The sequence below is a fragment of the Rhinolophus sinicus genome, chromosome 8, assembly GCF_057876585.1.
Source record: "Rhinolophus sinicus isolate RSI-liver-muscle chromosome 8, RSI-T2T, whole genome shotgun sequence".
Classification (NCBI taxonomy): Eukaryota; Metazoa; Chordata; class Mammalia; order Chiroptera; family Rhinolophidae; genus Rhinolophus; species Rhinolophus sinicus.
Window position 1 is genome coordinate 42,262,385 of NC_142508.1, and position 71,509 is coordinate 42,333,893.

The window sequence follows — 71,509 nt, forward strand, 5'->3', positions numbered from 1 at the left end:
CAACTCTCCTACTTGACCTGTGCCAAAGAGATAGACCTTGGAGAATGACAATATAGCCCTGAGTTGCTTAACGATGGGGAATGTGATGTTAGGCGATTCTATCATTGTGCGAGCCTCATAGAGCGCATTCACACACACCTAGATGGTCCAGCTGACCACACACCTAGGCTGTATGGTACAGACTACTGCTCCTAGGCTACAGGCCTGTACAGCATGTTACTGTATAAAACGACACGAGATTAAATCCAGCACATGAGAAAATGATGTGGTAAACACAAGATGTACGAGGCTGCTGCTGGCGTAATACAGCATACTATTTTACAACAAACTTCTTTTTTTCATAAGTGGAAAGAGTGCATTCTAAAATAATGATTAAAAGTATAGTATAGTAAATACATAAACCAGTAACATAGTCATTTACCATCATCAAGTATTATGGACTGTCCATAATTACATGTGCTATAGTTTTGCACAACTGGCAGCACAGGTGTGTTTACACCAGCATCACCACAGACACGAGAGTAATGTATTTCACTACAACATTACAACAGTGATGATGTCATTAGGCAATAGGAATTTTTCAGTTCCTCTGTAATCTTATGGGACCACCATTGTATATGTGGTTCATTGTTGACTGAAACGTTGTTATATGGCGCATGACTATAGATTATCATAAACTTAACCAGGTAGTATCTCCGATTGCAGCTGTTGTACCACATGTGGTTCACTGTTTGAGCAAATTAACACACCCCCTGGTGGTTGGCATGCAGCTATCAATCTGCATTTTCTCCTTACCTGTTAGTAAAGACCAGCCAGAGTCAGTTTGCTTTCAGTGGGCAAGGCCAGCAGTACACCTTCACTGCCCTATCTCCAGCCTTATGTCATAACTCAGTTCACAAGAATTGTGATCACCTTTCCCTTTCACATGAGATCACACTGGTCCATTCATTACATTGGTGACTATGCTGATTGGACCTAGTGAACAAGAAGTAGCAGCTACTGTAGACTTATTGGTAAGAATTTTGCACATCAGAAAATGGGAAATAAGTCCAACATGGAAAATAAATCCTTCTACCTCAGCGAAATTTCTAGGGCCCCAGTGGTGAGGGACATATTGAGATACCTCTTCTAAGGTGAAGGGCAGCCGGCCCGGTGGCTCAGGTGGTTAGAGCTCCATGCTCCTAACTCCAAAGGCTGCCGGTTCAATTCCCATATGGGCCAGTGGGCTCTCAACCACAAGGTTGCCAGTTCGATTCCTTGACTCCGCAAGGGATGGTGGGCAGCGCCCCCTGCAACCAAAAATTGAACATGGCACCTTGAGCTGAGCTGCCGCTGAGCTCCCAGATGGCTCAGTTGGTTGGAGTGCGTGCTCTCAACCACAAGGTTGCCAGTTTGACTCCCGGAAGGGATGGTGGGCTGTGCCCCCTGCAACTAGAAAACAGCAACTGGACCTGGAGCTGAGCTGTGCCCTCCACAACTAAGACTGAAAGGACAACAACTTGAAGCTGAACGGCACCCTCCACAACTAAGATTGAAAGGACAACAACTTGACTTGGAAAAAACGCCTGGAAGTACACACTGTTCCCCAATAAAGTCCTGTTCCCCTTCCCCTATAAAATCTTAAAAAAAAAAAAAAAAAAAGCTATAAGGTGAAGGGTAAGTTGTTGCATCTGGCTCTTCCTACATCCTACAAGAGGCACAATGCCCAGTGGCCTCTTTGAACTTTGAGGTAACATATTCCTTATTTGGGTATGCTACTCTGGCTCACTTATCAAGTGATCCAAGAGCTGCTAGTTTTGAGTGGTACCCAGAATGAAGGAAGGCTCTAAACAGGCCCACACTGGGCTAACCGCTCTGCCATTTGGGCCATATGATCCAGTAGTCTCAATGGTGCTTGAGGAGTTTGTGGCAGATGGGGTTGGTGCTTGGAGTCTTTGGCAAGTCCACATAAGTGACGCAGGCCCTTAGGATTTGGGAGCAAAGCCTTGCTATCCTCTGAGGAAAGCTACTCTCCTTTTGAGAAATAGCTTTTGGCTTATTAACGGGCCTTAGTAGAGACTGAATGCTTGACCGTGGGCCACCAAATTACCATGCAACCTTAGCTGCCTGTGCATTGGGGAAAAGGAAATAATCAGATCTTTCGGGGGTTGCTGGACACAGGCTCTGAACTCACACTTGTTCCATCATGAACTGGGTATTGTCTGACACACCACGCCATAAGGCTAGGTGTGCACAGCAGCACTCCATCATCAAATGGAAGTGGTCTATACACGATCCAGCCTGAGCAGGCCCTGAAGGCACAAGTAAGTTACAAGAAGAAGTGACTTAAATGTCCATGGTTCCTACTCCTTTACCCTGTCCTCTCTCCCAGTAACACCTATAGGGAGTTCCCTAAATTAATTGGTGGAGAAAGAGAAAACTTGGGCCTGATTTGCAGGCTCCACTGGAAATAGACAGCTGCAGCACGATAGCCCTTTTCGAGGACATCCCTGAAGGACAGCGGTGAAGGGAAGTCCTCTCAGAGGGTAGAGCTTCAGGCAATGCAACTAGCTGTTCATTTTGCTTGGATGGAGAAATGGCCAGATATGTGATTAGACACCAATTCGTGGGCTGTGGTCGATGATCTGGCTGGATGGTCAGGGACTTGCACATGATTGGAAACTGGTGACAAGGTCTCAGGATGATGGAATAGACCTCTCTCCATGCTCACTATTCACCTCAGCAGAGGAGGACTTTAATTACCCAGTGGCTGGGATGACCCGTCCTGTGGCTACCAGGCAACCTCTTTCCCCAGCCCCTTTGTCATCGCCTGGTGGGCTCATGAACAAAGTGGCCATGGTGGCAGGGATGGAAGTTATACATGGGCTCAGCATCATGGACTTCCACTCACCAAGGCCAACCTGGCTATGGCCACCACTAAGGGCCTAGTCTGTCAGCTGGGAGACCAACACGGAGCCGCAGGGTGATCCGCAGCTCCCTGGGGGCAGCTTGATTATGTTGGACCACTTCCACCACGGAAAGGGAGCATTTTGCTCTTATTGGAATAGACACATACTCTGGATACAGATTTGCATTTCCTGCACACCTGCTTCTGCCAAAACTACCACGGACTCACAGAATGCCTAACCTCCATCATGGTACTCCACACAGCATTGCTTTGGATCAAGGGACTCAAGTCACAGCACATGAAACGCAGCAGTGGGTACATGCTCATGGAGTTCACTGGTCTTACCATCATCCTGAAACAGCTGGCTTGATGGAAAACTGGAATGGCCTTTTGGAAACTCAGTGACAGCACCAGCTAGGCGGCAATACCTTGCAGGCTGGGAAAAGGTACTCCAGAAAGCCATATATGCTCTGAATATGTGATGCTGTTTCTCCCACAGCCAGGAATCACAGGTCCAGGAATCGAGGGGTGGAAATGGGAGTGACACCACTCGCTATTACCTCTGATGAGCCATTAGCAAATTTTCTGCTTCCTGTCCCCAGGACATTATGCTCTGCTAGCCGTAGAGGTCTTAGTTCCGAAGGAGGAACGCTCCCACCAGGAGACGCAACAATGACTCCATTGACACATCAGTGTTTCTCCCTCTTAAGCTGCCCAGAAAGTGCATCACCTTGGAGAGCGCCAATCGCACTTCCATCCACCTTCCCTCCCAGGGGCCAAGGCTCAGAACAAATGAGGCAGGTGAAGCCATTGGCTGAGGCTGCCACAGAGACTCAGGGAGAAGGTGGTACAGGAAAGAAACCCCAGGAATGGGGATGGGGAAAGTAGAGGAACACAGGTATTTGGGGGGTTCCAATTAAACAGTGGGTGGAATTGTGCGTGGAAAGCCATCTCAGGACCAAGGGCTTCCCCCACTCATGCTGATATGAACAGAAGGCACCAACAATAGCCCTGGATCAATGTGGACTTAACCCTTGACAGTTCAGCCCTGGGCACAGGCACACGTGAGGCCCAGGCCATGATGAACTGGAGAAGAAGCAGTTCCCACTAATCTGATGCAGGGACACAGAGAAGTGGGCGATGCTGTGTATCCCCAGAATCAGGGTTCCCATCCTGGGTGCCAGGCCCTGGGAGTACGAGGGGAAGCTAACTTGTCCATCCTTCCCCCTCTGCTCCCGACACAGACCTTCCCCGGCTAACACACCTGCTTCCCTGCTCCTCTTCCTCCTGAGAGACCCACCAAGCAGCACTTCAGCCACACGCACCACTCCACCCAGGGGCACGCATAGTGTAACTTATTGGAAAAAAACACAAATTGATATATGCATTCCTGGAAATCTGAGCTTGATAATATCTCACCGAGGGAAGAGGCAGGGTCTCAAACTGGTCCTTCAGCCTGGAGGTCAGAGCCCACCTCTGCCCAAGGCTCAGGGTCAGCTCACACCGTGTGGAGCCTGGTCAGCATCCCTGGAGCAGCCCCTGACATTGACCGCAGGTCTCCTCGTGCCCTCCAGGGGGCGGCATTGAGACATACAGACAACACACGGGAAATAAAGGAATCTGCCTTCCGTTAAGGAGGTGGAAAAGGAGACTGAGTTCTATCCCACAGACCTTTCTGGGCCCCTCCCATGTGCCTGCTCTGTCCCACCCTGTCCTTCTAGGGGCCTAGGAGCACCTGCTCTGTCAGGGGTCCCTGTGCTGCTCCCTACCCCCTACCTGGCACCACCCATGAGGAAGGCGGGGTGAACACAGGAAAGTCCCCAGGCAGAGTACAGAGCCTGGCCCAACGGTCAGGGGGCACGTGGACAGCCTCTGAGTCACAGCTCAGCCTACAGACATGGAGAGGAGGGTCTCCCTGGAACCTTCCCCCCGAGGCCCAGGGAGCCCGCAGGCACCCGACCACCCACCACTGTCCTCTCTTCCCAGGACACACAGGACACCTTCCCCGTCACATATGAGAACTACAGGTCCTTCTGAGACACCTGATCCTGGGTCTCTGACCCAGGAAGCAGAGGCTGGGCTAGTGACACCAGGATATAGAAGGTGGGTCCCCTCATCAGTCATCATGCAGCTCACCCCTTTCTCACTCCCAGAGTCATCCCTGTGACCTTCCTGCTGGGAGGAAATCCAACCTTCCCAGAGCTTTTAAAACACGGGGAAGACCCTGTGCCCAGCTGGGTTTCTGTGTCACAAACAGAAATAATGCCCCCTCCCCCGGGCTTCGGGACCCAAGGGGCTCTCTGTGCGGTGCTGACAGACACAAGACCAGGACAGAGCAGAGGCCAACGCTGGGGTGGGTGAGTTGTCCCCTCAGGGACTGGGTCCCCATCAGCCTTGCTATTGCAAGTGTGCTCAGCAGACCATTATGATTAGTGTCTCCTGAGAGCTTGTTACGTGCAGACTGTCAGGCCCACCACACACCTGGGAGTCAGAATCTGCAGCGCCTCCCTGTGCACGGGGGAGGAGGAGGGGCTACCCCGCCCCCACAGCATGGGGTCTCAGCCTGGCCTGGCATCACCGTTAGATGGGCATCTGCTGAAGCAGCATTTCTAAGGTGTCACCTGGGCACTCACAATCTTTACAAAGTTCCACAGGTGATCCAAAGCACAGCGGGGGTGACATCCCGTGACAAGAGTCCCTGATCTCACTCTTAGGGCTCCTGCTCTGCAGGGAAAAGCCAGATGGTGATGAGAGGGCTGCGCGGGAGGCTACTGTGCACCCAATACGGAACTGTGGGGAATGCCCAGACCCCGATGTCCCAGGCTTGTGCCTTTCCCAACAGGTTGTGTGTGTGTGTGGGGGGGGGGGGGGTGAGGATAGAGAATCACAGCTGAATAAGGCAGAGCCTCAACATTTCCCAGGAAACAGAAACAGACGGAAGGTAAACGGGGAGGGGACAAGGGAGGCAAGAATGGGGAGGGGTGGGGAGGGGTAGGGAGGGGTAGGGCGGGGCAGGGAGGGTCCTGGGCAGAGACCCCGCCCCCGGCCCACGTGACCAGCGAAGCGCTAACTACCGCGGGAGGCGGCTCTACGCACTGAGAAGCAGAACAGATTGCACTGGTCGAGAGCGCTGCTTGTGAGCGTTTCTGGAGCCCAAGCTCTTAGCACCGAAAGAAAGACAGAGGAAGCAACAGACGTCATGGAGCCAGCCTCAGCACTTTCCCAAAGAGTGCACGTTCCTTGGCAGGGGTTCCTGTTGTCAGGTGAGAGGGGACAGTTCTCTACGGGTAGAAAGGAGGATGGGAGACACTGGCTGGGGCCATCTCCTGTAGAGAACACAGCTCTCAGAGGGTGGAGGGTCTTCTGTTTGGACCTGAGGGGAGAGGACACTGAAGCAGAGTAGGGTGGGGGAGGGGGGCCGGTAACAGGAAAACCCTCTGATATGGAAGTGTGCGGGGCAGGAAAACCTCAAGTACAGTAACTGTTACAAGTTATTTTTCAGTGAGGAGTAATTTCTGAAACTGATGATAACAATTTATGTCAGAGTGACACCAGAAAAAACTTAACCAGTGAATATAAATATTGTCCTTACCACCAACCTCAGAAATGGGCAAATACACAGCAGGAGGAGGAGGGCCCTGGGAACACCCATTCATTCAGCCAGGGGTATTTGCAGCCTGTTCCAGGCACTGAGGGTACAAGACCAGATAAGCCCCTGCCTGCATGGAGCTCACATTCCATGGGGAGGAGACAGACAGGAAAGATCTAGATGTGATGTCAGGTACCCACAATGCCATGAAGGGAACAGAGCAGGGAAAGGTCAGAAAGTGAAGATGGAAGGACATTAGAGGAGGTGGTCAGGGCAAGTGTCTCCCCAGGATGCCCCTGAGTATCAGCAGGGGTCTGAGGGCAGTGAGGGGGTGAGCCGGGCAGACACCTGGGGAAGAGTATTTCAAACAGAGGAAATAACAGGTTCAGAGGTGCTGGAGTAGTGGTGGCCATGCTGCTGACCTTGACCATGGGACACACACACACACACACCCCACAGGCTGAGAGATGAAGAGACCTGCTCAGGACCCAGGGCCTCATCTTTCCAGCCCAATACATACATCCAAATATTGATCAACTTCTCCCTTTCCTCCTAGTCTCACTCTTAACCTTCTGGAGCCCGCCCACCACGGCCCAACTCGTTCTTGAATTAATGCCGTCGTCCAATACTACGGAAGGGAATGATGTGCTTTTCCTTGTCCACAATCAGACTGATGATCTTATAGGCTATTCCTGGTTCAAAGGGCAAACACTGGACCGCAAACATCAAATTGCATCCTATAACTTAGGCTCTCAGAGCAATGCCACTGGGCCAGCATACAGCGGTCGAGAGACAATATACCCCAATGGATCCCTGCTGGTCCAGAAGGTCACCGAGGAGGACACAGGATACTACACCCTACAAGCCCTAAATTCAGTATTGCAGGCTGAAATAGTAACTGGACTGCTCTATGTATACCGTGAGTAATTCCTCTCTAATCTTTGGGTGTCGGGTGGGGTGAATTCTACTTCACACACACAGAGTGACAGCCTGGACTCTGCCCCCAACCCCTGCATTACGTCCCATGTTGGGGCTTCAATATTTAGTGCAGAACACACATAGTGGAGACAAACTTCACAAGATCTGAGTTCCCTTCCCGGATTCCAGCCCCTGGAGACACTCTCCCCAGAAAGAAGGACCAGTCTGATGGGAGCAACTCAGCAGAGGGAGACCAGTCTCAGTGCAGCCCCTGGGCCCCTCCCGTGGCCATGACCCCGAGAAAGACCCTGCAGAGCTTGTCAGGGCCTGGACTGAGTGGCCCCTTGGGATCCTCCTGGAGAAGCTCAGCCCAGGCAGCCCCTCCCCTGTCCCCTGTCCCAGGGCTTCTGACGCCAGGGACGCTGGGGATCCTGTGCCACGTTGGGTTTGGTCTCCTGGGCGGGGCTGACCGGGAGCAATCATTTTCCAGGTGCCTGAGCCCCCAGGCTCCAGAGCTGGTCACCAGCCAGGGCTCAGCCTCAGGAGCCACATCTGGGCAGGGCCTGGTCCTTCACCTGAGGCTGTGTGGAGAGCAGAGACAGACAAGGTCGTCGGCCATTAGCCGACTCCCTGGGTGTCGGAGACCCCAGAGCAAGGTCAGCGTCCCCAGGGAGGGACAGCGGAGAGGAGATGCTCCTGGCAGCTCATCCACCAAGGATAGAACCAGGGAGCCCTGTCTCGTGGATTAAATAATAACAGACACTGTTACCTTGGGCAGCACTTCTATTCCAAGCTTTAGGTCAGGTAATTGTGAAAGAGTTAAGATTCACAGGCAACATGGCAAGCCATTTACCATTTATCCTGTTTCATTCAGGGGAAACTGAGTGACAGGGGGACACACCATGACTGGCCAATCAGAGTCATGCTTACATCTGTCTGCAGTCACAGCCCTGTCCTCTCCTCCACCCAGGGCCCATTATGCAAATATAGACCCTGAAACCAGCTGTTGGTTCAGGTCCTTTCTTCTTAGGCGTCCCCAGTTCAGAGGGAGACATTCTGGTCTGGGGAGTGAAAGCAAATGGAAAATTAATCTGGTTTTACTCTAGAACCAAATCACCTGCAGTAACCACCACGGTCAGTGCTGGGACGCCCAGGCCTCCCCCTCAGGTGGCCGAGGCCCCGCTCCCTGCACTGGCCTTGAAAGCAGTTGTTTCCTGATGTGTTGGTGTCACTCCCACTGGAGTATAAAGGAAAGGACTTTGCTTCTCACTCCCCACTCCACACCTGCAACAAGCTCAGGGACCAACATGTAACAAACACTCAATTGCTTTTGATGCAGGAGGAAGGAATTATGGTGAGTGAATGAATGAATGAATGAATGAGTGATTCATAATCTCTACAGATTCTGGAACCTGGATGCAGAGTCCTCGGAGGTTTTGGCCACACCTGTTCCCTGTCCCTCCAGGGGCTGGGACCCACATTACACCCCTCTGACCACCTGCCCCCAAAGCCCCTGCAGGAGCCAAGTCTCATGGTGACGGTGGGGCTGCTTGCTGCGGGAGGGTTTTCCTTCTCTGGACCAGCCATGGGCTCCTGGTCCCTGGGGACTCTAAAGTCACCTGTGTTCCCCACTGTTCTGGCTCTCTGCTCCTTCCCTGTCCCTCGCCTGCCTCCTCCTTCATTCTAGCCACGCTGCCCTGCTCTGCTCTGCTTCCTCCACCTCGAAGCCTCCCAGGATTCTCCCACTAGCACCTGTGGCCAGGCCCACCCTCCTGGGCAATAGGAAAGGACACAGAAATGAGTCGGAGCAGCAGCCCCTGGCTCCATCATGAGCCAGTTTCCCCGGTCACCAGGAGCACGAGCTTCCGTGGTATCCCCGTCCAGGGCTCCTTCCCTCCCTGATACCAACAAGAGAAACACGCCACAGGACAGGGACTGTGACCCCTTGATCTGCTGTCTACATGACTCAACCAGGGAGTCAAAGGTAGAGCACAGGTCTGTCCCCAAAAGCTCTCGGGCTCACTTCACCCGACTCATGACACATCCTCCTCCTGGTGTGAGGCTCCCGTTCCTCCCAGTGGTTCCCGAGACCTTCCCAAGGTGGGGCCTGTGCCATCTGATGGCGTATTGCCTATTTCACACACGTGTGTCCTTGTGCTGACGCCTTTACCACAGGGTGGGATCCTCGCAGACAGTGAGATCCACAGGCCACTGTCCCTTCTCTTAGATGCTGTCCAGTTTGATGAATTGGCTCAAGATCTAGCTGTTTCCTGAGTTAGAGAGAAAGGGAAGAACGCGTGCCACGTGCCCGTGTGGGGGCTCCTCCCCATTCACCTGATCGTCCATAGAAATTGGTGACAGGGACCTTCTTCCTAAATTTGCTAACATAACGCATATTGTTTCTTCTAATTTGGGCTCATTTCTCTCTTTATACAACAGAGAAACCTAGATTTCCCTTCTGATCACTTCTGTCTCTTAACAGAACTCACATTCTCTCTCTCCCCGGGGAGGCACTGATTTCAAACCCACTGTAGCATCTTCCTTTCTTCACAATGTGACCTGGTTGGACTGCAGAACTGGTCTACGAACTTCAGTGCTGGACAGAGATTCCTCTAGAAACTTGTCTTATCTTCGGGGCATTGATAATAATTTTCACATATTCTTTTACAATTTAACTTCTCAAATTTCTGTGTCATAACTGTCTGCAAATGGTCCACGTGGGTCCGATTTTTTCAACAAGTCCATGCTCCTCCACTTTCCACAAGTCACCCCTTCTGTATTTGCTATTGTCTAGGAGGATTTCAGGGAGAATCAACATGATCCCCACTGCCCTCAGCAGTGGGAGAAGAGACATCAAAGACCAAGGGCTGAGAGCATGGTCCTGCCAAAGCCAGCCAGCTCCCGCCGTCCCCTCACTCGTTTCTAAATTATTCCTGGACTCTGCTCTATCCTTTACGGGGTCACTGTTTCTTGTCAGTCACCACTGAACACCCCACCTCATGGCCCTGTAGCCTAAGTACTGAACTGACTGCCGACCTGCTTCTGGGCTCCCCGTGTATTATTTCTGCTCAAACACCCAGTTCCAGGCCATAATTACTGCCCAGTCTTGCTGGGGTTTAAGGACTATGGGATGGCCCATCATTACTCACCTCCACGACAACCTTGGAAAGTGAGGCTTCCGTGAAAACCAGCAATGCAGGTCTGTGTAGCTCGAAGGTGCTCAGCACTTGCACATTCCAGGTGAGCACCTCAAGGTTGGCCAGGCAGTCAGCTGGTCAGTGAAGAACGAGGACAGGAGCCAGGTGGTCTCTAACTCGCAGTCCTATGTCTTTCCGTGATAAAACCCTGATACTTAATTGACACTTGAGAAAGTCTGTGCTTCCTCCCAGATGTAGAGCTGGCAGCCTTATGTTCTCTGAACACTCAGAGCCTCATGCATTTGTCTTGTGATATACAGACCTGCCTTATTCTTTGAAGGACTCAGGTTGGCTGAGAGGTGAGAGGTGCCAACTGTGATTGACGATGCCTTTGGAGGAATCAAAGTTACCACACAGGGCAATTTCTCTCTGTTATCTGCACAGCGGAGTTACTCAAACCCACTGTCACAACCAACAACTCGGCCCCCGTGGAGCACAAGGACCCTGTAGTGTTCACGTGTGTATCTGAGATTCAGGACGTCACCTACCTGTGGTTGATCAACAGTCAGAGCGTCCAGAACAGTACCAGGCTGGAGCTGTCCCAGGACAATAGGACCCTCATGTTACTCAATGTCACAAGGAATGACACAGGACCCTATGAGTGTGAAATCCGGAACCCAGTGAGTGCCAGCCGCAGTGACCCATTCTACCTGAATGTTTTCCGTGAGTAACTTCTGTTCCTACCTGGCCCAGGCTGCCCGCCCTAATCCACACTGCGAGAGGCCAGGCTACATCGTCCCTCTCAGGTCCAAGTACGTGGACCCTCACCCTGGACACCCATACTAGCCATCACTCCCTCGCCCAGGCAAATCTGGGCATGCCCAGCTTTGAGCTGAGACTAGGAGGGGACGGGCTGCTCCTGTCTCGAAAGGCTCGGGGTCAATAACCTCGTGGGGAAAACTGGTTAATCTCTCAGACTCATGCTCAGTGAACGCAGGGAGTTATGGTTGGGACTTTTTTAAACTAGGTTGATGCAGCTCAGAAGGACAGTATGGCCTTTATACAGACAAGGAGTGTCCCCTTTTCTCTGATTACATCACATGTGGCTTTATTCTGTTTGCTCCAGATGGCCCGGAGGCCCCCACCATTTCCCCCTCAGACACCCATTACCATTCCGGGGCAAACCTCAATCTCTCCTGCCACGCAGCCTCTAACCCGCCCGCACAGTATTCTTGGCTTATCAATGGGAGGCCCAAGCAATCCACACAGAAGCTCTTTATAAGCAACATCACTCCGAAAGATAGTGGATCCTATACCTGCTTTGTCCATAACTCTGTCACTCGCCTCAATGGGACCGCAGTCATAATTATCACAGTCTCTGGTAAGTTACTCCCTGGACCACCAGCACTAAGCTCTGGGGTGGAAGTCTCTGATTTTCAGAAAAGAGCCTAGAGGTTCTCTGCCATCCCGCAGCCATGGATACAAGCAAATCACAAATTCTGCCCCTGAGCCCTCCTAGTACATCTCTGTAGACTCTCTCTTCTCCTTGCTCTTCTGATTTCTCATGGTAGAGTGTGGGTCCAGCCTCACAGTGTAGAAGGGGGTTCTCTCAGCCCCAGAAAGCCCCATGGGGTCGAGGGAGCTTCACAGGGGAAAAAACAAAGGTGCTCAAGGGCAAGTTGCTTCTTTTGTCACTAACACATTCCTCCTGTCACTTCTTTATTTTCTGTTACCTACTCCATGTGCTATAATGAACATACAGGGCTTTGAATCAAGCTCACCTCTTTCCCCCCAAACAAAAGGATAAAACCACCTATAAGAACGGATGAGCAGGACAGACTCCTGCTCTCTGCTCTGCTGCAGGTTCACCTGGTGACTGACTCTGCTCTGATGCCATCTGGGGTAGAACAGAGGCCCGTGGAGAAGTTGCATGGGCGGCCTATCCTCAATCTGGCCAAATTGTGCCACCAATCTACACCTGAGCCGTCATCAGTCCAGGCCGCACGGAAATGGGAAGGAAAGAGGTGCGGGGCAGGCTCCTCTGAGCTGTGTCCTGGCTCTGAAGTCACCAGCTGTGTAACGCTGTGTGACACCAGCATATATGATATACCCAGGAGAACAGTGAATGATAGTGGATACTTGAAAAATAGATAGGTTCATCCATGAAGTTCTTTCATAGAACAGAAGGAGCAGTGCCAAAAATTTATAGTTTACAGAGAAGGCTAAGAGCAGCAGCCTATTGTTAAAACTGTGACTACTTTTCTCTAGAGATTTTCTCTGCTAGTCACTCCACAGACCAGGAAGGGAAAGTCCTATTCAGATTGGGAAATGCTTTAGATTGGAGTTTCTCCAGGTCCTAAGGTCATGGCTAGTCATTCTCTAATAAATTATTTAACAAAAAGAAAATGCCTTCCCTTCTCTACGTAAAGCTACCATACTGGAAAGGCGAGGGGGTCTGATCTTTTTGAAGCTCACGAAACCTCTAGGAACGTGACCCCCTCAGACTGGATGTGCAATATAAATGACCCCTTGCCCCATCCTGCACCTTCCTGGGAGGATTGTTCTACCAGTGGTGTGCAAAGTGACAGAACTCACAGGGGCAGACTATCGATCAGGAGACCATTACAGTAAACAGAATGGAAAGTGGTTAAAAGCTCAGTCTCTGAAACTAATATTCTTAGTTTCTTCTCCTGGGTCTGGCACTCACTGCGACCTTGCACAAGATTATTTTCTTTTTTCGGTTACTATAGATTATGTGGTAAAATATACATAAGATTCACTATTTTATTCAGTTAAATATACAGTTCAGTGACATTAGTACATTCATATTAATGGTTGTACAACCATCACTACTATCCATTTCCAGAACTTTTTCATCTTACTGTACTAAAATTCTGTCCCCATTAAACAATAACTCCCCACTCCCTAACTCAACCCCTGGTAACCACCATTCTACTTTCTGTCTTTATGAATTTGACTATTCTAGGTACCTCGTATAAGTGGGATCATACAACATTTGTCCTTTTATGTCTGGCTTATTTCATTTAGCATAATATCTTCAAGGTGCATCCATATTGTAGGATATAATTTCATTCTTTTGTTGAGGCTAAATAATATTCCTTTGTAATGTATACATTACATTTTGTTTATCATTTATCCAGCCATGAATATCTGGGCTGTTTCTACATTTTGGCTGCTGGGAATTAGGCTGCTGTGAACATGGGTATACAAATACCTGGTCAAATCCCTGCATTCAGTTCTTTTGGGTGTATACCCAGAAGTGGAATTGCTGGATCAAATGGTAATTCTTTGTTCAATTTTTTGATGAATTTCCCTACCATTTTCCACAGTGGTTGCATCATTTTACATTCCCACCAGTAATGCACAGAAGTTCCAGGTTCTCCACAAACTTGCCAACAATTGTTGTTTTCTGTTTTTGTTTTTGTTTTAAAAAAAACGTATAATCGCCATCCCAATGTGTGCGAGGTGGTATTTCATTGTGGTTTTGATTTGCATTTTCCTAATGATTAGTGATGTTGAGCATGTTTTCATGTGCTTATTGGCCATTTTTTGAAATCCTTTTTTTTAAATTGGGGAATATTGGGGAAGAGTGTGTTTTGCCAGGACCCATCAGCTCCAAGTCAAGTCATTGTTTTCAATCTAGTTGTGGAGGGTACAGCTCACTGGCCCATGTGGGAAATGAACCGGCAACTTTGGTGTTATGAGCACTGCGCTCTAACCAAATGAGCCAACTGGCCTCTCCCTTATTGGCCGTTTTTATATCTTTGGAGAATTATCTGTTCAAGTCCTTTGCCCATTTTTTTATTTGATTTTTTTGTTGTTGAGTTGTAGTTCTCTATATATTCTGGATATTAATCCCTTATCAGATATATGATGTGTAAATATTTTCTCATTCTGTGGGTTGTCTTTTCATTTTGTTGATAGTGTCCTTTGATAACCAAAAGTCTATAATTTTAATGAAGTCAAATTATCTAGTTGTTGTTGTTGCTGTTGCTTGTGCTTTTGGTTTCATATCCAAAAAATCATTACCTAATCCAAAGTCATGAAGCATTCATCCTATATTTTCGTCTAAGAGTTTTTGTAGTTTTAGCTCTTCCATTAGGTCCTTGATGCATTTTGAGTTAGTTTTTTGTATATGGTGTCAAGTAAGGGTTCAACTTCATACTTTTGCGTGGATATCCAGTTTTCCCAACACCATTGGTTGAAAAGCTTTTCTTTTCCCCATAAAACGGCTTTGAGACCCCTGTCAAAAATCAGGATATTTGGGGCCCCTTGAAATTGCATAGGAATTTTAGGATTAATTTTTTATTTCTGCAAAAAAAAAAAGTCATTGGGACTTTGATAGGGATTGAGTCTGTAGATCACTACTTTGGGCAGTATTGTCATTTTAACAATATCATGTCTTCCAATCCATAAACACATAATGTCTTTCCACTTTTTTATGTCTTTGATTTCTTTCAGCAATGTTTTATAATTTTTCAGTGTATGAGTCATTCACCTCCATGGTTAATTCCTAACTATTTTATATTTTTTGATGCTGTTATAAATGGAATTGTTTTATTTTCCTTTTCAAATTGTTGTTAGTGTATAGAAACATATTTTTGCATGATGATTTAGTATCCTGCAACCTTGCTGAATTTATTATTTCCAACAGTTTTTTGTTTTTCGGGTGTGTGTGTGTGTGTGTGTGTGTGTGTGTGTGTGTGTGTATTTGTGTGTGAGATCTTTAGTGTTTTCCACATGTGAGTTCATGTCACTTGTGAAAAAGATCATTTTACTTCTTTTCAATTTGGGTGCCTTTTATTTCTTTTTCTTGCCTAATTGCTCTGGCAAGCACTTCTAATACTGTATTGAATAGAAGTAGCAAGACCAGCTATCCTTGTCTTGTTTCTGATCTTAGAGGGAAAACTTTCAGTCTTTCACCATTGAAAATGATGTTAGCTGTGAGTTTTTCATATGTCGCCTTTGTTGTGTTGAGATAGCTTCCTTCTATTCCAATTTGAGTGTTTTTATCATGAAAGAATGTTAAATTTTGTTGAATGATTTTACTGATTCATTCTCCTTACTAGTTATAGGTCTATTCATATTTTCTACTTCATTGTGATTCTATCTTGGTAGGTTTTGTGTTTGTAGGAATTCGTCCATCTCCATCTAGGTTATCCAATTTGTTGGCATACAATTATGCATAGCACTCTTGTAATTCTTATTATTTCTGTAGAATTGATAGCAAGTTTCCCACTTTCATTTCTGATTTTAGTCATTGACTTTTTTTCTTAGTCAATCTAGTTAAAGGGTTGTCAGTTTTGTTATTCTTTTTTAAAGAATCAACTTTTGGTTTTATTGATTTTTCTCTACTGTTTTTCTATTCTCTCTTTTATTTATTTATATTCTAATTTTTATTATTTCCTTCCTTCTGCTAGCTTTGGGCTGAATTTGTTCTTCTTTTTTTCTAGTCCCTTATGTTGTAAAGTTAAATTGTTGGTTTGAGGTCTTCTTTTTTAATGTAAGCATTTACAATGACAAATTTCTTGCACAAGATTCTTAACTTCTCTGAGCCTCATATTCCTGAACTGAAAATTACAATAAGTGTGCCTGCTTCCTGGTATTGTTTTACAGATTTAATGCAATAATCAATTAAACACTTAGCAAAATGCCACACGCAGAGGAAATGTTCCGTGACTGTTAGCTGCTGTTATCACTACTATATCATTAGCCTCTATGAAGTCAGGTAGTCCTAGAGTCAAATCTCAGATCCACCTCTTACTAGCCATATGACTTTGGGTAAAATTTTCACCACTCTGAGCCTCAGTTTTTTCATCAGTAAAGTGGAAATAATGTCTATCTGACAGTGTTTAGCACAGAGACTGGCACATAGTAAGTATTCCATAACAGTAATAATGATATTAACATTAATATTAGTTATCAACCTTGATAGGTGGGGGCAGTGGAAATAAAAAAAGAAAAAAACAAATGCAAAATGTATAAGGGGTGCATTACACATAAATCATTGGGACGTGGTTACTGACCAAACATGGGAAAGGCAAAATAGGAGTTGAGTGCAAAGTTCCAAGCCTGGTTTGTTACTTTTCATCCCCTGAGATGCAGCCAAGATGGGATTAGACATACAAGCTATTTATTGGGAAACATGCCTGTGAAGGAAAGTGGGATGGGAGTGGGAGAAGCCTGGGAGATTCCTCAGCCCACAGTGCGGATCTGATTCCTGTAAAGGAAAAAGAGAAGGAAGTTTCAGGGTGCAGTGCAGTTCTAAGAGAGGATCCACAGGGATGATGGGGGGCGGGGGGTCTTTGAGGTAACTTCACCCATCAGAGGGAAAGCATTTCTCACAGAACTGGGCTTATTTCATATCCCTGCTGGGAGCCTTAGGTAGCGTGGTCTCCATGCAAAGGAGGCAGTGAATTCAGAAAGCACCGCCTTCCGTCAATGAAGTCCCCCCCACAACAGACCTGACAGGCACATATTCATGGCCGCAACCATGAAAAGTGGGAAGTAATACAAAAGTAGCAATCAGCCTTTCTCACATTTCCAAAGCTTCAAAAATATCTGAGTGCAGAAAGGCCAGGATGGAATTGAGGCAAGTCTGACCATCAACCTAGAAATACAGTGGCAAAAATATTACAAGGATATAGTCACTAATCATCTCACAGCAGCCTTCCCACAGAAAACGTATTCCTTAGAGGAACAGGTAGAGACTGCTTCCAGCTGAGAGTTTTTTCCCAGGGCACCCGCACTGTAAAATCATGTCACCTTCATTCATTCTCCTCTTTTCTATCCTCGACAGATGAGTCAACACAAGGAAGTTTTGGCCTCTCAGCTGGGGCTATTGCTGGCATCGTGATTGGAGTCCTGGCCGCGATAGCTCTGATAGCAGCCCTGGTGTACTTTCTGTATATCAGAAAGACTGGAGGGTATGGTGGCCTTTCTCTTGTCCTGCTTTCCCCAAGGCTAACCGCCACGCTTGGGAGAGGGAAGGAGACTCCCCTCTGTCTCTGGGCCTGCATCTGCTCCTCCTCCTTCCGAAACCCCTGCTTCTCGGCACTAATTCCTGTGGTCTCTCCTTCCCTGGGTTTCAAACTTCCTGTACCCCACTTTCTCTTGGCCTGGTTATTCCCATCCCCATCTGGTTTACCGTGGGCGGATCAAGTTCTATTCCTTAGTCCCCATGCAGGGAAGTCATGGTCCAAGAAGGAAGACAAATGAGGATGACAGGAGGGGCAGGAGAAAGCGAGCTGTGTGCTCTGTCAACCATAGGAGGACGGGGGTGAGGGGAGAGGGATAGGACAGGGAGAGAACTTAAGAAAAAGCAGAAACCAAAGGCCTCTTGAGCAACAAATAGAGAAAAGGGAAAAAAAAACCCCACAGCATCTACCTACAAAAGGGAAAGGTGTCAGAGTACACATAGGCTCAGAAGCAGTTGGAAAAGAATGGACCTAATGTGAACCTCAGGCAAGAGGAAAGGAGTGCACACTAGAAGGGATGGTGGGTACATTGAAGAGGAGGCCCTATGAGCAAAGGCAGTGCCAACCCTGGTATGACTGACTGAACACTGAGGAGCCCCAAGGAATTATCTGCTGACAGTGTCCTTCCTAAGTCAAGGAGCAAAGATGCTATGCTTGGGAATAGCAGTCACAGTGTCTGATATTTATTTAGGGCAAGCGACCAGCGCGAGCTCACAGACCACAAACCCTCAGCCTCCAATCACAGTAAGTAAAGCCATCACCCAGTGAGCGTTGGTGTGTTCTACCACATGCCCTGCCCTAGCAGGGAATCCTGGATTCCCAAATACTCCCTACCTTCTGAATTTGTAGAGGGCATCTCCATTTCCCAACCTTACGTTGGCATAAGTCCTCACATCCTTCTAGCCACAAAAGATCCCGCTGAGACACAGCCCCGGGAGAGACTCACTCGGCCTAGGCCACGCAGGCCCAAGTAAGATGGACATGTTTCCCGGAGCCACCCCTCACCCTTACTCCTTCCCTCCTGCCTCTTACGGATGTGGGCACTGTCCTTTGGTGAGACATTCCCTATCTTGTGGCGCTCTGGGTGCTGTGGGCCTCAATGCCCCTCTTTGCCACTGCGGCCTGTTGCTGAGGAGCACATTTGGGCAAAAATCAAGGCCTTTGAACTGGGAAAAATCTTCAGAAGTGGACTGAGGCCTCCTCCTGCTCCCCCTCTGGTACTAACACCCTGGGTCTGGACCCCAGACTCTGAGGAAAGCTAATTCCTTAAGCAATCACGGGCTACCTCCCTACCCCATCTTCCCACCACCTGCCATCTGCTTCAGCTAGAAATGTGGACAGCTTAGGACCACCACCCTCTAAGGCTGTAAGTTAGCTTTGCATTTTCATGGATTGGTAACTCTTCTTTCACTTCCCCAGGTCAGGGTCATTCTGACATCTCACCTAACAAGGTAAGCACAGCTAGTTTCACTGGCTCATTTGCTCATGGAGCTATCTCTGTGTAGAATGGATTACTCTTGAGGACACAAATGCGAGAGCCAGTTTGGGTCAGAGTTCCTCAATGCAGCAACAAACAAAGACATATTGGTTAGTTACTCGCTTGGGTCTACCTCATGCAAGACCTTGGACTCTGGAGTTATCGCCAACACTTGTTTGAGTCCTGGTTATGACTCTTAGTAGCTGTGTGACCTTGGGCAAGTAACTTAACCTCTTTGATCCTCAGCTTTGTCATCTGTAATTTGGGCATGCTGCCCACTTCAAAGAGATGTTGAAGAAATTAAATGAGATAACAAATGCAAAGCACCAGCCCAATGCCCAACACCAGAAGGCAGAGTCATTCTCCCTTCTCTCCCTTCAATCTGACCTTGCTCTTACTGTCAAAGGATAATGTCCATTCCAGTCGGTCTGAGGTCTTTGTTCATTTACTTTATAATAATTTTACCAAATTGCACTCATCTTAGCCTTTCAGTGGAGCACACACACACACACACACACACACACACACACAGACATCCTGAAAAGTGCTTCAATCATAAGCATGTGACGACAATGTATAAATTTTCATGAGTTGAACATACCCACGTAAGCAGCATGGAAATCAAGAAACAAAACATGTCATCCCTCCCCAAAAACCCTCCAGTCCCTTCCCTCCAAAGAGGAACCACCATCCTGAATTCTAACGCACTGGGTTAGTTTTGCCTGTTTGTGCTCTTACATTGAAAATCATAGCATATCCTTATATGTGTCTAGTTTCTTTCATTCAAAATTGTTTGTGAGATTTATCCATATTGTTGTATGCATTTGTCGTTTTTTCTCATTGCTGTATCATCATATTCCTTTGTGTGAATACCATAATCGGTGTCTTCCAACGATCGTCAGAGGATGTCAGCAAGCAGAGCTAATGGGTAATAAAAGCCCATCTCCAAAGCCAGAAGTTTCAAAGTGGTGATAGCAGGTGACGCTGAGTCACAGCAGACAAGCTGAGGGCCTGACCTCTGACACTGACCTAACTGACTGCTGCTCATGCCTTTCAGGCCGACGAAGTGGCGTATTCTTCCCTGAACTTCAGTGTCCAGGAATCAATGAAACCAACTTCAGCTTCCCCATCGTCAACAACCACAGAAACGGTTTATTCAGAAGTAAAAAAGAAGTAATGCAAACTGCCCTGCTCGCTGCACTGCTGAATTATCCCAAGCTTCTCATCTCCATCACTAGGAGATCTCTTTACCCTCAGGAAAAAGTAGAAGCCTCTCCCCCTCTTCACTCCCTCTGGAGGCACCTGCCCATGCCTGGTCACAGCCCCTCCCTTTAGTGTCAACAGATGGAAAGCTACATCCGGAGTCTGTAGGAAGCCCAATGTTCTTTGTTATTGAAAGTTGGCAAAGCAGACCTTGAGATAGAGCTGTCAGAAACTCCTGCCCCTCTCCTTTCCTGACCTAGACTTGTTCTAAACTTACCTTTCAGAGCATAGTCATTCCTTCCCATCCCTGTCCTCTCCTGTGGGAGTCTAACTGGAATGTGCCTTAACCTTGAGAGTTACGTCCTTATCCACTAAATTGCATGTGCCAGAAAAGGAGAGAAAAAGTAAAAGCTTCTTCTCTCTCTCCAAAGCCTGGTGTAAACCCACCACACCCAGGAAAGAATATATACATTACTAGTTTTTAACTGGAAAATTCTACACCTTTGTCCACTGGCAGGGTGTCTACCTGTAGGATCAGAGCCTAAACACCTTGCTGCTTGGCTGGAATACCATCCAGCCCTTTGGTGAGCCTGTCTTCAGAGAATCCACTAGAGGCAACTAGGAAAACTATAGGTGATTCCCAATGGAATTTTTTTTAATCATGTATTTTTTAATAACTTTATGGGATTTAGTCAAGGAAATGCCTACAGAAGAAGGGGGTTACAGAGAACTACCCTTCTGAGATTATTTAAATAATTATTTAAGAATGCACAATTTGAGGTATTGGGCTTTTTCCCGTTTCTCTAAGACATGCCACTGTTTTAATTTTTGTAACTCCTTATTTATGTGAATGGGGTTATTTGTACTTAGCTGCGTACGCCAATCTGAGGGCCTTCGGTATGAGAAGCCACCAAAACCCCTCACGTCCCCTCAGCTAGGAGTTCTTCATGTCAGGGGCTCCAAATAGAAAAGAAGCAGTTTTCTTACTCATGGTTAGAAGTGGCTCTGACTCAGTTTCCGTGGATCTCAAGCCAATCCCCAGCCACCATTCTATTCCATGTCTGTACCGCGCGTGTCCTGTGGGTCTGCCCCACTCCCTTTCTCAGGAAACCTGGGCCTCTGCTGAGGAGTGTTTGACCCCTGAGAAGCGGGTGTCCCACAGGCCACACTGTCCCTCACACTGTTGACGTTGTTTACAACCTGGAGCTGCACTGGTGCTGATGCTCATTCGGGACCTGGGGCATTATCACTGGGACTAGGTTTCCTGAACAGTCTCTGAAATCTGTTTTCTCCCATGGGGTCTGAGTCCCAATGTGTCAGAATAAAAAGGAAGGGCAGGAGAAGGAGAGGCAAATGTACTTCGTAGCCAGCCTCGACATAGACGGACTCTCTGGGGCTGTTGAGAGGAAGGTTTCATTTGATATTGATAATCTGATCTCATGCTGTGTCTAAGAGAACCCTCAGTGAAGGTTAGCTGGGGGCAGACGGGTGGCTCAGTTAGAGCACGAGCTCTGGGCAACGGGGCTGCCGGTTCGATTCCCACATGGGCCAGTGAGCTGCGCCCTCCGCAACTAGAATGAAGTCAACGAGCTGCTGCTCAGCTCCCAGGTGGCCAGGTGGTAGGAGCGCGTCCTCTCAACCACAAGGCTGCCGGTTTGACTCCCGCAAGGGATGGTGGGTGCACCCCCTGCAACTAACAATGGCAACTGGACCTGGAGCTGAGCTGTGCCCTCCACAACTGAGACTGAAAGGACAACAACTTGACTTGGAAAAGTCCCAGAAGTACACTGTTCCCCCAATAAAATCCTGTTCCCCTTCCCCAACAAAATCTTTGGGGGAAAAAAAAAAGAGGGTTAGTTGGGAGTTCTCTGTACTCAGGTACCTCTTTCAGGGATTTCTAATCCTGACAGACTGTATATACTTCCCCTCATCCATGCTATTCTGTGTTATTTAATTTTGCCTGGCTAAGGCCACTCTTGAATTATTTGTAAAATTGGCTCTATATTTATAATAAAAATTACATATCAAACATCAACACGCTGCCTTACCGTTGATGCTACTTAAGACAATGTCTTCTTTACAAGCAGAAGAAAGAGAAATTGCTTAACTGGGAATCAAAGTAAAGTCTATTCTAAGTCTACAGATATTTGATCTAGTGATCAGAGAATTAGCCAAATCCATTTGCACACCTGCTAACAAAGCGAGTCCATCTAGAAGTCATAGGCCACAGCTGCAAACTGACTGAAAGAAACTGTTTTCCTCTGGGAAAGAAGATGATTTCAGGGGTAAATGATCTCCCAGCCTCTTTATTAGGAATAAATAACACTTCCCCATGAATCAGATGCAGCAACAGAGTTTTCATCATAGGAGCCTCCACATGTTCTGACATATAGAACTCTCTCTAGCACCTTCTATCTTCCTTGTCCCCAGTTACTTTTTTTGCCCCTTCATAGGGTCAGATCTCTTCTAACCAGAATAACCTTCATTTATTAATTCCACGAAATATTAGCCTGTTACCTCATTTCCTTCACTTCCAAGCAATTGAAACGTGTGCTATCTTTCCATTTCCTCATCACTGAATTTCTCCTCCATCCCCAAGACCACTAGAAGCAGCTTAAAATCAGTATCCACCTCTTAGCCAAATTCAAAGGTATGTTCACTGTCCTCACGTAGTTCATTTTTCCGACATCTAAGACCACAGACAACTTTTTCTTGCTTCGGTGTCCTTCATCTGTCCCCACCTCCCCACTGCACCCCACACACACCAGAGTTAGTACTCAGAAGCTGCTGTCTCCCTCCACACCTTCTTCCCGCAGCTTCAGTGACCTCTCTGCAGATGTCTCATACATCTATATCTCGAGACCCTATGATTTCCCAGAACTCCTGACATTCACATCTGAATACCTTCTGAAATTACTTCCCATTTAAACTGGCTTTCCCTCACAGCTCACTCATTTATCTCAGTGACAGCACTGTTTCCTCAGCTCTTGCTTTTTGTTTCCAGATTCCATGCAACAGCAAAGCCTGTCGATTCTTTTTTAACACCTCTCAGCTGTGTCCTTCTGTCCATTCCCACAATAGTAAACAAGCCAGGCTCTCAACAACTCTGCTGGAAATAGACCTTCACGTCTTCTCCCTGGTCTCTACTGAAATCTTTCTTGTACACCACTGCCTCATTACATGACCCTCCTAAAAATTGGTTCCCTCCTACTCAAGAATCTACAGTGGCCTGCCCTGGCCTATCAGGTAAATTCAAATTTCTTCCCCTCTACTAATATTACTTTCGTTACCACTACCCTCTAGTGTAATTCCTCCATTTGAATTAGATCTGCGTCTTTACCCATCCATGCCCCTCTACCCCATACACACATATCATTCTTAGTCCCAATAATATGCCTGAAAACAAATACACAGGGCAATATTCCCTCTGTTATCTCACAAAGCAGTGACCCACATCGTTCATCACAAGCACAATTCTGAGCCCAAGGAGGATGAGGCCCTGTAATACTGGTGTGTGCACCTGAGACTCAGGATACAACCTCCCATCGAGACGCTTTTCCTAATGACCAATTTATGTATCCATGAAATCCTTACAGAGCACCTACTGTGCTACAAGTCTCAGTGTTAGACCCCAGGCAAGAGACACAAATGAGAAAGGCAGGGTCCCTACCTCAAGGAACATAAATCCTAAGACAGGAGATCAGACTTGAGAAATTATTATAATACAAAAATAGCAAGAGATAAATGCCACAAGACAGAGAGAAATTCAATGGAAAATATGGCTACTCATTAGAATGACTAGGTGTCATGTGGGGCCTCTGGTCTCGCTCCCTACATCAGAACGCAGGATATGGTGAGGCCAAAAAGGAACACCCACGGAGCCATAGATAGGGGAGTCATACCACTATAGTTTCTCTGGCGGCTGGGTTGGAGACACAGGAAGCAGGAGCCACACGATGCACAATCCACACTCCGCTTCTCTGCCAACCAACCAACAACCAACCAACCCCCTAGCGTAGCTACGGCAGTTATATTAGTGGCCAATGGCTAACTGGTTACAGCTGATGGCCACCCAGTCACAGCAAATGGGCATCTGATTACAGCTGTTGGCCATCTAATAACTGAACCAGCACTTTTCCATGTGAGGCTGAAAGCCTGGAAACTGCTCTCTGGGACTCTGTCCCCACACTGGGAAAATTTTAAAAACTACTGATACTCAGTCCCCACCCACAGATTCTAATTTAATTGGTGTGGGGTGGAACCCAGGCACTGGTCATTTTTTAAAGCTTCCCAGATACTTTTAAAGCCAGAATGGAGAACCTCTACTATGATAGGTAGGACTTGAACCTAAAAGCAGCAGTTTTTAGCCAGGAGTATAAATCAGAATTGCCTAGGTGTCATACGGGGTCTCTGGTCCCACTCCCCACACAAGAACGCAGGATATGGTGAGGCCAAAAAGGAACACCCACGGAGCCATAGGTAGGGGAGTCATTCTCGCTGGTGGCTGGGTTGGAGATACAAAAGCAAACATCTTCCAGTACCCAACAAGGGGTCTTCCTGCACCCCAGTCTCACTGGCAGCAGGGCGAGACACAGGAAGTAGGAGCCACATGATCTGCAATCCGCCGCCTGGTTCTCTGCCTGCCAGCCAACCAACCAATCAACCCCCTAGCATAGCCATGGCAGTTATATCAGTGGCTAATTGGCTAACTGGTAACAGCTGATGGCCAACTAGCCACATTTGATGGCCATCTTCTACCTGAGCCTGCATATTTCCATGTGAGGCTGAGAGCCTGGAAACTGCTCTCTGGGACTCTGTCCCACACTAGGGGACTTTTTCAACATACATAATAAGCCTATAAACCATTCCTGAGGAAGTTGATACAGTACGTCTAGGGTGAGACTGGAGCTTATATATTTGAAAAGCTCCCAGGTGAGTCTCACATATATTCCATGTTAGGAAACACTGACCTAAAACATAGGTAGGATTGAAAAATTGGGGAGTTGGAAAAGTTGCATTTCTGTAGAAACCAAGGTTGATGTAAGGAAGTTCTTCCAGCAAAATTAAAATCAAATTTTGAAGCCAATAAAGAACATCATTGAAACTTCAAAAAAAAAAAATTGGGGAGTTGGGAGAACATTCCACAAGGTAAGCATAACGTGAATATTGTATTCTGCAAGGCATCGAGAAGTAGTCAAAAAGAAATTATTGGCAAGTAGCTGAACTTTAAAAGGCTGATGGTACCAAATGTTGTGAGGATGGGAAACAACTGGTGGAAATATGATGTGGCACAACCACTCTGGAAAAGAGTTTGGCATTTTCTTGTAAAGCTAAATATACTTATACAGTTCAGCAATTCTATTACTAGGGTTTTACCCAATAGGAACGAAAATATATGTCCACACAAACAGTTATACTTGAATGCCCATAGCAGCATTATTCATAATCGCCAAAACGTGGAAACAACCCAAATATCCATCAACATGTGAGTGGATAAACAGACTGTGGTCTAGCCATACAAGGGAATGCTAATCAGCAATGATAATGGCACAGACTGCTGCTAAAATGAGATGGATGAACCTTCAAATATTATGCTGTGCAAAAGAAGCCAGACACAAAGGAGCACGTACTATAAAGATGCTATTTAAATGAAGATCAAGAATAGGTGACAGTAATTCATAGCGTTAGAATTCACCATGGTGTGGGGTGGGGAGGGCGGCTAGAATTAACTGCAAAGGTGCACACGGAAGAGTTTTGAGCTAATGGAAATGCTCTCCATCTCAATTCAGGTGGTCATTTCACAGGTGTATACATTTACAAAAATCCAACTGTACATTTAAGATGCATTGCTGTATGTATTTCAATGTATTTTAATTTTACTTCAGTTTTTAAAAACTAAAATAAGGAACAGCTAATTCAATCTAACAGGTAAAAACACCTGTATTCATTTTCTATTTTTGCAAAACAAATCACCGCAAATCTAGTGGCTTAAAACCACACCCATTTATTAGCTCACAGAATTCAATTCCTTGAAGTAATGAGACTGAGGTCCCATTGTCCTGCTAGAGACAGCTCTCAGTTGCTGCAAGGCATTCTCAGGTCCTCACTACAAGGTCCCCTCCATCTCAGCAATGGAGACCATCCCTTCAATCGAATCCCTCTCACACTTCTACTCTCTGATTTCCACTTCTGGGATCAGCTGGGGAAAAAACTGTCCGCTTTAAACGGTTCATGTGATTAGCTCAAGCCCACTCAAATAATCTCTTTTTGTTAAACTCAGTCAACGAATTAGTCACCCTAATGATATCTGCAAAATCCTTTTTGCCACATAAGGTATCACAGGCATGATGTCTCATCACAGTCACAGTCACAGGGGTCAAACTTGGGGTGCATCTCAGAAGTCTGCCTACCACAGCACCAGAGGAGAGCTGTCCATACTCTCAACATACTCCTTCAGAGTTCCTGTTCTGAAGAAACAGTGAAAAAGCCAAACTTGGTCAGTCCAAACTCAAAGTGAGAGAACAAGAGACTAAGGACAAAAAGCAGAGGCAGGCAAGACAGCAAGGGCCCATTTCCCTCTGGCCTGTGCGTGTCTGAGTCACAGGGACACTCACTGCCCCCGACCTTTAGTCATGTTCACAGGCACTGACAGTAGCTAGCATCTAAATGAACCCCGAACTAAAGTTATCAGAAACCAAAGTCACCCCAAGAGACCAACCAAAAATGACAATAAGACTACACTAATTCAACCAGGATATTTTATAGATTTCTGATGATTCATTCATTCAACAAACATTTATTAACGATTTACTATATGTTGAGCACTAAACCGGGTGCTGAGAAGGTGAAGATAAAAAAAATAAACCCTTACTTCGATCTTTATTCAAACAACTCTATTGTTAAAAAAGGGGGTGGGGGGAAACAAAGGAAGAAATGAAAGAATAAAGAAAAATGGAAGGGAAAGAGGGAGGGAAGGGAAGGAAAAATATTATGAGATAATTGCAGAAATCTAAACATTGAATATTTTTTGATATGGAGAAAGTATCAATTTTTGTGTGATAATGGTTTGTGGTTATGTTTTTTAAAGAGCCCTTCTGTGTTAGTAATACAACTGAAATATTAACAGAAGAAATGATTTGATGTCTGGGATTTGTTTCAGAATGATCCAGTTTGGGAAGGGAGTATAGATGAAACAAGATTGGCCATGAAATAATTGCTGAAGCTGGTGATGAGCACATATAGATTCATTATATTATTAGCTTTGCTTTTGCAACTATTTGTAATTTTCTAGGGAAAAAAAGTCCTTGCTCTCCAGAAGGTTATAACACAAGGAGTGAGATATTCCAACAAATAGAATACTATGTACTTAAAATAGACACAAAGTGCTCTTCAAGCTCCAAGGACAGTGACTGGCCAGGGACAGGCAGAGGGAGTCAGCCCCCGACCAGTCTTTAAGGAAGAGTACCCCAGACCACGGGCAGAAGGGCAGACTGAGGTGGGAACTGCGAAGGCAGAGTTCCCACACACTGATGGCTTACTGAGCTGGAGTTCCTCTCCTGAGCGCCTACTGTGAGACTCCAGGCCAGCTATTGGTAATGCCTCGGTACCTCAGATTCTTTACCTATAAAACGGGATTTATAACAATATACACTTCACAGGGCTCTTGCCAGGAGTCAATGAGCTAATTCATGTGTAAAACGTTCAGAAGCTGGTGGGTAAACAATAAACGTTAGCTGTTAGTAATGGTAGCAGTATCTCAGCCCACAATACCACACATTTTGAAAAATCTCATCTAATTTCTAAAACCTACGTCTTATTTCTCTCTATATCCCCAGAGCCTAGCCTGAGGCCGTGCACTCTGGTTGCCCGTAATAGGCACTGACCAGGCATCAGTGGACAGAATACCTTATTCCACCTGGATTACACCCTCAGTTCCTACAATTCTTTGGCTTCCTTTAGCTTCCTTCTCGTTTCCACCTCCTCCCTTACTCTGCTCCGGAGATGTTCATTCACTAATGGTGTTCTCTGGTCCCTTCCCTGGCAGGTGGTCCAATGCTTCCTCTCTCTCTCCCCACAGCTATATTCTCAAACAGCCTCAGCGTCACTCATTCTGCAATTCATAAAGCGTGCAGGGAGGCTGAATTGCTAGACCATCGGCCTCAGACCTATTCGTGAGTAGAATCCTCTGGAAAAGAGAAAAGCAGGTAAGATGGTAGCGAGACTATAGCTCCACCTTTGAAGAAATCCTGTAGACATATTTGTACAGTCAGCTAACATCTTACTGGGGTTTTGAGGGGCTCAGAAATTACTCAGGAGGAAAGGGTGGCGTGATAGGCAGGAAGCCCGGCCTTGTATTAATTTTTGCTTTGCAAACTTCAGGGTTTCTTTCCCCCACTAGTAAACATCCTCGTTTTCTTCCTAGAGCTGAGACTCAGAGAGGAAAAGAATATGAAGATCCAGAGACAGAACTGAGAAGTTACAAGACCACAGCTGGCCGCAGACTCTTAAGATGAAGGAGGAATGTCAGACGCAGAGCTCATTCAAATCACAACTCTAGAAAGTGCCCTCTGCCCTGAACAGCAGTGTTGGGCTGGAACGTGATCCTGGGCTCCCCGAGACTGGGGATTACTGGTGGAACATTAACTAGCTATCCAGAAGCAGAAGGAAATGGAGCCCGCTGAAGTGTCTCTCCCTACCCATTCTCCCAAAATTCCTCTGAGAAGACAATTCAAGGCTATGTTCCCTAGCCCTAGGCTTTGATGGTTCTTTTCCGAGAAAAAATAAAAAAGGTGGAAGAGGGGATCACATAGCAGAAATGGGACACTGGCAAGACTGCACTAAAAACATAGTTCAAGCGTGCTTTGTTTAAGGTCAAAGTCTTGTGAAGCATGCGTCTCCCTCCACTGCCTGGGCGCTCTCCGATCATGAGCTTTGCCCCATAATGGAGCCCTAGCTGAACTCAGGTTAGAACAAGAAAGAAAAAGGGGAACTGGGAACAAGAGACAAATAAATACAAGCAGAGTGACACGTTCCCTGAAATACTTCCTTATAATGCTATTATAAGGAAGTGAAACTGTTCTTGTAGGGCTCAGATAGGTTTTGAGAACAACGCTACATAAGTAACCAAAATATTTTTGGTAATGACAGAACTTTTGGAATATATATATGTGTAGCCACCTTGGCAACTACTTGTAAGGTGTCCATATTTATCTAGATATGATATATTTATAAAAGGAATCCTATAACTCATGTTTCATAATTGTTGTCTTAACTTTCAGAAGAACCAGGAACAGGTTGATACTACCAGGAATTTGAGGAGAAAGGTAAGAGCAGGAAAAAAACAAAAGTGTTTATGGTGGCAGAGACGTGTGGAGAAGAAAAAAAAAAGAGCCAAAGAGTAATATGAAAGAAACAATAAATTCCTATCATAAATATGGACATGAAAGCAGTGATTTAATTATGTCTAAAATCAGCTTAGTAGGCCAACTCTCCCAACTGAAGCTTTCCTGGGTAACGCTGTCAGCCAGCCCTATGCTGTCCAGGGGTGGGCTGGAGAGGGAGTGGAAATGGGCAGGAACAAACATTAATCTCCCACTTCCATTTAAACCCGAGAAGGACTTTATCACCCTCCACAAAAGAATTAGACTTTGCACCTTTGTTGGCTATTGTACACTAGACAGAGACATTTGATCAATGTCAATTCTTCAAAGAATCAGCTGTGAAACTTGCCTACCACTAAATGAAAGAGCAAGAGTTATTCGTGCTTCATGTATGTGTCCATGAGCTTATTCTCTAACACAACCTCTGTTCTTAAGAATCCTAAGACCGCCACATGACCCAGCAATCCAAGAGAAATGAAAACATATGTCCACACAAGAACTTGGGAACAGGGCGGACAGGTGGCTCAGTTGGTTAGAGCGCGAGCTCTGGACAACGGGGCTGCCGGTTCGATTCCCACATGGGCCAGTGAGCTGCGCCCTCCGCAACTAGAATGAAGTCAACAAGCTGCCGCTCAGCTCCCAGGTGGCCAGATGGCTCAGTTGGTTGGAGTGCTGGCTCTCAACCATAAGGTTGCCAGTTGGACTCCTCGACTCCCGCAAGGGATGGTGGGCTGCACCCCCTGCAACTAACAACAGCAACTGGACCTGGAGCTGAGCTGCACCCTATAAGACTAAGATTGAAAGGACAACAACTTGATTTGGAAAAGTCCTGGAAGTACACAGTGTTCCCTAGTAAAGTCCTGTTCCCCTTCCCCAATAAAAATAAAAAATAAAAATAAAAAGAACTTGGGCACAAATGTTCTTAAGAAATATTATTTGTAATAGCCAAAAAGTGGAAACAACCCAAATGTTGGGAATGAATAGACAAAATGGGGTGTACAATGGAATATTATTTGTCAATAAAAAGATATGAACATCATCAACAAGACAAATAGTAACAAGTGTTGGAGAGGCTGTGGAGAAAAAGGAACCCTCATACACTGTTGGTGGGAATGCAGACTGGTGCAGCCGCTATGGAAGGCAGTGTGGAGGTTCCTCAAAAAATTAAGAGTAGAATTACCATATGACCCAGCAATCCCTCTCCTGGATATCTACCCAAAAAAATCTGAAAACATTTATCCATAAAGACACAAGTGCTCCAATGTTCATTGCAGCTTTATATATGGTGGCCAAGATATGGAAACAACCAAAAGGTCCTTCGACAGATGTACAGATAAAGAAGTGGTGGTGTATATATACAAAATGGAATACTATTCGGCCATAAGAAAAGATGAAATAGTACCATCTGTGACAACATAGTTGGATCTTGAGATTATAATGCTAAGCGAAATAAGTCAGACAGAAAAAGTAGAGAACCATATGATTTCACTGATATGTGGGATATAAAACTGAAAACAACAAAAAAACAAGACAAACAAATGAAGAAACAAAAAATCTTAGACTCAGACAACAGTTTAGGGGTTACCAGAGGGTAAGGGGGGGCACTGTAGAAGAGGGTAAATGGGGTCTAACATACGGTGATGGAAAGAGAACTGACTCTGGGTGGTGAACACATAATGTGATTGTAATGCAGGGACTCAGCTCCCGCTCCCCGCACAAGAATGCAGGATATGGTGAGGCCACCGAAAAGGAACACCCACGGAGCCATAGATAGGGGAGTCATACCACTATATTCTCATTGGCGGCTGGGTTGGCGACACAGGAAGCAGGAGCCACACGATTTGCAATCTGCCGTCCGATCTCCACCAACCACCCTTGCTAGCCGCAATCCACACTTGCTAGCATAGCCACAGCAGTTATATCAGTGGCCAATGGCTAACTGGTTATAGCTGACGGCCAACTAGCCACAGCTGATGACCCTCTACTACCCGAGCCAGCACCTTTCCACGTGAGGTCGAGAGCCTGGAAACTGCTCTCTGGGAGTCCGTCCCTACAGTGAGATATAGATGATGTAATACAGAATTGTACACCTGAAATCTATGTAACTTTACTAACAATTGTCACCCCAATAAACTTTAATTACAAAAAATATATATGAAGTACTGATACATGATACAACATGGATGAATCTTGAAAACATTTTGCTAAGTGAAAGAAGCCAGACACAAGGACCACATGTTGTATAATTCCATTTATATGAAGTGTCCAGAAGAGGCAAAGTCAAGAGACAGAAAGTAAATGAGTGGTTTCCCAGGGGCTGGAGAGAGGAGGTGTGGGGGCGGGACGGCAAGGAGGAGGGATTGCTAATGAGGAGGGCTCTGTATTAGCTACACTATCCCAGAAGACCATTAAGACCCATACCCAGTTTGTAAAACTGCAAAAATATGAACTTTTGCTTTAATTAAAAAAATTAAAAAATGAAAACTGACATCAAGGCCTTGGACCTCATTTCTGTTCTCTCCCTACCAGCTCTGTACCACTTGTTCAATTGGTTTAATAAGAAATATGTTCAAAGTAACTATGGTAAATCATTCACTGACATCACAAATATTCACTGAACATCTATTATGTGACAGGTAGTTTTCTAGGCCCCAGGAATTCAACAATGAGACACAGAGTCCCTAATTATAGGATGCTTACAATACCGTCACCAGGTGGTCTCAAGGGAACATGCACGGTAAGTGTTGCAAAAGTGGTACGTGCTGGTACTTCAGGAGCATAATCTGAAGTTGGTATGTCAGTGTCAGGTTGCAGAAGAAGTAATATATTAACCAAGGCCTGAAGGACACTAAAATTGATAGGAAAATAAGAGGCATGACAGGAGTATTCTAGGCAAGCAGAATAAGCACAAAGGCCCAGATGCCAAGAGAAAGCAGGGGTATTTAAGGAATTAAAGTGGTTTGGTGTGACTAGAGCATAAAGTGCAAGAATTGGGGTGGGATGGGGGCAGGACTGGCACAGATGAAGGTGGAGAAGACTGAGGTCTTTTACATTTGTAACATGTCCCAAAAAACTTGGGAGCCATGCTGAAGAGAACAAAGTACATCCTGAGGACACAGATTAAAGGACTTGAATAATGGAAAAAGAAATGATCAGAGTTTTGTTGTCTAAGACCACTGTAGGTGCACTGCGGACAGTCACTGCGAGGGAGCATGCAATGAGACTGGAAGCAAGGAAGAAAGTCAGACAGAAGAGTTGCAGTGATCTAGAGAAGGAAATAATGGTGGCCTGAAGTAGTAGTATGAGTAAAGTTGGAAAAAGGAGTACACAGGTGAGGGATATACTTAGGAGGTAGCATTGTCGAGACTGAGCAACTGACTAGGTCAGGGAATGATGAAGGGATGAGTCAAGGATGGTGGCCAGGTTTCTGGCATAGATCACTGTGGAGTACCAGCCACTAAAGCAATATATCTATATCTATACACATCTATATAGATATATGTATAGGTATAGGTATGTAGACATAGATATAGATTTTTTTTCTTAAAGACTCAGGTTTGGAGGTCAGATAAATCCAGTTTGGGACATGTTACATATTCGAAAGCAGATATCCAACAGAGTTGAGATATACAACTCAAGAGAGATTGATTATACTTGAAGTCACAGAGGGCCTGGTGAGTATATATAAAAAGAGACAAGGGCATAGGACAGAACCCTAGAGACCACTGACATTTATGGAATGGACACATCAGAGAAGGTGGCAAAGAAAACTAAAAAGGACCGGCCAGACTGGTGGGAAGCTACCAAAGGGAGGGCCACACCAGCAGCTCGAGTGAAGCAGTGCTCACCGGTTGCAATGTTCTGACATCAGGTAAAACAAAGGTGAGAAGGGTTTCTGTGTGCTGCGGGCTGACTTCACCATTGCAGACCTTGGTTAGAGGAGGTTGGGTTGCAACAGGGTGGGGGAGGTTCAGTCAACTCCATGATACTGCGGAGTGGATGGGAGAGATATTGATGAAAAACAACGCTTTTAGTAATTTCGTCTCTAAAAAGGAAGAGAGTGATAGAGTAGTGATAGAGTAGAAGTCAGCAAGAGACTTTTTAACATGTGAAAGACCTAAGTATATTTAAATATTAAAATAGATGCAGAGTTTGTGGTTTCATATTATAATCATGATCTTCCCCCCTTAAGTCCTCCCTCCTTCTCACAGGAAACATGGGAGGGACAATCTATCTTTTAATGTGCTTGGTGTTTAGTATTTTAAGCCAGAGCAGGTTCCCTGCAGACTTGACTTACCAACATCTTCTCAAATGGGTTGCCTCTAATATCGCCATTAAAATCTGCTCGCCTTTCAGGTTTTTCCCTTATGGCCGCACATATTATAAAACTACTGATTTTCAGGCGGTGGCCGGTTAGCTCAGTTGGTTAGAGCGTGGTGCCGATCCTAGCACCAGGGTTGCTGATTCGATTCCCCGCATGGCCCACTGTGAGGAAAAAACAAAAAACACACAAAAAAACTACTGATTTTCTTATCATCTTTAAAACAGTCTACGTTCTTCTAAAATGGGCTTTCAAAACCATAGTATTTGCTAACTTATAAAGATCCAATAGAGACATGCAAATGTTGCCCCCCCTCTCTCGTCTGTATTAGCAGAGAATCTCCATTGCTACCTCCGTGAGAGGGTTTATTTGTTTTTACAGAAGCTGTGGTTTCAACGATGAAAAGGGGAAGAATCTGTCAAAGTGCATAGAAGGTGCTGACCCTAAGACTAACTCCTGGGAAGGCTATCTCGCCTGCCTGTTGGGCAATTACTCAAAGATATCACCCTCACTCTGCCTAAAATTTTCACCCCACTTTATTAAACGACTTGATATTTCATCCAATTCATTTAGCAAATGATTCTGAGGGTAGACAGCTTTCAACTATACACGAATCACTTGAATAGTCAGACTGCCTTCCCCCCACAACCTACTTCCTCTCTACCACACTAAGTTGGGAACCTTGATGGCGTAGGGTTGGAAAGAGGACTCAAAAGCAAGGACAATTTGGGCCTTAAGTGAGGAACAGAGTGGGCCTAGGTCAGGTATTACAGAGGAGGCCTAATGGAAGTATCAAAGTCCTATGTGCCTAAAATCTTGGAAAAGGGAGAAGAGTTCGGATGAAAAGCATTCAGGAGATGAAAAGGCATCAAAGGTAAGCATCGTTTTTAACGTGCGCCTCATGTTAGTCCAGTTCCAGGAAAGACAGATAAAACTCTTCCTTTCTCTAGAATATTTCTAAAAATCTAGAACATAAGTGTTTTAGTCAGGGTTCTCCAAAGAAGCAGAACCAATAAGATGAATAGATGATAGATAGATGATAGATAGATAGATAGATAGATAGATAGATAGATAGATAGATGATAGATATAAAAAAAGATTTATAAGGAATTGGCTCACATGGTCATAGAGGCTGACAAGTCCCAGGGTGTGCAGGGTGAGTCAGCAAGCGAGAGACCCAAGAGACCCAACGGTACAGTTCTAGTCCGAAGGCCAGAAGGCTCAAGAGGAGCCAATATTTCAGGTGAAGTCTGAAGGCAGGAAAAGCTGATGTCCCAGTTCCCAGGCAGTCAGGCAGGAGGAATTCTCTTTTATTCAGAGGAGGGTCAAGGGTTTTTGTTTTATTCAAGCTTCAATTGATTGGATGAGGTCCACCCACATTAGAGAGAGCAATCTGCTTTACAAGGTCTACTAATTTAAATGCTAATCTCATCCCAAAATACCCAGCATAATGTTTAACCAAATATCTGGGCACGCTATGACCCAGTCAAGTTGACACATAAAATTAACTATCACACTAAGTTAGTAATACAGTTCAGCCACAACTTTCATTCAACATTTACAAGGCCCTGTGCTATGGAATACACATGGCTAAACTATATCCCTTCCTTCTAGTGGGAATAAGAATGATAACCCATATATAACTCTAGCAGATAGCATGAAGTACCATGACAGGGTCTAAAAGTTGAGCTGTTCAGGATAGAGAGAAACTATTTCTTTTACATGGTTTCATGAAAAGAATGTAGCATTTCAGCAGGGAAATGCAGGATGATGATAATGGACATTCCTAATGAAGAGGGCATTCCTAATGAAGAAAAAAAAAACAAAAAGACAAATAATCAGAAAAACATGGTGAGCATCTAATACAACTGTAGTTGAAAGAGTATGAGGGTAAATGAAAGCCATTTGTTTAATGGTAAATGGTAAAGGAAACCCAGAGCTTCCCAATGGCCCCCACAGGACTTTCTAAGAACCTACAACCTTTGGCCGAGAACCCTTCTGAAATTGTTCAGTTCAACTGCTAAATATTTCTGAGTAGTAACTCTATTCCCATTCTGCGAACTTCTCCCATCTCCTAGAGTTCCTCTCCTTCTCAAGCTTTCAATATGCCCAATTACCCCTGTTAGGGTCTAGATTTAAAAGGCTCCTGAAGGGGAATCAGACCCTAATCAACATTTACAACATATTTCATGAAACATACTTCAAGTCCAAATAATGAATTTCAAATTCATGAAACAAATATCTATCATCACTTACCATGTATCAGGCACTGTGATACGTCCTGGGAATACAAAAATAAATAAAAATACATTTCCTCCCCTGAAGGAAATCCCTGTCTACTTTGCAACAAAGACTTGTCACAAAATGGAGAATGTCTTTGGTGACATCTTGAGAAGAGTCATGCACAATGTATCTTCAAGGTCAGTTCTAACCTGGAAAGCAATTTTGCCTGGTATGTGACCACAGGAAAAAGGGTACCCACCTTACTTTCAAATCAGTGTTTAGTAGGTGCCAGCACAAGCCACAGCAGTGGAATTAACCAACATGTACCGAGCATCTCCACGTGTCAGGCATTGTGTTAGACTTGAGAGATACAAAGAAAAATGAGGTGGCATTTCTTAAATGCTGCCTGTTTGCCAAGTATGAGACACACTCCATAAGAATAGAAAGGAGTATCCTAGAGAAGAAAACAGCAATCACAGCTAACTCAAGCTATCATGTTCCTGGGGTTTCCCTCAGTTTTAGCTCATCTTCCTCTAACTCATTGATTCTATTTGTTCTCCACTTTGATAGAGTGATTTCCTAAAGCACAAATCTAATCATGCCAATGCCCTGCCTACAATCTAGAGGCAGCTCTCCATCACCTCAAGGATAAAATCCTGTTGACCTTAAACAAATAGACAGCCAGATATTTCTCCAGCAAAATTGGTTCACTCAGGAAAAACAAAGAATTGCAATTCAGAACATGTAGTCTAATGGTGAACCACATGCAAGTCCAGAGAACAAAGGAGAGGAACATTCTTTTATAGAGGAAAGGGAAAGTTGAGAGGCACTGTTGTAAATAGAGAGTCCATTGGTGGAAACTGGCAGTTCAAAGTGTAGTGGCTTGTCATTGGCTGAGTTGTAATAGTCTTTCATTGGCTGAGTGGTTGCAGGGCAAGGAGAAGACCCTCCTTCTTCCTGCTGGAGTAGTAGAGTAGAAAAACATCTTCCTGTTGAAGATGCAAAGTACATCTCTTCCTGTTTGGGATAAATAATGATGAGTGGTTGGGTATGAAAGTTCCCCGAGGCCCTCCCAACTCCAATTTAAGTGAGGTTTCTGTTTAATCTTTACAATCCAAACTTCTTCACCCAGCATGCCAGGCTCTTCATAATCTGTTCCCTGCGTATGTACCATCCCTCTGTATGCTCTGTTAAAACATACTCAACTATATACAGTACTGCCTCACATCACTGACTTTTCAAAGTTCCCTCTGTCTGGAAGTTCTTCCCTCTTCCTTTAGCATTTTGCTCTAAATTCTAAGAGAGAGAGAGAGAGAGAGAGAGAGAGAGAGAGAGAGAGAGAGAGAGAGAGAGAAAGGGGGAAAAAGGCCTTCCCTGACTGGTCTCAGCCCCTCCACCGTCATCCCAGGATGCATTAGGAAACCCTCCTCTGTGATCCTATTACGCCCCATCTGTCCCTCAATCACAACACTGTTCTGTAGTTGTCTGTTTACTTGACGGTCTTTCACCAGACTATGAACTTCTTAAGGGCCATTAAACCCTTAGTTTTTATGCCCATTAGTATACCCAGTGCCTAATATAATGCTTAGTATCTAGTAGGCATTCAGGAAACTAAATATGTATTAAGGGAATGAATGAATGAATAGAATCAAATATTTACTGGAATCCATGTGTGAGACACATGGAAAAGTCTTCGATTTAATAACTGTTTACTGGGTACCTGTAAATAGTATCTTGCCACACAGTATAAAAATCAGAAACAATGACACAGTTCCTATCCTTAAGTTACTTTCAGAGGAGCGTGACAAATTAAATATGTACTCAGATAAAGAACAAGGCATAAAGACAACACAATCAGTGCTATTTGCTGTGGCGTGGCCATGGCTACCACCATCTATTTCTAGAGTTGCTCTTCCAACCCCCCTAGTTATAGTGGCAAGGTAAGAATGAATCTTTTCTATTCAGTTCAACCAAGACTGACTGATTTTCAATGGGAACTAACAACAAGAATAAGAAAAAATACAAAAGAATTTTTTTAAAGCCAGCACTTTTCAGCCAAGGGATAGCTGAAGCCTAACCAGAGAATTCTCATTGGATACCATGTGCCTAAGTCTGAACTTCCTTGGACAACAGATACAGCTCCTTAGGCCCCTAACCGGCTCCCCAGAGGGTTGGTAGGTTCCATCTTCCCACGGTTTTCCTCATGTCCACTCTTACCAAAAAAATAGAAAATAGCTTCTTTTCCTATTTGAAAATCACTCACCCAAATTCATATACTTCCAATGGGCATATAGATAACTCTTAACAAGTTTTGAGAAAACAATTTGGCAATATTTAATAACAGCCCAAGTAAGTCCTTCAACCAAATTATCTATTCACTTTCAGAAATATAGCCTAGGGAAATAACTAGAAATATAAAACTAACTTAATGCAAAAAAATGTTTATCATAGTAATACTTAAAAGAGGAAAAAAATAGAAATAACCCCGATGTCTAACAATAGGAAAATTATTATATTGTTATTAATCATCCATTAACATAATGTTATACAGTCATTTCAAATGTTTTTAATTTTAATAATATGAGAAAATTCATAACAAGTAAAAAAATCAGTATATAAAGTTATATACACAGTATGATCTCAATAAGTAGCAAATGGGCAAAGAAAAATGTCTAAACACATCTATATCTCCAGGTGGTTCGATTAAGGAAATCTTTTCCTCTAATTGACAGAATTTCTATAATAAGCATGTATTGTTTTTACAATTAGCAAAAATGTATTTTTTCTTCAATATACGCCCTCTTGTGAACCTCAAATTAGTGGAGCACCTGATTCATCCTGGGAACTTCATAAATGTGCTGCATTCATGTTTATTGAACTCAAGGGAAAGTTAACTGCACTGAGAATGAGGAGGCCAGATTTGAGAGGCTCTGAGAAATTCCAGCCTCTCCTCATCCCTAAGATGGAGGCAGCACCTGCTTAGCCTCCCTCAGGAGACTCTAGAAGCCAATGAGATAACGCCTGTGAGACTATTTTGTTAATGGGAAAACTCTACACTATAGATAAAGACAAACAATAAGGAACTATTGTTATTTGTTATTCTTGCCCTTCTGGATTTATTGTAGAAGAAGAAGCATATAAACCTGACGTCCACTGACGAATCACCCCTTTCCCAGAACAGTTTACCAGTTTCCCCACTTCTCCAGGTACCCCAAGAGTGCGCGTCTCCTGGGGAGGTATGTTACAGAACTCAAATTTTTATAGAGTCACAGTGTCAAAGTACCTAAAATACACAGTAAAGACCTTCTCCACCTCCACCTGAAGTCTTTTACAAGATGCAATAAGAAGCTTCATGCCTGATATTGCACCGGCTTCCTAAATCATACTTCTAACTCCAATGTCTCCCTTCCAACCGATTCTGCACTTTATCATCAAAATAATCTTCCTGTATCGTGGAATCACAGACTCTTTAGGTAGAAAAACTCCTTCACAATCACATGGTACAAACTCCTTACTTTAAAGATGAGGGATCCAAGGCCCAGGGGTGTTAAAAGAATAAGTAACCGAATCAAGGTCATAATGTTAATGTCATTTCCTCAAGAACCTTCAGATAATTTCCAAACTGCTTAGCGTAGCATTCAAACCCCTTCACAAACTAGCCCCAAACTACCCACGGACCCTCATCTCACACTAATCTTCCCCCACAAACCCTGGGTTCCAATCTAACTGGTTTCCGTGCCTTTGCAAGGTTTAACTTGTTCGGGACGCCCTCCCTGACCAGCTCAGCTCTGGGGCAGGTCTCCTCCCTCTGAACCACCTGAGCTACCAAAGCTCTCCCTGTCCCTCACACTTGTTGGCCTGTGTATGTTACTTGCAGTCCTGACATTGTGATTTATGTGTTTACCTGTCTTATTACCTCTCCCTCACTAGACTATATCCTCCTTAAAGGCGAGGGGGTGTGTTTTATGTTTCTCCACATTCCCTAGCTGCACCTACACATGACTGAGAACACTTTCTGAACATCCAGAGTATGGAAGTCGTTGTTCTACGTTATTTCATTTGATCCTCAATTTTCTCACAAGTGAGAAAACTGATGCTCAGAGAAGATGAATAAACAGCCGAGGTCATGCAACTAAAAAATGGCAGAGCCATGCTGGGAATCCAGGTCCCTCAGCATGCAAAAGCCTTAGCCCTAAGCCATGCCACCTCCAACCCAACCAGTGCCTCTGCGTGGGGCAGGTGTGCCGGAACTGCTCGCTGCTGACCAAGCCATCCCCAGGGCCAGGCGAAGGCCAAGGTACACACGACAAGGAAACAGGACAAGCCTGATACTCCCCTCTGAAGCCCACATCTGGGTTTGCCTGAGTCCCTCCAGGGTCTCCTTGGCTTCCTGGCATTAACCCCTCACCTGTCCACTTTAGGCAGCAGACTCACTGTGTTCCACAGGTAGGAGCCCTGACCAAATAGGTATGACGTCAGGAAATGAAACGCCAAATTCTTCAGGAGCTGAGCCAGGAAAGTGATTCTTGAGCAACTGGCTTGCTGGAAGGGAGCCCCTCCCTATGACAATCAGTTCCAGCTCCTGTGTGTTCCTTTCCGGGCCTGTCAGGCGACTTTGGGATTGCAGGCACAAGACTTTTGCCAATAAGCCCCCTCTAACAGAGCTCAGTTGGAAGAAGCCCTGACGCTGCAAATCCCAGGTCAGCAGGAGGGCCCGTGTCTGATGCGGGCCTGACCCGCGGCCACATCTGCCACATGCCCACATGGGAGCAGGCTTCTCAGCTCTGGTGGTAACAGCTACCATTTATTGAGTGCTTACTATGTGCCAAGCACCATACCTGGTGCTTTAAATATTTATCCTTTGTTAATATTCTGTGAACTACACCGTCCAGTTCAGCAGTTAAGGACGCAGACTCTGGGGTCTCTACCACTTAACTTGAGTCTGCTCCTTAACTTCTCTGTGCCTCAATTTCTTCATCTGAAAAACGACCATTACGCTAATATTTAAATCCTAGAAGTGTTATGAGGATTAACTGAATTAATAAGTACAAAGTGCTCAATATATATTAGCTATTATTATAACTATTATGTGGCATCTCCATTTTACAGGGGTAGCAACTGAGTCTTAGAGAGCTTAAGTCACTTGCCAAGGTCACACATTAATAAAAGACAAAGAGTGGATTAAAATCCAGGTCTTGTTTACCTGACTCAAAAGGCACATGGACTCCTGACACATGCCAGTGCTTAAGCCTCTCTCTCTCTCTCTCTCTCTCTCTCTCTCTCTCTCTCTCTCTCTCTCTCTTTCTCTCTCTCTCTCTAACTGTACTTAGGGAGCAGCTGGGCTGGTGAAAGACCTACAATAGGACCCAGGGTAGAATTAAGTTCCCAGGATCATTCTGGAGAGTAGAAATGTACAGGGCCCAAAGCCAACCCTAAGAATGTGGGGTCTGAAAAAATCTCACTCACCCTACTCCCAGTTATTTTACACAAGTGATATCAGGCTAAAATAAATATCAAAGGCAGTATAGAAAAAGAAAAAGACGTCTCAAAAGGGCATCACAAAGCTTTAGCAGGATGAGTTTTCAGTGGAGCGGGGACGTCCCACCTGAGTTGACTGGTACCTCAGCATGGTAAAGGGATACTAGCTTAGTATGGGAGCCTCAGAGAAATGTTTGACACCAGTTGGTCTGAGCATTTTTGTGCATCTGTCCTGCTACCCCACCCTTAGCTACTGCCCAACCTCCTGGTCTGAATGGAGTGAAGTAAGTTCCCTAGAGACAGTTGTGCAAGGCCAGAAATTGTCCGGCCTTCTCACTGTTAAGGTTCTTAAGAGCAGCTAACAAATCTTTCCAGGCCCCAAGGGATATATGCTTGTTCTCCATCTCTGGGGATGCTTGAGGGCATGCTCTCAAATCTTGAGGAGCTGAGAGACAAGCTAAGGGACAATTGGAGTCACCGTCCCACCCTGTTACCTATCACGGCATTTTCTAAAGAGCCCGGTTTCCTACTTCCTGGTCACTGTGCTCCTAAAAGGAGGGTCAGAAAGCGCACATGTCTGACGCCTGCCCACTCACTCTGCTCCATCAGCCACTGCAGAGTTTGACGTTGCCTGTCTGGTTCTGAGGGTCCCCACAGCCTTACCATTTCGACAGAGTTGGGTACTGAGGGAATTAGGCTCAGAAAGCCTTGTTCAAGAAAAGACTGCATATTAGCTCCTGAGGACCGGGGCTGAATTTCATTTATCTTTGAAAATTCAGCACCTGGCAGCTGGTAGGTAAGTGACAGTATCAGTGAAATTCAATTGTTTTTTAAAGTCGGGATGTCTAAATATTAGTTAGAAACAAGCCACAAATTTGACCTGTTTCCTGCTTGTCAACTTGTCTCTAATCTTCCCAGAAAAGGATGATGAACTGTGCACAGCAGCTCTCAAATCCCCTGGGTCCTGCTCACAAATCCAAGGGTGGAGATGGCTCAATAATCAACAATCAGACTGTTCAAGAAGGTCTGGTGTTTCATCCTCCACCTCCCCACACCCTCGCACGTTACACAGCCAAGCATAAAACAAGGTGAATTTCAGACCGGATTAAGGAAATTTCTAACATCTTTCTAATCAGGTCTCTGACAACACAAGTAACCAGTATAATTGCGTAAAAAGTAGAAACATAAAGAGAACAAATGCAGCTCCTAAATCACTTCCTCTTGGCATCCACTGCCATGGACCCCACGCTGTCACCCACACGCACACCCAGGTACATGCAATACACTCACGCACATTCACAGCACCCACTCTATACTCTAAGTGACAGCAACATACGAGACATTCAGACATCACACGATACACATATGTGTTATGCAGGCCCCTAGACAATATTAAGAATATAACCCCACCCTTCATCTTCCATGAATGCAGGGCGCAGGCACATGTGTCTCTGCGTTTGTGTGTTGTGTCAGTTTTTATGGAGAAAGAGGAAAACATGAAACAGAGACCCTGAGGCTGTGAAAACAATTTCCTGCTATTTGTTTCGGGAAACCACAGGCAGGAAACAGCCAGGAAAGTTATCAACATAATGATAGCCTGCTCCGGAACTGAATGTAATGCCCAGGGCTAGGTTGTGGAGGAGGTGGGAGAACAGGAAGTCCTATCACACCAGCACACGAGCCGTCTGTGCAAGGATAGGGAGCTTACCAACCAGGCCCTCGTGGCCCAGGGCCCAGGGGCTCCTGGCTGAGACCCCTCCCCACACCCACAGCGGGCATCTTCAGGCCACTGAAACAGAGCTGTGCAAGAGGAGGCACAAATAGAACTCACAACCTGCTCATGTGGGGGGAGGCAGGCACATGAGACAGAAAAAAAGGGGCTGCACTCAGGGCTCTGCCACACCTGCCCCGTCTCCCTGCTCATCATAGACTCAGAACTGGAGAGCAAAAAAGGAACATGAAAGATTACCTCACCCAAATCCCACAATTTGCAGATAAGAAAACTCAAGTCCAGAGTGGGCTAGTGACTTTCTCATGTAACAGGATCTCACTTAACTGACACAGAACGAGATCCCCTCACGCCCAGCCCAGAACGCACCCCCACCTCTGGATCTCCCCGAGGTCAGTGTGAACATCCCCCAAGTGAACTGTATAAACTCTCCACTGTCCTCCCTCAAGGTAGGGGGTGTAACTGGATCAGCCCTCCAGACTTGCTAGTGGATGAGAGAAAGATTCCGATTTCCTCCTGTTTGTCTGCATTGCCTGGCACAAAGCTTTAGGGGGACTGACCCTATATTTCAGAAAAGATTTGGACACAGCAGATCCTGGGTGATGGGATTTCCAGGCTGCGACTCCACTGTCCCCACCACTGCTCCCAGCATGGCCCTGCTCTTGAAGAGACCAAATGAGGCAGCTGAACTTCATGGAAGCTCCATCTCCACGTCAGAATGTGGCTGCACCTGAGAAACCACAGCGGACAGGCTCCCTCCCAGTGCACACCCCCTACTGAGTCACAAATCGCACCCAGGCTCACCTGGCCGCCTCCACCCAGGTGGTAAGTCTCTGTCCCACCCAGGTGGTAAGCTACCCAGGGGACAAGCACAGAAGTGAAACTCACCCCTGGGGAGGAGTGGGCGGGGTGAGGGTATGAGAGGAGAGAAGCAAATGAAGGGTGAAAGGAAAGTGTGAATAAAAGACACTGACTCAAAATGCCTCCTCTAGTATAAATGTCAGCATGATCTCATCCATTCTCAGAATGGAGCTCACCCCTCTTTCTATGAAAGAAAGCAAGGAGAGACCCCATTGTCGATTTCACAGAGGGACAGACCCAAACTGTGGGCCACTGCATTCCAGAACATCCAGCCTCAACTCAGTAAGTCACAAATATCAGTGTAATAAAGATGGTCTGAGGACCGCTCTGTCACTTCCCCACTGGTCTGCTGGGTTAGGTTAGGGGCACATGCTATAAAGTCTCCCAGGAGACCTGACTTCAAATTCTGGCTCTAGCACAATTGCTGCAAGGAGCTGGGCCAATAACTACACCTGAGTCCTGTCATCTGTAAAATGGGGCTAATAAAAGTACGCACCTCTTATGCGGCTGTGATCAAATGAGGTAAACCAGTTATTTAAAGTGTTTAGCATACTGCCTGGCAGGTAGTAAGCATGCAATATTTGTTGGTTTCAGTTGTTCTATTAGTAAGCAATTAGCTGTACTAGTTGTCAGTTGTACTATAATTAGTAAGCCTGCCATATTTGTTGCCTATTAGTATTTTTATGGACTACGTTATAAAACTCATTATTCCCAAGAAATTGATAGGTCAGGCAATTTTTAAGCTATTGGGAGCCATGCAAGGACATATCTAGACCTAGTAGCCTAGCTACGAGCTTGCTCCTTCTAAGTGACCTCTTCCCTTTGCCCTCCTAGTCCACCCCTACCCCTTCTGCCCCAGGGATGTCATGTTCTCAACAAAACTTTAAATTTACACTGTGCTTTTATGTTTCATAATGAGTGTTAAAGTGTTTTATAGTGTATGTATCTTGGTTGCCTGCTCTTCTCTATTAAGTTTCTCCAAAAGTCCCTCCTTCCCTTCTCCCCTTTCCTCCTCTCCCCTCATGTCTTCTCAGCCCTCACTTCCCCATTTTCCAAAAGACCTACAGGCAGTCAATATGTGAGACCCCAGGCTAAGAATATCCACCTGGCCAAAACCCTGAAAAGTCACTCTGATCAACAGAGGAAAGGTTGATGATGAGTAGAACTCGGCCCTGTGCCTTCTGACAAGGAAACTAGGCCAAGCAGATGGCACAGACACAGGCTCTGGGCCCGCTCGCAGTTCCCGTGTCGGCCTCCTCCACGCCCTGGCACCAGCCCAGCCTCCTTCTAGAGCTTCTTCCTACTGCTCACCCAGTATTTCCACCTGGATCGTCCATAGGCATCTTACTAAACATCCAAAACTGAATTTAGCACCGGATGGTGGATCCGTGGGCCCTTGAAGAGATGATATAGGTTCCAATGAAGGAGAGAAGAAAGAAAATGCATGGCCAGGCCATTCAAGCTCCAGGGCTTGAGTTCATCTCGTCCAATCTCCTCATTTTGCAGCCGGCAAGGCTAAGGCCTAGAGAAACAAGGCTACCGATTCAGGGGCAGAGCTTAGTCACCAGCATCAGGTCCCCCGGCCCACAACTCTGCCTTTTCTGCCAACAGGCACAGACGACTCTCCCAAGCTCAATGGGATTCCCACAACCTTCCCCTCTCCCTGGACACTATTTAGGACTCCTATTCCACCCCACAAGCCTGCAGATTCCAAGGTGACCTGGAAGGAACAGAACAGGAAGGCGTGAGCTTTGGCACCAGTTCAGGGTGGAACTCTTGGGGCCAAACACAAGGGCCTTTGACTATAGGAAAAAATAGATCCATTGTCTTGGTGGGTGGAACCAAACCATAGCAGGAGCAAGGAAACCAGTTTTGTGCCCAGAGATCAAGACGTGGCCCTAAAATATCAGGGTGGAGAAGGGGAAGAGAGAAAGAAACACATACTTTAAGAAAATAGAGGCAATTACAACAGTTCTTACTCACCCCTGGGTTTTGGGTTTTGTTTTTGTTTTGTTTTTTCCTCACATAGTGCTCTGTGTGACCTCTGAGTCCCCTGGCTCTAGGAGGGCCAGGAAAGGGCACAGCTCCCTAGAGGGTGGAAGAATCAAGATGAGACTTAGGTGGCTCCATTATAAGACTATTAGTAGAGAAAAGAGCCACTCTATCATTTCCCTAATGGGTAAAAGAAAAAAACCAAAGCAAAACAACAACAAAAACTCACAGCTATATATCCACCTCTCAAGAAAGAAATCAAACCCTCCTACAAAATACAGGATTGGTGAAGATTCCACGTATGAATTATTTGAGGGTATCCTCCTTGATCCATTCCATAAAGTTATCAGACAGAATCCTGAAACCCAGTGGATCCCCAAACCAGACCACAAGCACAGGGAGACGCGAGGCCTGACATCTGCAGGCCGCAAAAGCCGTGGCCTTGGAAAGGGCCACAGGTTCCACCATACTGTTTATTGGTGGTTCTCAGTGTCCATCTTGGAGAATGCACAATACTCTCCAGCTCCACCCTTACCGCTAATATGAGTAATGATGGTAAAATTCTTACCTAATAAACAATTTAGGACAGTCATGTCTGCTTAAAAGTATTCTTTAATTTGTTAAAACTAGTGGTCTGCAGATTGTTTTCATGAATGCGTTGTCAAATTATGAAAGTTAAAGTGCAATAATGTTTGAAGACTAAATGATGGTCTATCTTGTTTCTCACACGATAAATGCTTTTTTTCTTTATCTTATTAGGGAGTTCATATGTCAGTGTTTAAAATGCTGTTTGGTATAACAGGTGTAAAATAAATTCTGTGAAAGGCGTGCAGAACTAGCCATGTAGATTTGTTGGTGCTTATGATGAAACCTACAACTTTCCTCGGGTAATGCCATGCTCTGCTGGTTTACTCTCAAGGGGCTGTTTTTGGAGTTCAGCAAGGACAAACATTTTAAATTGAATTTTGCTTGAAAATGTGAAGGGTATCCTAATCCGTTCTCATGACCATATGCAGGAAAATGAAAGTTGACTAGGGAGTACACATTTTTAGACTTAACCCAATACTCTATTTATAAAACTGCTGCTTCTGAAAAGAGAAAAATTTAAAACAATGCCACCATTATTTGGGAAACTGAATAATCCTGTTGCAAGAGGCTTCTCTTACAAGTAAAACAAAGCCTGGTTAACCTAAACCAAATTGGCTTGGTCTCCACAGGACCCCTGAAGTTCACGTAAAAGTCAGAGACTCCTGGTTCAATCCCATGACTCCACAGGGTCTGTAGAATACTGAATTTCATGCAAAGTAGCCAGTAGTGGTAATTACACTCATATATATTGAAATCAATGGAAATTGAACATAAGGTAAATGAGAAGGGAATTACTAGCTTTAAGGTTTGTTATAATGTTAATTTATGACCATTATGAAACCGCTAGCCACCTTAGGGAAAAAATATGATTGGCTTTATAGTACTTCATTGCTTAGTCCAATCAGTCTTAGAAGCCATCTGGGTCAACCCACTTTATCCATTATTCCCATAAGGCTACTGACAAAAGCCATGTAACTGGTGTCAATACATGTTCATGTTTCCAATCCAACCTTAAAAAAAAAAAAAAAAAGAAAGGAATCCCTGGGCCACAATAGGGAATTCCATTAGCAAGATAAATGCTATTTGCAAGACATCCCCTGAAACCTGTTGTTTAGGCTTGGCTTTCAGCAAAACCATTTAACTCTAGGACACATTCCAGACCCACAGGGAAAATAACTGTGACAGAAGCCACATACCTTCTGCGAATTTCTGCTGTTGAATTAAGATATTTTCCAGAGTGTTGTTCATACGTTACTGCTACCCAATCTTTCTACTCCTGGAAGTTAAGCCTCCCCCTTGGCCTTCCAGGAGTATGCCTAGAAAATGCCCCCCACCCTCGATGACCAGGGTGGCACCTTTGCTTATTCCCATAATTATAATAGCTGACACTTACTCACTATGTGCCAGGTACTAACCTAAAGGTTTTATATGTAGCTATAGTCTTCACACACACACACAATGCCATGAGTGTTATGTGGGGGCAGAGCCAGGCGTGCAGTTTCCAGGCTCTCGGCCTCATGTGGAAAGGTGCTGGCTCAGGTAGTAAATGGCCATCAACTGTGATCGGATGGCCATCAGCTGTGGCTAGTTGGCCGTCAGCTGTGACCAGTGAGCCATTGGCCACTAATATAACTGCTGTAGCTACGCTAGCAGAAAATGGGGGCTAGCAAGAAGATGGTGGCTGAGCTAGCAAGAGTGGATTGCAGTTAGCAAGTGAGGTTGGCAGAGACAAATAGACGGCGGGTTGCAGATCGTGTGGCTCCTGCTTCCCGTGTCTCCAACCCAGCTGTCAGCGAGATTGTAGTGATATGACTCCCCTACCTATGGCTCCGTGGGTGTTCCTTTTTGGCCTCACCACATCCTGCATTCTTATGTGGGGAGCGGGAGCAGAGACCCCGCAGGCCGCCTCACACAACAAATGGTGAAGCGAGCAGGGTCCCCCGCACGACAGTTATCCCATTTTAACACATTTTTAAAAACACAGAGAAGTTAAATAATTTACGCATCACACAATTCCATAATTTAACCTCATCTCTCACCCAAAAAATGTTAATAATTTAATCTGGGCAGAGGATACCCTAAGATTTCTGAGGTCTCTTGAATGAAATCCACCTTCCGGAATGATTTCTGCCCCCTCCATTTTCAGGACTTGACAGTCAGTGTTTTGTTTCTGTCTTGCCTGTCCCTTCTGCACCTGTGCCCTAACACCATGCTCACAACTGCATACCCCTTCATCAAAGCTTTTTTGAACTGCATAATTGCTTTTATGAGCCTCAATATCTTTGGCGAAGAAATACGTCAGGTTCCCGGTACCCATGAAGTCATTCTCACTGAATTGTCAATTATTTGCATAGCCATTCTCTGGCCATAAAAGGGGTGCATTGGGGAAAGAAAGCATCATGAGAAGGAAACAGGAAGAGGGAGAGTCCCTGGAATGGTCACAAAGGGGAAAGGGGAGGAGATACCAAACCAGAAACAGTCATAAAACACACCCAGAGTTTGTGGACTTTAAAAGAGACAGTCCCACCTGTCTCTTTCTATGCCTGTTGGCACCTGACTTCCTTCTCAGCCTGCCCCTCCTGGCCTTGTGTTCTGAGATCAGTTCTAGAAGCCTGGCACTTGGGGCCAAACCACCTAACCCAGTAGTGAGCTTTGTGGGTGGATGGAGGTAACACAAAAGGAAGTAAGGTGTTTAGTTCATAAGGGACCTGATTCACCTATGTACACACCACTTGGGAAGAACATGGATTTTTTTGGAGGGTTATTGTGCAGGACTCATAGTTTAAGGAGTTTTACTAAGGCGTCATATTTTCTCAGTGCCATCTGACTGAGAGCAAAGGGGTGGGTCGGGCGGCATCACAGCTTTCTCCCATTTAGACTCATTGTCCCTCGGTTCTCCCTCTATTGGGTTACATTCCTCTATCCATAGGTCAGCCATTTACTGAGTTGGTTTCCAGGAAAAAGATCTCAGTTGAATTCCTTAAAGCCCCAAGCACTCAATTCAGTTGAGTATTTAATTGTGCTGACCAAACACAAATATCTTTTAAAGCTGCAAAAGAAACTTTTGATAAGAGCCTTTGCACCACCCACAATCCCTTTGGGGACCACTGAGTTACAAACAAGAGGAGGAAGAATCTCCTGTGGGCTGGGGACCTTTATGTTTGTTGGTACTTCATCTAACGCTCACAGTGACCCCTTGCAGTAGGTACTATTATCCCTGTTTTGCAAATGAGAAACCAAAACTCCAAGAAGTCAATTAACTTATCCCTTATGCAAGAACTGGTAAAAGGTGGAACCAGGATTCATGCTCACCTATTTCTGAATCTGAAGCTCATGTTTTCACTCTACACTATCTTACCTTCCAGATTTTAAAGAAAGGAATGATGGCCGCTTTAATGAAGAGACAGGATCTGAAATGGGCCTTAGAATGAAGAATAATTCAGGTGGCTGAGCAGGAAGGCAAGGGTGGTATAGGAAGAAGGAAAGGAATTAGAATAAACTCAGACATGAGAAATTAAATGAGGTTCAGATCACAGACCACGGGAGCAGATTCGGGCCGTGCTTCGGGGCTTTGAACGGCAGCCTAAGGAATATGACTCCTACAGATGACAGGAGTCACCGGAAAGCTTTGAGACAGTTAGAAATGTGACAAAACAGCACTTTCATGAAGATTACTTCAGAAGTATTGTGGGGACAGAGCCAGGAGTGCAGTTTCCAGGCTCTCGGCCTCACGTGGAAAGGTGCTGGCTCAGGTAGGAAATGCCATCAACTGTGATTGCATGGCCATCAGCTGTGGCTAGTTGGCCGTCAGCTGTAACCAGTGAGCTATTGGCCACTGATATAACTGCAGTGGCTACACCAGCAGCAAATGGGGGCTAGCAAGAAGATGGTGGCTGAGCTAGCAAGCGGCGGAGTGAGGGTTGTGGATCGTGTGGCTCCTGCTTCCTATGTCTCCCACCCAGCTGCCAGCAAGAATATAGTGGTATGACTCCCCTATCTATGGCTCTGTGGGTGTTCCTTTTTGGCCTCACCATGTCCTGCGTTCTTATGTGGGGAGCGGGACCAGAGACCCCGCATGGCACCCTGCGTGACACATGTTTTTCTTAACAACAATGCGTCCACTCCAAATAAATCAAGATCAAATAAACGAAGAGCTCAAGGTAACGCCAGTCCCATCTGTCCTTGTTCTGCTGTGTGAATGAAAAGCAGCAGCTAGTTAGGATGGTGTGGGGACAGAGCCCCAGAAAGTAGTTTACAGGCTCTCGGCCTCACGTGGAGGAGTGCTGGCTCGGGTAGTAGATGGCCGTCAGCTGTGGCTGATTGGCCGTCAGCTGTAGCCAGTTAGCCAATTAGCCGCTAATATAACTGCTGCGGCTACGGAGGAGAGGAGAGGAGGAGAAAGAATGGGGGCTAGCAAGAAGATGGCGGCTGGGCTGGCAAGCGTGGATGGCGGTTTGCGGACAGTGTGGATCCAGCCTCCAGTGAGAGTATAGTGCCGCCAGAGAGAATATAGTGGTATGACTCCCCTCCCTATGGCTCCGTGGGTGTTCCTTTTTGGCCTCACCATATCCTGCGTTCTTGTATGGGGAGCGGGAGCAGAGACCCCGCAGGCCTCCCTCCATGACAAATGGCGCAGCGAGCAGGGTCTCCCGCATGACAGATGGTGATGGGTGATGGACCCCCATGGCCAACTGTGTTAACATAGTTCCATTTCTAAACTATCCTTAAAGGAAATCATATGTGGGGTCACACTGTCCTCACGGCAGTCCAGCAGAGCAGCCGTGCCATCTGGATGGATGTTTTCACCAGTAAAGAACCGGTAGTTTTTAAAATGAGCAAGGCTGTGCTTGATTTGCTCTGCAGCCCCCGTCATAAAGATTTTACTCTTTCTGGGCTCTGTTCTTCAAATTTGCCTTTGACTGATTTCATGTAATCTTTGATGTTCTTTTTTTTTTTTAATTAAAGTTTATTGGGGTGACAATTGTTAGTAAAGTTACATAGGTTTCAGGTATACTTCTTGCACGTTTCTTTTATGAAGCTGGTTTCCTATTAATGATGATTCATGACAATATCAAACCAGTGACTGGTGCTTTTGGTACCTTCATCATCCGGGCCTTCAGCGGAGGCATTTCCACCAATGAGCGAGTCATCAAAGTCACCCTCTGTCCTACTGACCATCTTCCCCTTCGGCTCCAGGCACAGCCCATCCGCAATCTCCCAGATCTGGTAGATGTCGGAGAACATCTCACCATGGCTGATGAGGTCCCGGGAGGTGATCACGATGAAACTAGAAGGAGACAACATGGTTTAACAGAAGCTCAGAGCTCAGAGCAAGAACAATGCCACCAGAGCAGCACTGCGGTTGGGGTGGGGTGGGATAGGGTGGAGGAGAGGGATGGGAGAGCGGGCAGAAAAAGTTCAGGATCTCTTTTTCCTCCATGACCTTAACATTTTTGAAAAGTATTGGTCAGTTATTTTGTAGAATAACCCTCAGGTTGGGCTTACCTAATATTTTCTAATGATTAAACTTAGGTTACGCACTTTCGGCAAGAATACCACAGAATGGCTGCTGTGGGGGCAGAGCCCCAGAAAGTAGTTTACAGGCTCTCGGCCTCACGTGGAGGAGTGCTGGCTCGGGTAGTGGATGGCCGTCAGCTGTGGCTGATTGGCCGTCAGCTGTGGCCGGTTAGCCAATTGGCCACCGATATAACTGCTGCGGCTACGGAGGAGAGAGAAGGAGAAGAGAGAAGAATGGGGGCTGGCAAGAAGATGGCGACTGGGCTGGCAAGCGTGGATGGCGGTTTGCGGACAGTGTGGATCCAGCCTCCAGTGAGAGTATAGTGCCGCCAGAGAGAATATAGTGGTATGACTCCCCTACCTATGGCTCCGTGGGTGTTCCTTTTTGGCCTCACCATATCCTGCGTTATGTGGGGAGCCGGACCAGAGACCCTGCAGGCCTCCCCGCACGACAAATGGCGCAGCGAGCACGGTCCCCCGCACGACAAATGGCGCAGCGAGCAGGGTATGGTGCCAGCCAAAGCTCTCCAAAGGACGGTGGAGCAGTTTGTGTTTATGAACACTGAGTCTCTGAAAGACCAAGAGGAGCAGCTGCCGGAGAGCTGGACCCCCGTGGAGGGGTGGGAGGACGTGGACGGTTCTCCCACCAGCACAGGAAAAGCCATGCAGCTGCTGGAGAGATGGAGCCCCGTGGAGAGGTGGAAAGATGTGGATGGTTCCCCAACCAGCACAGGCCGGAGAAAGCGAAGGTCGTTGCAGCCCTGTGGGCTGGGGAAGTTCCTGCTCAGGCAGCCCGGATGCAGGACTTATAGTCCCAGGAGGTAACGCTTGCTGAGTCCTCCGTGGGAGATAGGGTGAGGTCAAGGTCGTCCCTCACCCCCAGGACAGCCCTGGAGAAATGACTATGTACTATGGGGAATTGCCTTCCATCCCTAATTTAATGGACAGCTTGACTGTTTGGGAACTTACCACCTTGTGGTGGACCTGGGGGATGTTTGCTTTTGTGTCTTGACTGGCCGCCATTGAGAATATGTAAGCACCTTGATTGTGAGTCGCTGTTGTTCCAGCAGGGTACCCTGAGAGGCACAGAGAGAGTGGCAGTGCCCTGAGAGCCCTGGCTGAGTCCAGGAAGTCTGGCTGTGCCCACAGAGAGTGGCAGTGCCCTGAAAGCCCTGGCTGAATCCAGGAAGTCTGGCTGAGCCCTGAAGATGCCCTGGTTGTGCCCAGGAAGTCGGGCTGTATCCCAGAGAGAGTGGCAGTGCCCTGAGAAACCCTGGCTGTGTCCAGGAAGACAGGTGGTACCCTAAGAAGTCCAGGAAGTCTGGCCGTGCCCAGAAGCACTGGTGGTGCCCTGAGAAACCCTGGCTGTGTCCGGGAAGACAGGTGGTACCCTAAGAAGTCCAGGAAGTCTGGCTGTGCCCAGAAGCACTGGTGGTGCCCTGAGAAACCCTGGCTGTGCCCGGGAAAACTAGTGGTACCCTAAGAAGTCCAGGAAGTCTGGCTGTGCCCAGAAGCACTGGTGGTGCCCTGAGAAACCCTGGCTGTGCCCAGAGAGCCTGGCTGTGTCCAGGATATTGCATTCACCTTCAGGCTCCTCGCACAGGGCCCCTCGCGGAAGACGCTTGTCGCGTAGATTGTGAGGCGAGAGCCTGTAGGGGTGGAGTGTGGGGGCAGAGCCCCAGAAAGTAGTTTACAGGCTCTCGGCCTCACGTGGAGGAGTGCTGGCTCGGGTAGTAGATGGCCGTCAGCTGTGGCTGATTGACCGTCAGCTGTAGCCAGTTAGCCAATTAGCTGCCGATATAACTGCTGCGGCTACGGAGGAGAGGAGAGGAGGAGAAAGAATGGGGGCTGGCAAGAAGATGGCGGCTGGGCTGGCAAGTGTGGATGGCGGTTTGCGGACAGTGTGGATCCAGCCTCCATTGAGAGTATAGTGCCGCCAGAGAGAATATAGTGGTATGACTCCCCTATCTGTGGCTCCGTGGGTGTTCCTTTTTGGCCTCACCATGTCCTGCGTTCTTATGTGGGGAGCGGGAGCAGAGACCCCGCAGGCCTCCCCGCACGACACTGCTGTGTTTTCTCAGTCCATTTTATCAGAAGGCCCATGATTTCCACACCTCTCATTACTGGTAATGTAAACTTTGAACACCTGGCTAAGGTTTCTCCACGGTGAAATGACTGTTTTACACAGAAGCTTTTTCAAACTACCAATGCCTGGGCCACCCCATTGACCAATCAAATCAGGCTCTCTGGAAATAAGGCACAGGCATTGGTAGGTGTTAAATGCCCAGCAGGTGATTCTAACCAACATCCAGAGTTGGAAACCACCAGCTTAGACAATGAAGATTAAAACACTGGAAATCAGCAAGGAACCCATTCCTTGGGCCTCTCTTTAAAAAAATAAAAAACGAAACAACCACCACAACAACAAAAAACCAGTCAGTTCCAGCCACAGATAAGTATATCTGGACTTCGGCATGGACCATGATAGGGGAAAGGAAAGCAAAAATTCCCAACTGAGGGCCAGCCCGGTGGCTCAGGCGGTTAGAGCTCCAGGCTCCTAACTCCGAAGGCTGCCGGTTCCATTCCCACATGGGCCAGTGGGCTCTCAACCACAAGGTTGCCCGTTCAACTCCTCGAGTCCCACAAGGGATGGTGGGCTCCGCCCTCTGCAACTAAGATTGAACATGGCACCTTGAGCTGAGCTGCCGCTGAGCTCCCAGATGGCTCAGTTGGTTGGAGTGCTTCCTCTCAACCACAAGGTTGCCGGTTCAACTCCCGCAAGGGATGGTGGGCTGTGCCCCATGCAACTAGCAACAGCAACTGGACCTGGAGCTGAGCTGCACCCTCCACAACTAAGACTGAAAGGACAACAACTTGACTTGGAAAAAAGGCCTAGAAGTACATGCTGTTCCCCAATAAAGTCCTGTTCCCCTTCCCCAATAAAATCTTTTTTAAAAAAAATACTTTCCCATTAAAAAAAAAAAATTCCCAATTGAGAAAGTGACAAGTGAGTAGACTGCTGTCCAATAAAAAGAGAAGGCAGGTCACTAAGTAAAATGTCCAGCCCTTTAGTCTCTTTTCCCTCCAGACCTCAGAAAAACTTTTACTGCAGTGAAAGCACAACCCATGTAATTTTACTATCATAAGCTCCTGACATGAGCTCCTAATTGCCTCTGGAGGAGGGAATTATGGATAATATGATAAAATATACAACCACACACGCAAAGATGAACTCTTCTGGGCATGGCTGAATGAATAATTCACAGAATCCAGGTCACAGGTATGTGATCTCCCTTAAACAACCTTTGTCTCCCCACTTGGTCTTTTGTACGTAATCTCTTCTAGAGGCCTGGAACTTGGGGCCGAGGTAAGACAGTGAGGACCTTGTAAATTTCATGAACTAGGAAGGTATACACATCTCCTGTGCCCAGGGTAAAGAAGAAATAATACTGTGCCCAACTTCCTTAGCATTATTCACTTGGGGTTTCTTTTCTATAAAGAGATTTCATCAACGGGCCATCTGATAACATGCACAGAAATTTGACCAAAAAGCAGAGGCAGAAAGGAGCCAGATGAGAACTAGCCCCACAATATTCACAAACTGCTAGGATCTGGGGCTGCTGGTGCAGGGGGAGCTGCCGCTAGTCAATGGGACGAAAGAGAAGGTAACGCTGACACTCAGGGAAGAGTCAAAAAAATCAACTCAATGATCCCTCCATTATTACACAGCCAATTATTCCTCAAGCCCCTCTAACAGGTGTCACAGAGAGGGCTGGCACATAAGTAAATGCTAAAACATGGGTGAAATAATTTATAGAAGTGTGGGACCAACGAGGTCAGGAGTGGCTGGGAAATGCTTCATGAAAGAGACAGGATTCAGGTCAGGCCTGTGGAAGGTTACGTCTCAGAAACAGAGACCAGGAGAATCACAGGCAGGGGACCAGGGGTCAGGCACCATTGTAGATGCCAGGTTTGAAGGCGGTTTCAGGAATCAGAGTGGGTTTGCATGTTGTTTTATTTACTCCTTTCTCCCACCGCATGGGGTGTTTTCACAGGAGGACGCTGATGCTCAGGAAGGTGAAGTGCTCTTTTTCATGGCATCTCGGAGGCGGTCGGCTGCGTCAGGATGAAGCTGAACATCTGTCTCAGCCACTGGCTGCCAGAAACTCACTGACGTGGACGATGAACGCAAACTTCGTACGTTTTATGAGAAGCGTGTGGCCACAGAAGTTGCTGCTGACGCTCTGGGTGAAAAATTGAAGGGTTACGTGGTTTGAATCAGTGGTGGGAACGACAAATAAGGTTTCCCCATGAAGTGGGGTGTCATGACCCATGGCCGTGTCCGCCTGCTCCTGAGTAAGGGGCATTCCTGATACAGAGCAAGGAGGCCTGGAGAAAGAAGGCGCAGACCTGTTCGGGCTTGCATTGCGGATGCCCATCTGAGTGTTCTCAACTTGGTCATTGTATAAAAAGGGGAGAAAGGTATTCCTGGTCTCACTGATGCTACTGTGCCTCGTTGCCTGGGGCCCAAAAGAGCTGGCAGAACCGCAAACTTTTCAGTCTCTCTAAAGAAGATGAGGTCTGCCAATATGTTGTGAGAAAACCCCAAACGAAGAAGGTAAGAACCCCAGGACCAAAGCACCCAAGATTCAGCGTCTTGTTACTCCACACATCCTGCAACACAAACACCGGCGTATGGCTCTGACGAAACAGCGGACTAAGAAAAATAAGGAAGAGGCCGCAGAATATGCTAAACTTTTGGCCAAGAGAATGAAGGAGGCCAAAGAAAAACAAAAACAGGAACAGATTGCCAAGAGACGTACGCTGTCCTCTCTGAGAGCTTCTACCTCTAAGTCTGAGTCCAGTAAAAAATGAGATTTTCTAAGAATAACAAATATATAAGATCAGACATTTGAAAAAAAGGTGAAGTAATTTGCCAAGGTCGGTGGTGGACCTGGGATTATGTCTGACTCCAGAGCCAGGCCAGTACTGCTACCACTGAGAAAGGCCTGAGCGTGGTGTGTCTAGGGAACAGGAAGGAGTGGGGAGAGTTATGGTAAAAAGAAAGGGGTAAGAAACAGGGAAGTTAGGGAAGCTTGCTAAAGTGGGACCACACTTTGTACAGACTTGAAAACTAGATAGAAATATTGATCTGTGGTTATAGAAGAGCCACTGAAGGTTTTGAGTAAGGGAGTAACCAAAGTGACGGCTTGAGCAAAGCTAAAGGGGGGGGGGGGTGTAAAAATGGGAGCTCTGGGTTCCTAAGCTAAAGAGGTGCCACTAACAAGAGTACAGGGGGCCACATGATGTAGTGGAGCGAGAACTGGACTAAGAGTCAAAAGCTTGGGTTTAAATGCAAAACGTTCCACACTAACGTCCTTACTATATTGGGCAAGTCCCTCCCTCTATATTTCAGTTTCTCTTCATCCACAAATCGGGTGAAGGGAAAATTAATCTCTGACCTCTAAAGCTTTGCTACTCAAAGTGTGGTCCACCAACCCGCAGCAACAGCATCATCCAAAATCTTATTAGAAATGCAAAATCTCAGGCCCCGCCAGAAGAATCAGATCTGTATTTAAACAAGACCCTCAGGGGTTCCGTAAGCACGTTAAACGTTTGAGACACTTCTCTAAAGTGTCTTCCAGTTCTAAAATGCAATGGTTTCAGGCTTACCTCAGCTCTGACCCTTCACAGGAAAAAAAAAATAGGAAGAAGAAACGAAGTTTACCTAGTCGCTTCATTTGTGACATTTCCCTACTCCTAAGCTGGGCTCCCAGACGTGCCCATATTGGCGAGTTCTTAGGAAACACCGGTGGGGCAGCGCTGCCACCTGGTGGTCCTGATCGGGAAATGCACTGAAGTCTTCATGTTCTCACCAGTAAAGGAGAAAGGGGAGGGTTGGCAAAGGGGGTGAAGTCCAAGTCACAGATTAGATAAGTGAATCTCGAGCACCCACAATGCCTGGCAGTCACTGTCAGACAGAGCTCAGGCCGCATCAGAGTAATGTCACATTTCAAAGGGCAGTTTTTATAAGACCTAATGAAATGTGATATTAGTGGGAAACCTGGTTCCAAGCCAAGCTCTGCCCTAGTAACCTTCAAAATAAAAAATCACTATGATAGTTATTTTCAGACATCCAGCCCCTGCCTGAACTCTACCCGTAAACTTGTAATTTTTCAAGGAAACTACTTTACTGGGACAGTTCTTTCTCATCCTGAGCCAAAATGTGTCTGATGCATACTCACCAATTCTAGTCCTACGCTCTCTAGGCACCGCAAAAGGACTAAAACCTTTTCACACAACACCTTCAAATATTTGTGAACGACCTTCAAATATTTCACACAACGACCTTCAAATATTTGTGAACAATGACCATGAATGAACCCCTCCCAGCTTCCCTCAGCCACTTCCCTACACTCTCCTACCACTTTCAAAGGGCAAGTGAAGTGTGTCAACCACAGGAAACTCCGAATTCTAGGAGTGTTCTAAGCAAAGCAGCAGAGCCACAGACTACCCATTTCCCCATTTTGAGCACCTCACGTGTATTTAGAAAGTAAAATGCTACATCGACTGATTTGAGGACACTGAGTTTTCTTACCTGTGCTGCTGTTCAGTCATCCCATTCCTGTGTAGATGTACACATTTTAGTCAATTTTATAACAAACATTTATTAGAACCTGCACTGGAGGGACAAAGGTGAATCAGACCTGGTCGCTGCCCTCACTGAGCTCTAGGTTATGGAGGGAACCAAAAAGAAGAAGGAGAAGACTGGTCTTGGGGCATAGAGTCTAAACCCACAGCAGAATGGCTAGGTAGAAAAGCATGTCCGTCATCCCCAAGTTTTGCAAACGTTTTTATACATCAAGTGGGATGAAGAAAGATGTAAGGACTTATTTTAGCTTTAGACAGGGCATGGGCCAATTCTGGGATAGGCTCAGCAGAGTCTGCAAGGAAGACGTGTCTGCTCCTGTGGATTAGTTGTGGGCAAGAGATTGGAAAATTCATGTGTAAATAAGCAGAGGCTCCTGGGGTTCAATGGCACCTGGCTATTCTCTCTTTTGGATAATCCCAGAAATAGTTAGCTGGAAATTAATCCTAAATTCCAACAGATATACAGGAATGTCAGCAGTCTTTTGTCAGAGCCTGTCCACAGCTATTAACAGGGGAACTGTTTTGTGTCTTTCTTTCACTCTCTGGCTGCTGTAATTTTAATTTACAACATCTCAGAATTTTTTTCTTGTAAATATCAATGGGCTTGAGGGACACAAAGCCCCCTCCTCTGGTACACAGGACCCTATACCCCACCCCAAGTCCATGGAGGGGAAAATCAGACAGAATTAACTGACAGGGAGCCAGGGCCTGGGGAGAGCAGAAGGGTAAACAGACTGAGGGGACCAGAAGGAAGGTCTGAGGAGGAGCTCCCTGATCCTGCAGCAGCCTGGGAGTGGACTGACAGACAACTCAATGGGAAAAGTAAAATATCCCGGGTAGGTTCCATGTGTATGCATGACCATTTATCAATAACATTTTCTTTCTGGTAATGGACTGCACTTTCACATGCTTTCTAATACATCAGACCTAGCTGAGGTGTTACAAAAATACCACTCAATTCAACAAACCTTTATAGAGTACTCCCAGAGTACCAGGCCCTACATAAGTTCAGGAACACAAAATTGAACAATAAATAGTCCCTACCCTCAAAGGCACCCATCCAATTAGCTTCATGCTTCTTCTCTACACTGCCCTCCTGTCTGCCCTCCACCAACCCAAATCCTTCCCTACCCTGAGATCGGCCCAAGTTCCACCTGACCTAGAGTCCCTTGAGCTACTCTCAGTCCACAGCGAACTCCTGCTACTTCTGAAATTTGGTTTCACGTATATCCCTAGGTTTTATGAAGTATATGTCATCTCCTTAGTTAGACTTGAGCCTCCTAAGGACAGGGACCATTGCTAAAATTTTCCAGAGAGAAACCACATCAGTGGCTTATATCAGACCAAGCTCAGGCCAAGCCCTAGCCTTCAACAGGAGGACAAGACAATCTCCACTGCCTAGAACAGTGCCTGGTCCCCTGCAGGTGCTTGATAAACTTTGTAGTAGAAAAGACTACAATCAACTCTCCAACATGGCAATAGGCAGGAATAATTTGAAAATTGAAAGGGTAAGAATGATCAAACAAAAATCGCAAAGGATTGGAAGACTAAGCCACTGAGCCCCTCAGCACACCTACTACAGAAGGCCACTCTACTAAGACCAGGCAACACAGCAGCCCTACCTAATACACAGAAACAAACACAGGGAGGCAGCCAAAATGGGGAGACAATGAAACATGCTCCAGATGAAAAAGGGAACCAAGCTCCAGAAAAAGAACTAAACAAAATGGAGACAAGTAATCTACCAGACGCAGAGTTCCAAACACTGGTTATAAGGGTGCTCAATGAGCTCAGGGAGAACTTCAACAAAGAGATAGGAAACATAAAAGTGGACATAGAAAACATAAAATAGAACCAGTCAGAAATGAAGAATACAATAATGGAAATGAAAAATATAGTACAGGGAATCAACAGTAGATTAGATGAAACAGAGGATCAAATCAGCAACTTAGAAGATAAGGTGGCAGAAAACACCCAATTAGAACAGCAAAAAGAAAAAAGAATCCAAAAAATTGAGGAGAATTTGAGGGGCCTCTGGGACAACCTCAAGCATACCAACATTCGTATCAAGGAGAAGAGAGAGAGCAAGGAATTGAAAACTTATTTGAAGAAATAATAATAGAAAACTTCCCTAACCTGGCAAAGGAAATATATATATACAAGTCCAGGAAGCACAGAGAGTCCCAAACAAGATGAACCTAAAGAGGCCCACACCAAGACCCAACATAATTAATAATGCCAAAGGTTAAAGACAAAGAGGGAAATCTTTTTTTTTCCCCTTCTTCTGCCTCCCTCTGCCCCCACTCTGGTTCAAGCCGTTGTTTCTCAGTCTAGTCGTGTAGGACACAGCTCCCTGACCCATGCTGGTAGTATGAGCTTTGTGCAGTCCATCGCCAGTCAGTCTCATGCCAGCTGAGCAGCCGGTGCACGGTAACACTGGAAGCACTCAGCAGCCCATGCCAACCTCCGGCTGCTCACAGCAGCCCAGCTCCAGGGAGAGCTGTTGTTCACAATCTTAGCTGTAGAGAGCACAGCTCACTGGCCCATGTGGGAATCGAACCGACAACCTTGGTGTTAGGAGTACGGTGCTCCAACTGCCTGAGCCACTGGGCTGGCCCTGAAGAATCTTTAAAAGCAGCAAGAGAAAAGCAGTTAGTTACCTACAAGGGAGCTCCCATAAGACTGTAAGCTGATTTCTCAACAGAAACTTTGCAAGCCAGAAGGGATTGGCAGGAACTTTTCAAAGTGATGAAAAATAAGGACCTACAACCAAGATTACTCTACACAGCAAAGCTATCATTTAGAATCAAAGGACAGATAAAGAGCTTCCCAGACAAGAAAAAGCTAAAGGAGTTCATCACCACCAAACCAGAATTATAAGGAATCTTAGAGGGACTTCTTTAAGATGGGGAAAAATAATAATAATGATAATAATAATAATAAATATGAATATAAAATGGCAATAACTACATACCTATCAACAATTACTTTCAATGTAAATGGATTAAATGTTTCAATCAAAAGATTGGGGAGCTGAATGGATAAGAAAACAAAACCCTTACATATGCTGCCTATGAGAGACTCACTTCAGATCAAAAGACCCACAGAGACTGAAAGTAAAGGGATAGAAAAAGATATTTCATGAAAGTGAAAACAAACAAACAAACAAAAGATCCGCGGTAGCAATACTTATACCAGACAAAATAGACTTTGAAACAAAGACTGTAACAAGAGACAAAGAAGGACCTAATAATCCTACTTCTGGGTATTTATCCGAACAAACCAAAAATGCTACTTCAAGGGGATGTGCTCATCCGTATGTTCATTGCAGCATTATTTACAATAGCCAAGATAGGAAGGCAGCCTGGGTGTCACTGAACGGATGAATGGATAAAGAAAATGTGGTACATATATACAGTGGAATATTACACAGCTGCAAAAAAAAAACAACACCCTGAAATCTTGCTATCTGTGACAACATGGATGGACCTAGAGGGTATTGTGCTAAGTGCAGTAAGTTAGACAGTGAAAGACAAATGTCATATGATTTCATTTACAAGGAATCTAAAGAACAAAATAAGCAAATGGAACAGAAACAAACTCATAGATACAGAAAACATTTTGATGGTTGCCAGATGGGAGAGGCGTTGGAGGTGGGTGAAAAGGGGAAGGGATTAAGAAGTACAAATTGGTTGTTATATGCTAGTCATGAGGATGTAGGGTATAGCATAAGGAATATAGTCAATAATATTGTAATAACTACGATATGTATGGTGTCACTGGGTACTAGATCTATTGGGGGATAGATAGGAGAGGGGTTTGGGCAGGGTGAAAAAGGTGAGCTGATTAAGAAATATAAATTGGTAGGTACAAAATAGTCATGGAAATGTAAAGTATAGGGGATATAATCAATAATGTGGTAATAACTATGTATAATGCCAGGTGGGTACTACTCAGGGGGATCACTTTCTAAATTATATAAATGTCTAACCACTAGCCTGTATACCTGAAATAATATAAAATAATATTGAATGTTAACTCTAATTGAAAAGTTTTAAAGGGGGGGAAAAGATAAAGAATAAGAGGTTCAAAGTTCCAGATATAAAACAAATAAGTCTTCAGCATGTAATATACAGCATAGAAATAGTCAATAGCATTGTGATCGTGTGGTACAGTGCCAGGTGGTTGCTGGACGTATCATGGTGATCAATTTAGCACAGGGAATATTATCAGTAATGTGGTAATAACTCTATATAGTGCCAGGTGGGTACTGTTGAACAACTGTGATGTACATCTGAAACTAATATAACACTGTACGTTAACTGTATTTTAATAAAAATATTTTTTAAAAGTCAAAAAGGATTTGACTCATGCCTTGCCTCTTTCCTTTTCTGAGGTGAAACAGTCACACCACCTTTTCTCACTCCCGCTTGGAGGCTTCCTTGTTAACTTTCCTTTAGCCCCCAACGTAGTATCACCCAGCATTGAAGCCTGGCCTCTCCTCTTTCTTTGAGCACATTTCCTAGTCTCTAGAATGAGTCACGGTGAGTAAGTGTTAATGTTCTGTAACCTTTAACATTTACTTTAAGTAGTGTACCCTCTTCTTTTATCTTAGGCCGTTTCCAAACAAGGTCTGGAGCCAGGAGTTCCAGCAGCCTTTCCTATGGTTCCTGTTGCCCAAACCCTCTTGGACCTGAAGTGCTACGGCTCTTCCACCAGCCGAGTTCCCACTCTGGGAGTGACTAGGCCAAAGCCACCTTCCAGACCAACAATTAGGAGGCCTGGTCAAACCCACTGCTCCAGGGGCAGCGTTTCAGGCAAGAGAGAAAGCCTCTCCTCCTTGATCCTGTCTCCCACCTTCTGTGAAGTGGAGGAAACCAAACGAGTGAGGACACAGGACAAGTTGCCAGGCAACACCACCACTATTGCTGAGATTGTGCCAAGGATGGGAGCAGAGTAGCTATGGGGGAAACAGACTCATCCTCTCTGCTGTCAACCCTTAGTACTCACTTTCCTGCCAGATATTAAGCTAGAAAGTGTCACTGAAAGGTATAAGGAAATGCAAAGGAGCAAAAAGGCTTGGGGAAGAACTCATAACACGTTGGGGATACGGAAGTGGGAAGGAGGAGGGGAGGGAATGAGTATTACTGCCAAGTTATCAGCCACTTATGTTCTTAAGAATGCTTCACGTCTTTTGTGTGACTAGTTTTACCTCCCGTAAAACACATGGTACAACCTGTTGCCTAACAAGGCCAGCGTCACTTAGCTGTTCTCGCCCTCCAATGGGATCACTGGCCTGGGATTAGCGCGCAGACCCATAAGCCAAACACAGAGGCCTGAGCCATCCCAAGAAGTCAGGAGCCTCTAACTGGGAACCTTCCACACCGTCTTTAAGCCACTTACAGCAGCACCAACAGTTGCAATGAAACTTCTCATTTCTTTTCTCCTTCTGTTGCTGCCCCTGATGCTGATGTCCGTGGTCTCTAGCAACCCAAATCCAGGTAAATAAGATTAATTTTCTATTAAAGGGGGAAATGGAGGGGAGGGGGAAATGTGGCAAAACAGAAAAGAAAATGTGGCAAAAAAATATGCACTGAAATGTAGCTCCTTTTAGCAATAGGGATTTGGGGCAAGTCAGCCTATTTGAGTGCCTGTTTCCTCATTTACAAAAGGGAGAAAACTGTACAGTGGTACCTTGGTTTTCGAATGTCTCCATTGACGAACATTTTGGTTTACGAACGCCGTAAATTTTATGGATCTATGGTATCATTAGATAGTAAAATTCATGCTAAATTTGCAGTTTTAGGGGTTGATTTTAAAGGTCTGGAACGGAGTAATCCATTTTGCATTACTTTCTATGGGGAAACCGTGCCTCGGTTTTCGAACGTTTCAGAACTCGAACGGTCTTCCAGAACGGATTGCATTAGAAAACCGAGGTACCACTGTACTTGCATCCAAAAAGTGTTGTGAGAGCTAAATGAAATACTGTATGTGGAAATGTCTGAAACTATAACTGGCAAAGAAAAAAACAAACTGGCTCAACAAATATTTGCTCCTTTACCTTCTCCCCCAATCTCTTTTGCAAAAGACTAGTGAATTTCCCCAAGGTGGCAGTGGTGTAAAGGTGTTGAGGGCAATTGTACATTCGTAGAAGATAAGGAAGTCCTTGCTTATATTCTCTATAGTGCACCAGACATCCCACCAACAATTTTAATGCTATTTAATGGTAAAGTAATAAACTATATAAATCACACCACCAGATAGTAGATTTGAAGCTTTAGCCACACCAAGCCCTGTTTTAACAGATCACCTTTGGGGAAGCAGACCCTCAGTTAGGGTTTTGGAATCGGCTCCCGTGGCCCAGCCCTTAGCAGAACAACCATGCAGAAGAGAGTTCATCCCCATATATGTTTCTTCTTGAGAGAAGAACCAGATCCCCAAGGGACACTTTAAGGTGAAACAGCTTTGATACAATACTCAGCATGAACTTGGTCCTAAAATCAGAAGTCCACCCTATTCCACCCCAATTTCAGACTTCGTCTCCCTTGTAGAGAGAGCCCTCTGGAAGCTGCCGGGTCCCATGGCCAAGACCACCTTTCTGGAGTGGAAGGCATTTCCCTCACTATGACAGACCCCAAGGCTAGAGTCCACAAACCTTGAGTCCTCGGCCTGAATCGAAGCTCTCGCCACAACCTGCCTTTCCAATCCACCCCCTCCACTTACTAACAAATGCTCTGTGCTTCACCTAAGCTAGACTGTTGGCTATTCCCTGAAAAGGTCTTATACTTTCCCACCAGCTCAACTTTGCTCATACACCCAGCTCCAAAACCACCTCCTCTCCACAGCCTTAATTCCTGCCATGATTGCACATGAGTTCTCCCTCCTATGGACATGCTCAGCCCTAGCTTGACTCTCTCTTTGCACTTATCATATTCTGCCTTATACGGAAGGTGCTGGTGTGCCTCTCCTACCTCCACCCCCTGCCCTTCTAGACTGAAACCTTGGTGACACAATCTGGTGTATTGTTTCCATATCCCTCACACTCTCCAGCACAGTTCTCAGTAAATATTTGCTGAGTGAAAGAATAAATCCTCAGGTTTCTAAGTTCGAAGACTCTACACCTGGATTTGATAGCAGCTCTATTAACATTTGAGGCTGGATGAGTCTTTGTTGTAGAGGCTATTCTGTGTACTGTAAGGTGTTTAGCAGCATCCACATGGCATCTACACGCTAGATGCCAGTAGCAGCCTCCCCCACCCCATAAGATAGACAAAAATATCTCCAGACCTTGCCTGGAGGGGAACCCACTCCCCAGTTGATGACCACTGCTCTACACCAATAGTTCTCATTGAGTAAACGGACTGAGTCAAGTTTCTAAAGTAGCGCCTAAGGCACAAGGGCGATCAATCGGGAAAGCTCACTATGCCGCCAGGTGGCGCTATTACAAACCACATCCCATCGACAGTGGCCACCAAGCTCAAGGCTTCTTTCAGCCAAGCACAGTATTGCACGGCAGGGCTAAGTCGGGCTAGAGGAAATGACACACCACCACCCCTCAAAAAAACCCAAAGTAAAATCTGATCTTGTTTTATCTCTTAAAATAACCACATAGTCGTACATGCTCAATATGCTTTCCACAGGAAAGGGGGGGAAGATAAGTGAGAATATATGAGACTATTAGGAAATAAATTACTTGTAATAATAGCTTAGTCACTACTTATAATAGTACTTATGAATATAAAATTACTTATAATTATAGCTGACATGTGTTCAGCACGTCTAAGTGGCAGGCACTGTTCTAAGCACTTCACACATATCATCTCATTGTGTCCTCACGGAAATCTAACGTATATTTTTTAATTTTTAACTGTCCACTTTTCAGACTTTTAAAAATGTTGTAAAAATAATCAGAGTTCCAGTATATCCTTCATCCAGGTTATTTCAAATAACATCTTACATAACCATAATATGATAATCAAAACCTGGAAACTAGCATTGATACAATACTATTAACTAATGTACAAATATTCAAATTTTCCTAATCATACCATTAATGTCTTTTTCCTGGTCCAGAATCCAATCCAGGTCCTACACTGAATAAAGTCATCACGTTTCCTTGATCTCCTCCAATCTAGAGTAGTTTCTTTGCTTTCCTTCTCTTTCATGACCTTGACACTTTCGAATCAGATACTCATATTTTGAATCAGATACTCATATTTTGTAGACTTTCCCCCAACTTGGGTTTGTCTGGTGTTTCCTTATGATGAAGTTCGGATTATGCATTTTTGGCAAGAACACCACAGAAGTGACATGTGCCTTCTCAGTGCACCACACCAGAAGGCCCATGACATCAGTCTCTCTCATTACTGGTGACGTTACCTTTGAACACTTGGATAAGGAGGTGTCTGCCAGGTTTCTCTATAGTAACTGTAAAGTAACTATTTTTCCCATTGTAATTAATAAATTATCTTGTAGAGAGATATTTTGAAACTATACAAATAGCCTGTTTCTTCTTATCATACTGTTGCCCACCGATTTTTAAAATCCATGGATGAGTCCTGCCTACAACGAGTATTTCTATGGTATTCGCCAAATGGTGATTTTCTATTTCCATCATTCCTTCTACATTTATTAATTGGAATTCTACTATAAGAAAGAACTGTACCTTCTCTCCTATGTATTTATTCAATTATTTATTTATATAAGACTCATGAATATTTATCAATTATAATCCATTACTATCATTCTTTATTATGTTGTTCATATTGTCCCAAAATTGACCATTGAGAGCTCCTACAAGTTGGCTCCTATGTCTTTTTAACATGTCATTTTTTTAACAGTTCTGACACAATAAGATGTTCCAAGCTCATCTTGTATTTTCTTGCCCCAGGTCTGGAATCAGCTATTTTTCCAAGGAGCCCTGGTTCCTTTCATGGGAGAATGGTATTCACAAACCACGGGCACTAGGTATTGCCCATGGCTTCTGGGCCCTCTAGTGGAAAGAGCTAGGAAATAGATGTACGCATACACACACACAAATGTACTGTTAGCCCCATTTTACAAATTACATAAATGAGACACAGAAAAGTTAAGCAACTTGTCCAAAATCACAAAGCTAGCGGAACTGGGATATTAAAATAATGATAAATCTACCAAAAGTCCCAACAAGTGGAACTTCTTTACACATACAATTCAGCAAAAACAAGCCTAATATACCAATATAGACACTCTCTTTGGGAAATAACTAGAAGTCTGCAATTATAACCACAATAAAAACGATCATGTACTGAACACCTACTTGGGCACTGGGCACCCACAGTAGCTCATTTATTGCTAACAATTCTGCAAGGTAGATACTCCTGTACTCATTTTACAAATCAGAGAACCAACAGTCAAAGAAGCTAAGTGACTTGTCCAAGACTACATAGTGAAGTAGCAGAGCAAGTAGTTAATCCCAGGTCTGTCTGGATATAAAGTCCATGTTTATTCCACTGTGTCAGTATTTTCCAAAACTGTGTTTAGGTGGAATATAAAGTAGTTTTTACTATAATAGTTATATGTTTATTTTAATGTATGTTAGAAAAATCTAATCATGTATCAACCCATAATCTCACAGATAATATTGCATAGGACGAGGCTGTTTTTAAGCAAATTAAATTTACTTAAAGTAAACACATGGAGTAAATAATAATAGAAGAGGTACAAGCTATAGCAAAAATCATAAAGGTGGCCCATAAGTGCTATAGTGACATGTAGCTTCATTTTCAGTCACACCATGAAATTGAGGTGACGTAGGGCTGCAGAAAGTACAACAGACTAAGACTCTCAGACCAGAGTTTTAGCTCTAGATGTGTCACCATTACCTTTATTTACCTGGGCATTTTGTTTGCTCTCTCTGGACCTCAGTTTCCTTGTCTGAAAAATAAGAGATAGTGATTTAGTTATTTAATACAATCCTTTTAAAAGCAATTTCATAATGATATCAAGAAACATAAAACTGTTCTTAACTTTTGACCCAGAAATTCCACTTTGGGAAATCTCGCCCAAGACAATAATACAAAATTTGGAAACTAGTTACAAGTACACAGAAATTTATCAATATCCAGAAATAATGCAATCTAAATATTCAGCAATGGGTGAACAGTTAAATAATGTGTTGGGAGTATTGTGCCATCATTAAAAATGAAGATGACATTGCAACATGCTTATAAAGTAAGCAGAAAGAAATTTGTTCACAAGCTATGAACAAATATATAAAGAAAATCATATGCAGGAAACACACCAAAAGACCAGCAGTTGGTAAGAATAAAGAATTTCTTTATTTGTACTTTTCAAATTTTTTCTAATGTAGTTATATTACATGTAGAATGAAAAAAAAAAAAAAACACACAAAACCTCAATGCAAGGATTCAACCAAGATTCTTCTGGCTCTAATATTCTGTGACTTTTCACTGGAACTAGGAGTAGAAATCAGGTGAGAATAAAATATTAGAAAATTTCAGATTGCAGGGGCTTTGCCTGTTTAAATTATTTTAACAGCACTCAAAACAGCACATGGGAACATTTGGAAACTAGCACTTCAGAAATGATGCAACACCCTCCATCTGTGGCAGAAAGGGCACAAGTCTGGGAAATAAGAGACCTCAACTGAACCAAATGATCTCCAAGGGCCCTCTCTAGACAACTTGTCCATCCACTTACTGAACAAATATTTACCAAGTGCCTACCATGTGTCAGGAACCATGCAGCTGAATAACTACTAAGCTACTGGTTCAGAGTCTAGAAGAGAGAAAGTTTTCAGTTTGCTAGGGCTGCCGTAACAAAATACCACAGGCTGGGTGGCTTAAACAACAGAAATTTATTTTCTCACAGTTCTAGAGGCTAGATAGAATCCAAGATCAAGGTTTTGAAAGTTTGGTTTCTTCTGAGGCCTCTCTCCTTGGCTTGCAGATGGACCCCTTTTGCTACACCCTCACATTTTCATTCCTCTGTGCACACAAATCCCTGGTGTCTCTTTATATGTTCAAATCTCTTCTTATAAGGGCTCCAATAACAGCCTCATTTTAACTCAATCACCTCTTTAATGGCCTTATCTCCAAATACACTCATTCTGAGGTACTGAGGGGTTAGGGCTTCAACATGAATTTGGGGGGACACAATTCAGTCCACAACAGCCTTCAAACAACAAACTATAACTGCAATAATGGAGCTGCATTCAAATATGATGGGGAATGAAAGGGAGGCATAATTAATTCTGCCAGGAATCTCAGAAACTGCTGTACAGAGGACACATCATCTGGGCCTAATTTTAGCTCCAGAATCTCAAGTCTGTATATAAACCATCATCCCTAATTGTCGTAAAAATATTTTAGGTATCACAAAGTGGGAGTAAGACAGCATTGGATGGAGCGGCCGGTTGGCTCAGTTGGTTAGATTGAAAAAAAAAAAAAAAACACAGAAAAACAATGACTTGACTTAGAGCTGATGGGTCCTGGAAAAACACACTGTTCCCCAGTATTCCCCAATTAAAAAAAATAAAAAATCATTGGGTGAGAAGACATTTAAATAGAGGCATGGCTTTGTTCCAGAGGAACAAAGGTAAAAACCATCCTTTTGTAGTTGAACTGGAATTAGGGATTCAAATACAGCGAACTTGGAGGTCAGGTGAAGATCCTGGAATTATTATGGAATAATCTGCTCCTTGCTCTCATTCCTTAATTCATGAGGACTTTCATGTGTGTTTTGGGGGGTGGGGTAAGGTCTTGATTAAGCCCCATCTTTTGTCCTTTCTTCCATCCAGAAGCCATTCTTTCTCCACCTACCTCCAGCTAAGCGTTTCTCTAGGCCAGATATTCGACCTCAATTCCTTATCCATTTAAAATACTCCTCTCTTGAGGACTCGAGTGAAAATACTCTTAGATCACTGAGCAAAAAAGAAAGAGAAATGGAACTGCGCTGACCTAGGTAGCACAACGCTAGGGGACCATTTCTGTCAGCCCCTTCCCTTTCCAGTGCTTGGAAGTGACCTCTTTCCTTCCCACAGAAGTTGCCAGAGACCACAGGGACAAGCGCCAGGCTTCCGGGAGGTGGCTCCAGGAAGGCGGCCAAGAATGTGAGTGCAAAGGTCAGTAACTCAGTATCAACAACGGTGATGCACAGTCTCAATCCCAACGCTCCCCCCTGAGTCCTTGGGACCAGTGCAGAAGTTAACTGAGCTCTCCACCAGCCCACCACGTGCAGCACCCACATTTGTTTTCTTCCTCAGTCTCAGTCAAGAGCTGGACTCCTAAATCTCTGCCTGTCTCCTCCCCCTTACTTTATCCCTAAGAACCCTGGGCTGCCTTCAAAAACTTCCCGGATATTATTCTCAACCTTATTTTACTCACAGGTAAGACTGAAGTCACACAGGCAAAATGGCTTGCCCCAGGTAAAGCAGCCACAAAAGGCTGATACCTAGGTCGTATTCCTTATTTTTCGGTCTCCTTAATGATATCCCGACGCCTTCTCCATCATATTTTTGGCCAACACAGGTCAGGAAAAACGTCTCAGAAATATGTGTG

The 71,509-nt window shown here is 45.2% G+C and overlaps 2 protein-coding genes, 1 long non-coding RNA gene and 2 pseudogenes across 7 annotated transcripts in view; 4 read left to right on the forward strand and 1 right to left on the reverse strand.

Moving 5' to 3' along the window:
• The first annotated feature begins 4,757 nt into the window (after positions 1-4,757).
• On the forward strand, positions 4,758-5,832 carry LOC141567442 (uncharacterized). 2 transcript variants are annotated; one of them, XR_012490032.2, is made up of 3 exons: positions 4,758-4,990; positions 5,145-5,244; positions 5,602-5,832. It is a non-coding gene; the product is annotated as an uncharacterized LOC141567442 (long non-coding RNA). The 2 variants fall into 2 exon arrangements; XR_012490033.2 differs by having other exon boundaries at positions 5,145-5,240.
• Positions 5,833-5,921: 89 nt separating this feature from the next.
• On the forward strand, positions 5,922-22,244 carry LOC109435703 (cell adhesion molecule CEACAM8-like). Of its 3 annotated transcripts, XM_074314232.2 has the most exons (8): positions 5,922-6,150; positions 7,033-7,395; positions 10,976-11,254; positions 11,658-11,912; positions 17,352-17,478; positions 18,221-18,273; positions 18,949-18,980; positions 20,064-22,244. In XM_074314232.2, the coding sequence occupies exons 1-8, from the start codon at positions 6,087-6,089 to the stop codon at positions 20,181-20,183; spliced, it is 1,293 nt and encodes a 430-aa protein (XP_074170333.2). In that variant the 5' UTR covers positions 5,922-6,086; the 3' UTR covers positions 20,184-22,244. The 3 variants fall into 3 exon arrangements, with proteins under 3 accessions (XP_074170333.2, XP_074170335.2, XP_074170334.2); XM_074314234.2 differs by lacking the exon at positions 11,658-11,912 and having other exon boundaries at positions 5,923-6,150; XM_074314233.2 differs by lacking the exon at positions 18,221-18,273 and having other exon boundaries at positions 5,924-6,150.
• A 29,233-nt stretch (positions 22,245-51,477) lies between these two features.
• Positions 51,478-71,509, reverse strand: part of LOC141567441 (translationally-controlled tumor protein-like) — a 29,078-nt pseudogene continuing 9,046 nt past the window's right edge. Inside the window, exons 3-4 of the transcript XR_016022001.1 lie at positions 68,823-68,864; positions 51,478-52,068 (exon numbers count right to left, since the gene is read on the reverse strand). The product of XR_016022001.1 is annotated as a translationally-controlled tumor protein-like (transcript). The remainder of the gene's footprint in view (positions 52,069-68,822; positions 68,865-71,509) is intronic.
• Positions 54,400-58,456, forward strand: LOC109435685 (small ribosomal subunit protein eS6 pseudogene; annotated as a pseudogene).
• The window catches only part of CXCL17 (C-X-C motif chemokine ligand 17), an 11,109-nt gene continuing 3,801 nt past the window's right edge, over positions 64,202-71,509 (forward strand). Inside the window, exons 1-2 of the mRNA XM_019713750.3 lie at positions 64,202-64,450; positions 70,993-71,073. Of these exons, the coding sequence (XP_019569309.1) occupies positions 64,372-64,450; positions 70,993-71,073 (160 nt within the window). The 5' untranslated portion in view covers positions 64,202-64,371. The remainder of the gene's footprint in view (positions 64,451-70,992; positions 71,074-71,509) is intronic.

Excerpts from the sequence above, each read along its gene's own strand:
- LOC109435703 (XM_074314232.2), top strand. The coding sequence starts at position 6,087 with ATGGAGCCAGCCTCAGCACTTTCCCAAAGAGTGCACGTTCCTTGGCAG. Across the intron at positions 6,151-7,032 it reads GCAGGGGTTCCTGTTGTCAG|TCTCACTCTTAACCTTCTGG; the intron begins GTGAGAGGGGAC and ends CTTTCCTCCTAG. Across the intron at positions 7,396-10,975 it reads TGGACTGCTCTATGTATACC|CGGAGTTACTCAAACCCACT; the intron begins GTGAGTAATTCC and ends TTATCTGCACAG.